At 39.6% G+C, this 70,355-nt stretch overlaps 6 protein-coding genes, 1 long non-coding RNA gene and 1 pseudogene across 13 annotated transcripts in view; 5 read left to right on the forward strand and 3 right to left on the reverse strand.

Moving 5' to 3' along the window:
- Positions 1 to 22,595: 22,595 nt before the first annotated feature.
- On the reverse strand, positions 22,596 to 23,385 carry LOC125570242 (annotated as a pseudogene).
- Positions 23,386 to 28,549: 5,164 nt separating this feature from the next.
- Positions 28,550 to 29,235, forward strand: LOC125572025. Its single transcript, XR_007313588.1, has 2 exons — positions 28,550 to 28,647; positions 29,001 to 29,235. It is a non-coding gene; the product is annotated as an uncharacterized LOC125572025 (long non-coding RNA).
- A 162-nt stretch (positions 29,236 to 29,397) lies between these two features.
- On the forward strand, positions 29,398 to 36,156 carry LOC116613948. Of its 2 annotated transcripts, none has more exons than XR_007313587.1 (2): positions 29,398 to 35,984; positions 36,056 to 36,156. XR_007313587.1 is itself a non-coding variant. In XM_048731941.1 (2 exons), exon 2 carries the CDS (start codon positions 29,815 to 29,817, stop codon positions 35,677 to 35,679), a length of 5,865 nt encoding a protein of 1,954 aa, XP_048587898.1. In that variant the 5' UTR covers positions 29,398 to 29,585; positions 29,657 to 29,814; the 3' UTR covers positions 35,680 to 36,156. The 2 variants fall into 2 exon arrangements, 1 of the variants encoding a protein (XP_048587898.1); XM_048731941.1 differs by having other exon boundaries at positions 29,398 to 29,585; positions 29,657 to 36,156.
- A 1,830-nt stretch (positions 36,157 to 37,986) lies between these two features.
- Positions 37,987 to 40,817, reverse strand: LOC125572009. Its single transcript, XM_048731947.1, has 6 exons — positions 40,698 to 40,817; positions 39,771 to 39,868; positions 39,527 to 39,597; positions 38,868 to 38,957; positions 38,422 to 38,540; positions 37,987 to 38,064 (listed from the first exon to the last, which is right to left on the reverse strand). Exons 1-6 carry the CDS (start codon positions 40,755 to 40,757, stop codon positions 38,002 to 38,004), a joined length of 501 nt encoding a protein of 166 aa, XP_048587904.1. The 5' UTR covers positions 40,758 to 40,817; the 3' UTR covers positions 37,987 to 38,001.
- A 3,786-nt stretch (positions 40,818 to 44,603) lies between these two features.
- LOC125571990 lies at positions 44,604 to 47,783 on the forward strand. 3 transcript variants are annotated; one of them, XM_048731945.1, is made up of 8 exons: positions 44,606 to 44,859; positions 44,991 to 45,088; positions 45,262 to 45,332; positions 45,902 to 45,991; positions 46,319 to 46,437; positions 46,795 to 46,848; positions 47,138 to 47,195; positions 47,549 to 47,783. In XM_048731945.1, exons 2-8 carry the CDS (start codon positions 45,069 to 45,071, stop codon positions 47,635 to 47,637), a joined length of 501 nt encoding a protein of 166 aa, XP_048587902.1. In that variant the 5' UTR covers positions 44,606 to 44,859; positions 44,991 to 45,068; the 3' UTR covers positions 47,638 to 47,783. The 3 variants fall into 3 exon arrangements, with proteins under 3 accessions (XP_048587903.1, XP_048587902.1, XP_048587901.1); XM_048731946.1 differs by having other exon boundaries at positions 44,604 to 45,088; positions 47,552 to 47,783; XM_048731944.1 differs by having other exon boundaries at positions 44,607 to 45,088.
- A 162-nt stretch (positions 47,784 to 47,945) lies between these two features.
- Positions 47,946 to 54,704, forward strand: LOC125571976. Its single transcript, XM_048731943.1, has 2 exons — positions 47,946 to 54,532; positions 54,604 to 54,704. The coding sequence occupies exon 1, from the start codon at positions 48,363 to 48,365 to the stop codon at positions 54,225 to 54,227; it is 5,865 nt and encodes a 1,954-aa protein (XP_048587900.1). The 5' UTR covers positions 47,946 to 48,362; the 3' UTR covers positions 54,228 to 54,532; positions 54,604 to 54,704.
- Positions 54,705 to 56,534: 1,830 nt separating this feature from the next.
- On the reverse strand, positions 56,535 to 59,365 carry LOC125568115. Its single transcript, XM_048729631.1, has 6 exons — positions 59,246 to 59,365; positions 58,319 to 58,416; positions 58,075 to 58,145; positions 57,416 to 57,505; positions 56,970 to 57,088; positions 56,535 to 56,612 (listed from the first exon to the last, which is right to left on the reverse strand). The coding sequence occupies exons 1-6, from the start codon at positions 59,303 to 59,305 to the stop codon at positions 56,550 to 56,552; spliced, it is 501 nt and encodes a 166-aa protein (XP_048585588.1). The 5' UTR covers positions 59,306 to 59,365; the 3' UTR covers positions 56,535 to 56,549.
- Positions 59,366 to 63,151: 3,786 nt separating this feature from the next.
- The window catches only part of LOC125563361, a 7,781-nt gene continuing 577 nt past the window's right edge, over positions 63,152 to 70,355 (forward strand). The window contains exons 1-8 of one of the 4 annotated variants that reach the window (XM_048728322.1): positions 63,154 to 63,407; positions 63,539 to 63,636; positions 63,810 to 63,880; positions 64,450 to 64,539; positions 64,867 to 64,985; positions 65,343 to 65,396; positions 65,686 to 65,743; positions 66,097 to 66,331. In XM_048728322.1, the coding sequence (XP_048584279.1) occupies positions 63,617 to 63,636; positions 63,810 to 63,880; positions 64,450 to 64,539; positions 64,867 to 64,985; positions 65,343 to 65,396; positions 65,686 to 65,743; positions 66,097 to 66,185 (501 nt within the window). In that variant the 5' untranslated portion in view covers positions 63,154 to 63,407; positions 63,539 to 63,616 and the 3' untranslated portion in view covers positions 66,186 to 66,331. Of the gene's footprint in view, positions 63,637 to 63,809; positions 63,881 to 64,449; positions 64,540 to 64,866; positions 64,986 to 65,342; positions 65,397 to 65,685; positions 65,744 to 66,096; positions 66,332 to 70,355 lie in introns of those variants that run through there. The other 3 variants (XM_048728323.1, XM_048728321.1, XM_048728324.1) reach the window with 3 other exon arrangements.

Here is a 70,355-nt window from a genome sequence, read left to right on the forward strand (position 1 = left end):
CGTTTCCCCCTTCTCGACCGCCATTTTTCCTTGAGACAAAGTCAAATTTTTCCGCCTGTTATCTGATTGGCTAATCCGTGCGTCTAAAAATAGCCTGATCCTATGAAACGCCGTGACACTTATATAATACAGATGATTGCCCTTACTTATGAGCCCCTGAATAGATACATTAATGTCTATTCAGAGCCTAAAAAAATAGTTCTTATTTAGTTACATTTTTGTGTCTACACAATATCTGCTAAAATTCATTTTATTTCTTTTATTTAATGCTCTCTACTCTAGTAGCATAGGCCTTGTGCATATCTTTATTTACAAAGACCAGGGAACACTAGTGTGAGTGAGAGTAGGGAAAACCTACAGTTTGTGTGAGTAGAGAAAACTTACAGTATGCGTGAGCAGGAAACACTTTCAATACGTATGAGCACGAAACACCTATAGTATGTGTGAGCAAGTAACACTTATAGTATGTGTTAGTGGGGAACACACTTATATGTGTGAGCAGGGAACACTTATAGTATGTGTGTGCAGGAAAAGCTTATTGTAAGTGTGAGCAGGGAACACTTATCTTATAGTATGTGTGTGCAGGAAAAAAAATTGTAATATTTGTGAGCAGGGAACACTTATACAGGGGTTTCAGGTTAACAGTGGTCCATAAGTAGGGATGGAAGTTGTTTTATTTTATTAGTTCAAATAAAACTTGAATTGACTTTTTGTTTAAAAAGTAGCTAGTGCTTGGAAAATTCTAGCTGGCTGTTCTGCAGGCCTCAGTGCCTTAATCAAACCCCTGCTTATAGTATGTGTGACTTTTTTGAAGCCCCATCCCCCTCCTGAATGAATGCTGCTGTCTAAACTGTGATTTCTCTATTCTTATCTTATGTTTTAGTAACATTTATGACAGCAAATCTTTAGTGGTTAAAAACTTTGTCTTGGATTTTTTTAAAAGTAAAAATTTTCTATACTATATGCTGCAAGACTGGAGTAGGATATAAGGATGGTGTATTAAAATGTTTGTATTTACAAAAATCTGTAGTTGCATTTTCTATTAATTTAGTACTTAAACTTAGTAAAAGTGTTTAAAGAGGGACTGGAAATGTTCATCATGGGTATTTTTGGGCATGAAATGTTGGGCTCCCTTGCAGCAAACATCTCCTGAAATCTCTTGGTCTTCAAAGCTACACTCAATAAAAGGACTATGTAAAATGCCAGGTACATTTATGAGTCCCGATTATTTTATGTAGAAATGTAGTAAATAAGGAAATATCTGTTCAGTATCAGTTGTTTATCAAATGCAGCTAACACACTTAAAGCTTGTAACCTCCTCTTTGCTATTGGTAGATAATATCATATTTATCATTATATAAATAATACTAATATCACCAATATTTTTGGGGTTAGCTGCAAAAGAAGTGGATTGGGAGAGGGAGGTCTAGCATTTCATTACAGTGGGGGAAATAAATAAGATCAAATATAAGATCAAGCATTTCATTACGGTTGGGAAATAAATAAGATCAAATAAAATATAGCCCGGACTATGCATTTTTAACAAGTTGTATGTATGCAAGGCGGGTGGGAAGGATATATAAAGCATACAAAGGTTAAGTTTAATATTATGCATCTTTTTATTCTAAAACAATGGAAAACTCTAATCTTCAGGGGGGTCATACCCTTATCTGCCCAAGGATTCTCATATGAAAATATTGTGATAAAGCTGGCTCCGCTTTTAGGCAGTGCCTAAATCTATATATTTAGTAAAACTCATAACAAACACCGAACGTGTAACGCACACGGGAAGTAGGTCCCTGAAGTACATTAGACTAAGGATATCGTAGATATTCCAAGTGATTAAAGCAAAGCGGCTTACATTAGTGATTTCTTTGACGTCATATATATTCGTTTGTTGTTTATAACAAGTTAAGGGAAAACAAACAAAACAAAAGTCGACAGATTCCAACGTTTCGGACTTTACTTGCATTCCTTCATCGAGCGGGTACTAAAGGTAACAGGTAATTTCGCCCACGTTGTTGTATCGCTCACGTATATCACGCTCCTTTAGAAAAATCAAAACTAATGAAATACTCATGACGAGACGCAAACGACTTTAACTGTAAGTACCCCCAAAGGAATGTGTGTATGGTATATCCATAAAACAAAAAAGAAAAGAATCGGTACATATCATAACTTTTAGAACATATTAGAACCCCTTTAGTACCGAATTGCGGTGGTTTCACCCACGTTGTTGTATCGCCCACGTCTTTAAGAGTAGTTTCGCCCACGCATCAAGAGTTGCTTCGCCCACGCATCAAGATAATGTTCACAGTTTTTACATTACATTAGAGTATCATAATCCCGTGAAATACACCTTAGCGTATTTATCACTTGTACACTCGTATCATTGTTTTCTTTTGGCCTGGCTAGACTACTACACTAGACTAACACCTCGTGTTGCACCGAATCTTTGAGGATACTGACCCAGTGGTATTGATACAATTATTTTCTAAAATGTCTCTGTTTATCACACTTTACGCGATCTTTACGCAGAACGTAAAGATGCGTAAATTGTTATCACCCTTAACGCCATTTTTACGCAGAACGTAAATATACGTGAATGTTTATCACCCTTTACGCGGAACGTAAAGAAGCGTAAATGTCGGTCAGCCTACACGCACATTTACACACATGCATAAAGGTGCGTAAATATGGATTTTCGTGCTGTGTTATCCCTTTTGCACCAGTTACCGTCATTTGTACTCTCCGACTTATCGTCTTCCCCATCAGCCTCCGACTCATCGTCTATGCATTTGATGAACTCCCCTTATCCACTTCCAATATCATTCATCCAATATCATCATTCCAAGCAGGGCCGGAAACAGGGGGGTCGGATTGGGTGGATATCCACCCCCTCTTTTTAAGTTAAAAAGAAAGTCGAAAGAAAATAAATGTCTGTGAGACGGAAGGTACTCTCCATGTGCCTTCGCCTGCTTTGCTGACGCGACAAATCCAATTAAGCGTGAAGTATTGTTAGATCTATGTGACCTACCAAGAACCACTGGATCAGTTATAAGCCGTCTATCCGGCCATTATCCACCCCTTATTTTAAAATCCTGGATCCGCCCCTGACGCTTCATCCTCCTACTTTACCTCCTTTGAAAGGCCACTTTCACTTTCTGGCCCTTCGCTCCTAGCTTTCGCTACAGTCCTCCGTGCAAAGGAAATGGCATCGACTTGATCTCCCTTTAATATCCTCTTCTAGCAGTTGAGCTTCTCGTTCTCTATGTATAGATCAAGGACCGACACCTTTAGCTTCTTGTGCTTGCCCTCTCTATTGGGTTGTACCCAGTTATAGTTATCATACTTTTTCAACCTTTATTCGTCTCTCAGCCTTCTCCTTGACTCTTTACTCTTTCTTTTCTTGAACACATACAGGCGCGTACCCAAGATTTGCTGAAGGGGGGCTGCGTATTCATATGGAAAAAGCATAGTATTTGAAGAATGGCTGGAGAGGGCCGCGCAGTCATGGTCTAGTATGAAAAAAGCATAGTATTTGAAGATTTCTTAATAAGAAATAACCCACATTTCTCCCCTAAAGGGAGGGGGATGCGCGCACCCCGTGTACGCGCCTATCATGGGCCTTTAAATGACGATGGTGATGAAGAAAAAAGTCACCTAACCCTCGGCCATTGTGACTCATCAGAGTCACCGGAGAAAATTGGACCATATTGTAATAAATCCTACTCCATGCTCATTTATCTGACTATGAGTTTTAGAATATGATGTAATTATATTATATATTATATATGAAGTAATTAAAGATGTTAATTGCACAACGGCCAGTCAATGGTTGACTCGCAAAGTAACACAACTATGTAGATTAATGAGTTCCATGTTGGGGTTTATGTGATGGAGCAAAGAAATATTCAACAAAAAATATTTGTTCAAAAAAATTTGGACCCTCCCCTAAGAGATTTGAAAAAAATTGGGACCCTCCCGCAAAAAAATCAGAGCTCCCCCCTTCCATCCGTTAAATAATGACACGTCCCTTATGGATGCGTTTGTATAAGTCTGCTATGCAAGATTCACCTGTTCACAAAACACACAGAAGAGAATAAAAGCCCACTGGAAATTACCTCTATTCCTTTGTCTTTTTTTGTATCTAAGTCCGTGTAATCCTTATCATTGTAGGAATACGACAGAGGCGTTTTTATTGCATACTGTTTAAATTTCATAGTGACTAAGTCGGCAACGGCTTTTTTCCTTTGTATCGCCAGCCAAGCGGTATAAAAAAAGAGGCCTCTGCTAGCAGGGAAATGATGAATGTGTGATCAAGCTGAACATAAATAGAGTAATTGGATGGAATCATTGGGGTTGGATTGCAGTGTTCTAACCATCACGTATAATTATGAAACCCTGGTTCCAGGATCTCCTTCCTTCTCTTCCTTCATAGCATGAAACTCGCCAGTGCGCCAGGAACAATACGATTATTGTATAGAGTTTTTTTTCCTGCAGTTGCCGTCGAGGATGTTTAAATTCCCTGGCAGTTATGGATGCGTTTGTATAAGTCTGCTATGCACGATTCACTGATTTACAAAACAAACACAAGATAATAAAAACCCACTGGAAATAACTTCCATTCCTTTTTCTGTTTTTTTTTGTATCTTAGTTTGTTAGTGCGAGTTGCATGGCAATGTAATCCTCATCATTGCGGGAAGAAGACAGAGGCGTGTTTAAATTTCATAGTGACTAAGTCGGCATCATGCCAGCATAGCCAGCATGTTTTTTTCCAGCATGCACTTGTGTAGAACCCCCCTCCCCTCGACCTTTATTATGCATCATGTTCCATCACCCACAAAAAGGCACCCTATGTGAAACATAAAGCTCATGTTCAAAATAAATTGATGCTTTGATTATCAGGGAAGGCTTTTATGTGTCAAGGAGGTAATATTTATTTTAAAAAAGAGGATCAATTAAAGTTCCTCCCAGAAAAATGGGTGCTATTTTATTCTCTTCAATATTAAAATAATAAACAAATAAATACATATCACATTCCTATACATTAATAAGTATATCAGCAAATCACACTATCGTAGTGGATTTGACGTAAAAGTACCCAGTGCCTGCCTGTACTGTCCCGATTCCTTTTATTTATTTATTTTTTAAATTACCTTACCTCGTCTGCACATAATGAGATGACAAAAGATTTCCAAAGATCCTCAGCCACTTGTTGGAAAGTGGGGGATTTTACTGAGAGACTTGGGACTGCCTACTGGTAATAGTATGCTTTGTCAGTTTATCAGTGATGGCTTGCTCAAGGAACTGTTAGTCAGACGTGAGGCATCGATCTCGGATAGAGCTGTTAGACTGAAAAGAGAGATGACATGGTCACCAAATGGACAAGCTAGAAGGAAATGCTCTTCGGTATGTTTGTGGCTACATTCCCCTATTAATCAGACGGAAAGCCCAAAGATACAAGTCTGCCAAGCATGCATCAATTGTGACAAGTGGGTTCAGTCTGCAGACAAGTGCAACACTACAACTTCATTTATCGAGTACACATCTAAGTGGACAAAAGGTGTTGACAGAGGAAGACTGGTCCATGTGAACGGCGAATTCTATGCGTCGTATTGAGGAGTTTGTTCGGAACTATTTCAATAATAGTTTTCTGATTAACTACGCTGGTGGGAACTTGAAGCAAGCTATAATGGCTGAACTATTATGCTCCAAAGGTGTTGTTGTAATAGCTCGGTCAGGATAGGGTTTGGTGGCCCAGAGACAAAGAATTACAATGAAGTTGGGACGTTTAACAATATAATTCACTGGCTCTCGACATCGGGTTTAAGTCTGAATCTGATACACCCAGCATCGTATTACTAGCGACCTAACTGTCATACAATCATCAACTTAATCTCTTAATCTGTTCCGCTACATCACGCACACATCACTACATTGTAATGGCATGTGACAGGATAACACGCGACATTAATCGTGAGAAGATCAGTTTTAAAGTGTTCAAGATGGTTCTCGGACAATACACAGAATTACGTGCCAAGGCATTTGTAAGGACATGGGTGAGAAAAGCCTGCACAAAGGACTGGCACAGCATACCCAATAGTCAGACCAGTCAAAAAATAGTGTACAAGTAGGTTGATTTTTTTAGTACAACCCAACTCAAATTGAGATTAAGGTTTCTCAGTTTTGCTTCTTCCTGCTTGAACAGATAGCCAGTGTCAATAGCAAATCAAATTGGTCCACAACAAAGTATGTGAGTAGTTTATATTAATACACTTAGCTACCTGTAAGGTCCTTCTGCCATAAAATTCCATATGACAGGGCTCTCATTGAATTACGAATTTAAGGAAGTTAATACAATAATGTAATGAGACAATTTTTTGGGAAATGATTATTTATTCTCTTTTTTCAGATATTGTTGTAAGTTAGTGATATGGCAAATGAATTCCAGATGACAGTTGAAAGTATGTCAGAATTGCAAAATGATTAAAAATCAGATCTAAGAAAACACTTTGTGCTCATTGTCTACTCAAAGGGGAGTCGACGCCTCCTTGGCAAAGGGTTGCTGTCTGAAGGCTGTAGTCTCTTCCTTCCTCTGTTTCCTCTGCAGTTTCCTTTGACAGAAGCCATAGCAGCAGAATTTGTAACATGCAAGGCTAGGTAGTTCTGAACTGAGCATATGTTGGATTGTCGCTCGCACCACCACACCTCCTTTGCTTTGCAAAATATTCCTCTAGTGGGTCCTGGCAGAACTTTTCACTGAGTAGGAATTTAACTCCTGGTTCTTGAAGAAGGATCTTCCCAAGCTCCACAAATGCTTTAACTAAAACAAACAAGGAATATCTAAGTCCGGTATCAACTCCCAAACATGCTCCCTAGCTCATCTAACATGGAAGCCTGTGGTGATTTTACTTAAAAAATAAAATATTATTTGCGTGTCTTCATTGAGTTCTGAAAACCAAAGTCTTTTTGTTTGAGACGGTTGTTTACTGATGATGCAGAAATTCCCCTAAAACGACCTTATGCTGCGTCATCGCACGACCTTCATGATCTGTACTATCTCAATCATTGTATAAATTATTATCAAGAAGAACACCATAAACTGATTAAATTTTACAGAATGTCTACACTTCTTACGAGTTATTCTGAGACCTTCCAAGGTTTCATGACTAAGGCACATTCTGTTGGTTTGCTCCTTGGGTAGGTGTCCATAATCTCTTGCAACAGACTGCTGCCTGTGAAGATACCCAAGAAAGGTATCTGTCAACGACTACAATGAAAATCACATCAAACAGATAGGAACCATATATCAGAATTTACAGGCTGGTTTCTGATGCTGGGATCTTTTACAAAAGTTTCAGATTGCCAATTTGTGCAAGGTACATAAAAATAGGGCATAAGAGATTTAAGTAATGTTGGGGTTGAATATGGTATTTTATCGCATTCCTATAAAAACCTCACTGTAGATTCAGGGAACATTTAAAAATCATTGAGACTAGCTAAGGGTGAGTTTATTTGTACTCTGTGTTTGAAACATCATTACGATTTTTATAAAGGTTAACCTTCTATTTTATTTGCTTACCTTTTTCGTATGGCAACTTGAACAGCTTTCTTGACCTGACACCTTCAACTGCATTCTTAAGGTGTCCATCATTGAGACAAATTTCCCAGTAGCTTTGGTGTTCTCCTCCCAATGAACTTAAAGGCATTGACGAGAGAAGATGACAAAACCTGAAAATAAACACATTTTCTGAATTTAATTTTGTCCAAAAAAAAGGTTCCTGAAAAATTACCTGAGCAGCTAGGTTGACCCTCATACGTAAAAAGCTGTTGAGAAACACATGCTCATGCGTCAACTTAGGAATCAGCCTCAGTCCTGGGGCATTACGGTTGATGCAAACATCCCGTTCGTAGAGTGTTACTAGGTGCTGCCAGCTGATATCCATCCCATCGTTCTAGACAGGTGAACAATAAAAAAACATGTCAGTAAAGCAAAACAAAATTACTACAGTAATTATGTAATTAAAATTTACCTTCATTTGTCTCTTGCTCTGTCCATTATGTTACTTCTCCCAGCAATTCCGAGTTGTCTTTATCAAATGTGGAGGGTCACAGATGAAGTAGAGGTCACGTGACTCGGAGTATATGTTTGGTGTCTTTTAAACAACCTCGCCATCTAGAAATTAGGAGCCCTATGCAGCTTGAACAGCTTTCAATTTGGAGTGGCCCAATCCGCAGTGACAGAGCGCACCTTCAGCCCTAATAATCATGCTCCGCTAGTTACAAGTACTGTAACAGTAAGACCTGCTGCTCCCTGGTATTCCGATGAGGTTAAGGAAGCAAAGAAACAGCGGAGAAAACTTAAGCGACTATGGCGAAAAACCCATCGTGAGATGTATGTGGAACAATGTGTTCGAGTAAACCAGGGTATTTATGATTTCAAAATGAACTTTTATGCTGAAACTATAAAAGTATAAATTCTAAATCTAGTAATAAATTACTGTCTCGTGACTGTCCTAAAGATCTCGCGGAAAGTTTTTCAAACTTTTTTACAAAGAAAGTTGAAACTATTCGTAACACTTTCCCTTCAACACAAACATATCTGTTTCCAGAAGAGAAATGCTCCTCTAACTGGCTTGATAATCTCTCTATTACATCAAATAAAGAACTCAGCTCTCTTCTCAAGACCATGTGGAAAAAATCATGTGTGGTGGATCCAGTTCCAGGGTATTTAATGAAAGATTGCCATGAAACATTAATTGCGATACTGACAAAATGTGTTAACTTGTCTTTTGAAACAGGTATTATCCCTGACAGCCACAAAAAAAATTGTGTTAAATCCCTCACTTTCTCTAATTTGAGATGTATCTCTAAGGCACTGGAAAGAGTTGCAGCTGTTCGCTTGCGCGAGCACTGTGATAACAATAATCTCTTTTTGTGAAACACAACAACCAAATCTCACAAGATCTCGTCAAGTACGACACTACAGCATATTGGCATCCCCAGACCAAGGAGCGACGTTGTTTTATTGTAAGGTTCCTCTTTGCAAATGCGGCCATTTGCTACGCAGTCTGTCAATTCGATGCGAACTTCCTGAACAATTCGTAGCACACAGTGATCATTGCCTAACAAGGCAGGGTCGGAAAAACTACCCCTTCTTGGATACCTCTATCGAAGCAAATTTGGCCATTCTAAGATCGCCTCCAGATCGTAGAAAAAAGTCTAGTATCCCTAGTTCACCATACATAGATCTCCAGTTGTTAATAGTCTTGACTTGATTTTCTTTTACATTTATTTCGATGGCAGGACCTCTTTCTTCATCATAAAACCACAGTGTTCACAGATTATTATATCTGTGAATGTTGCCTGAATGATGCTTTTGTTGAAATGGACACATTATAAATATTTGGAAATGTTCTAGTTGGAGGTAACCTCAGTTATCTTGTGGGTTTGTTCTTACAGGACATCATTATCATCTGTAAGTAGTTCTCGCAAGGCTTGATCGTCTAGTAGTTGGATAGTGGTATGCATAGTGGTGGCTAGTTTTTTTCTTTCACTCCAGACTCTGATGTGAACATAAGACAATGTATAAACATGGCCTATAGAAAAATTAAAAAAGAAATGTCAGTTAACATAGCACAGTGGTATTGTGTTTGCATACTCATTATCATATTGCGCATGTGAGCATTTTCAAATTTTGAGCATGGCGCAATATTAATAATAAAATATTATTATTATCATTAATATGAAATACTTACCATTTTTGACATTGTCGATGTGAGACTCCCAAATGTCTATTGAAATCCTCCCTGATCCGTCGTCCAATACTGCTTCAAGAAGTTTAAGTCTTTTACGAGGACTTCCAACCATACGCTGGTCTTTGAAAGCAAAGATTTTGCCTTTAACTGTGACGAAATCCCATTCTTTGGAAGTATTGAGAACATCTAATACTTTGTAAACTGGCGGTTCTACTTCCGTTGGGACTTGATACTGAAAGGAATATTCATCCTGTTGAGGCGTGGTTATCGCGGTCATGTCTTTCACTATAATTTTGTCCTTGGCTGGTGTATAGGTGAATGAGGTGGTTGGTGAGTTTCACTGGAGATCTTTCCTCTTGACTTTCGTGAAGAAGAGGTCATTTGTGAGGGCTATAAAGCAGTGCGTCCACGTTCTTTTTAGCCGTTTGGAGTTGAAGCAAACAATAATCCATGGTATTTCCACGATTTCTACTGAGTTTGGATAGTTCATGAACATACCCGATAGTAGTGTTTTCGACCAAGGCAACTTTTGGTCGGAATGCGTCTTCTGCTGACTCGCTGATCTGTGTGGACGGGGGCCGTTTTTCCGACTTTGAAGGTGAAGTACTCAAAGAGACTTTGATTTGCGATGCGGTAGATTTTTTTAAACTACTGATAGATGATCTTAGAGCACTAGGGTTTCATTGTAGAGAAATAGAGGTTGTTTTGAGCTTGCCTATCCCATTGAGCAATTTATTGCTTGGCTTTTTAAAGTAAAAGAAAGAGCTAAGAGAAAGAGCTCTGCATTATGCAAAATTTGAAATGTGCAAAAAAAGTACAGTAGACAAAAAAATCTGTATATTTAATTGAATATACGTATGCATATTTAAAATAAAAGTTATTATGGTTCTGGAGCTAAGAGACGATTAAGACTAAGTATTCTTAAGTGTAACACATCAGAAGAAAGGTGGAAATTCCATCGTTCTTGCTTTGCATATAAAGCTATAAATAATTCAATAGATTTTCCATTTTCGATACGAGTTGCTGTACGACTGGTTCTCGACATCCTTTCCATTGCACATCGCTTTCCCACTGTCGATGAACTGTCGCTCCCCGTGGCAATTATCGGAGTTGGGGCATACAGCTCCCTGCTCTGGATCATTGGTAAAAAGGATTAAAAGAGCATTACTGAAATGCCGCATTTGTGAGTCTCCGACTAGGAAGAAAGCGTCGAGTTTTTTTTGTAAACCACTCTGCAAGCTTCTTCGCTTGAGTAGTTTTTTTACTACACACGCCTCGTTCTGTGGAACCCAGTCGTACAACTCGGCGGATATGACTTCGCTGGAATCAGTACACCCTTCGCAGTTACAGTTGCTCGTTCAGTTACCACACAGGCCGGTTATTTATTCGTTACAGCAAGGAGTCGGACTGTCTGGCTCGCAAACTGATGGAAGGTCATATCTATACGCAGGTCCAGTTTTTGCACCGTACTCTGGCCCGCAATGTAAATTAAGGCGAGACAGTTTTGCCGGTTTATCTCGCAACTCGCGAAAAGCAATGTCTCGATCTCGTTTGTGTACTGGTGTCACCACGCCTTCTTTTTCCATTTACCATGTGAGAGGCACTCCAATATATCCCGACAGAAGGGTTTTGGAGTCGGTTCTACCTCTGATTCAACCCAGTGGGCATACTGCTCAGGAATGAAATCTGTTTGTTTAGGATTCAAACCTTTCAACACAAATGTTGTTAGAAACATCGTCGAGACGAGTCATCCTATTCTTTATCATTTGTGCAATATTTGAGGTAGTAAAAACTTACACAACTAATATTTATGCAATATTTTAAGAGTCTGTTTTTTTTTTTCGCTATCGGATAGACCATATGACTACTGTAACATGTTTACACAATTACTTTGCAGAAAGATAACTTAACGCAACAGAATAGGGCTTAGCAGTTTCTACTAAAAATGCATTTAAATACAAGATTAATAACTCAATTAACACAACCAAGTATTGCCACATCAAAGTAAAAAAAAGCTTAGCAGCAGAATCAAACTAAATAATGTATTTGAAACTAACTGTTGACGTCAAACTAAAGCTGGTACGTTGTTTTAGTTTGAGTGATTGGTTATGAAAAAAAACACGGACAAACGAGGACAACAATAAAAGCACAACAATAAAAGAAAAAAAAAACTGCCATATTCCTAATACAGATCATCGTCTATAACTCACCTTGGCAGTGTTTTTTTGTCGCTTTGTGTTTGTCACCTGTGGTTGTGTTCGCTTTTGTTGTAAACTGTGAAGTTGTCGACTTTCTGCTAGCAAGAAATTTGTTGACACAAGTGAATAATTTTTATAGCTGAAAACAGACATCAATCCAAAGGCCCTTTCTTCTCAGGATCTCCTTACATAAATATAGACGTGAATAAATACAGAATGGTATAGTGTAGAGCCTTTCTTAGTCCTCTTTTTAGCTGCTGCCACGGGCGGGATTCACTAACACTCGGGTGGATTTTACTATCGGCTCGTACTTCAGTTCCTCAAAGACTTCAGCCCATTTGAATCTGCAAATTTTCTCATTAAATACTTTTTTCAAGCTTTTGAACTAAAAACACATAAAAGTGTCAGAACCGAGAGGGGCTTGAGAGTTGCGCGGCTGTATTACTGGCTGGTTTGGACACCACAGTGTAACCACGCGATGACCACAAAACCAAGTCGCATAGCTTACCATATTTCTTTACCTATGTAGCTCCGCGCGCGGCCTGCTGCCGCGCTGGCTCCGCTAATATATAGATTTAGGCACTGCCTAAAAGCGGAGCCAGCATAGAAAGAATGTTTTTAATGAGATTAAAAAAGCAATTTTTACTGTCATGTAATTATGAATTGTATTGGCCCCTCCAAATGGATCAAGCAATCACTCATTCAATAATATTAAATATGCAGTATGAAAGTACTAAACCTGGTGTAAAAAAGGCTGTCAAAGTTCAAGGTGCCTTAGTTGTTTTTCAAGAGTCTAATGGTCAATTCTTATTTGTTCCACTATGCATATTTTTTATCAAAACAGCATAATAACAATCTTCGACCTTGTAAAGAATATATTAAGGATGTAACAGCATTTCAAAGATTTAGATGCCATTCTGTAGTTTCCATGTACTGCAACTATCAAATCCTTGATATTACTCATTAGTGCTAAATGAAAATGTCTAATTTCAAACCTAACCTATTTTAATTTATTCAGGGTGCAGAGGGGAAAACAGCAAATAATTATCAATTGCATATAAAAATAGTCAAAGTATCTTGCTCTAAAAACCCTATTACACTTATACTGCTGTATCAAAGTAAGAAAGCCCGGCTACATTTGCCTATTCTTATGTCTTCCAGCTTTTAGCATCAAGCATGACCCTCAGGTCCTTGGTTGGTTTAATCTAAATAAAAGTGAAAACAATTAACTCGGGTATTTGTTTTTCTTTCAAACAAATATTTTTATCATCCCATATAACCTTACTAATTTTCCATAACTATTTGAATAAAAATAAATAAACACATTAGATAGTATGCAAGATGCAGACAATATAAGCTTGAGCAAAAAAAATATAGGTTGCATTTTTGGTTTTTATTTTCGATGAAAAAGTATTTATGATAATGTTGAAAAAGTTGCTGTATCTTCAAAAAGACTAATACACAGGATATAAAGACAAGAAAGGTCTTCTTAAGCAATATATGACAGGATGATATTTGTCAGCCTTGATTAAATATCTCAACGCTGTCAATAAAGTAAAGAGAGAACGAAGAATATCAAAGGATGTTGTTATGCTCAAATTGCTTGTTAGACCACGAATTCTCAGTTTTAATGCTCGGTTACTGTAAGCTGAGTTGCATTATACCAAGATAAATTAATATTCATAAATAAATAAGACTAAAACAGTACATTATAATAATTTATACAGCTCTATTTTGAAACTAAGGTCTTAAATGAAAGTAATGAACTGGCACTAGCGGTGTGTGCCTGAAGGCTGTTCCAATCTGGAATAGTGTTGGGGAAAAATGAAAACTTGTAAACATCTGTACTCTAAAAACATATGTATAAATCGAACAAGCTAAGTGTCATTGATACAGTAGCTAGACTACTACGTATTTCTGTCGTTAAATTCTTACTTACCGTGAGGAATATACGCCTGAATTTATTGAACTTGTAAGTAAGTATTTACGAATTTAACATTTTCATGGCGATTGTCAGTAGAATAAAAGCCATTCAAGTGCCAAAATTATAAACCTATCGGAATTCAAGTAGATGGTATTTTAGCCAATCAAAACAAGAATAGATGACATTGATATAATATACTAATGATATACTGAAGCTGGTACGGTGTTTTTGTTTGAGCGATTGGTTTTGGGAAAAAAGCGAACAAACGAGCATTATAAAAGCACAACAATAAATGAAAAAAATGTCATATTCAAAATGCAAATCATCGTCAAAAACTCACCATGGCAGTGTTTTTTTTTTGTCGCTTTATGTTTGTCGCCTAGTGGTTGTGTTCGCTTTTTGTTGTGAACCGTGATCTTTCTGTTAGCAAGAAACTCGTTAACACAAGTGAATGATTTTTATAGCTGAAAACAGACATCAATCCAAGGCCTTTTCCTCTCAGGATCTCTTTTTGGCTTTAATTGGTTCTTATGTTTGGCTATTAAAATCCAAAATTTCTGCCTATAGGCTCTTAGGAGCCGACCATTTGACTTTTGAGGTTGGGTGGATTATTTTGAAAATAAAATTCCTGCACGTCCCGAAGGGCCAAAAAAATGATATCCTGCACCAATTGGTGGACGAAAATTAATTCCTGCATCGGTGACAAAAATTCTTGCACGACAAATCCTTTGAAAAAAAATCCTGCGCACCCAAAAACGTCCACCCCACCCCCCTCAAAAGTCAAATGGTTGGCCCCTTTAATTACTAGGTTCTTACACGCGGATTTTACTGTATTATTAGTCAATAGTCGCGTCCGCCATTTTGTTGTTATGACTGATACCTTGTGTACCGTCAGTGTCACGTGACGGGCACGTTCAACATCCAGGAGGAGCCGCTACTGTTTAGCGTCTTTAATGTTCGCCGGCTTTCCACTCTATCAAGTATGGTTAACCTGATCGATGATAATTTATAATGTTAAGAACGTTAATTATTTTCTGTCACCAAGTATTATTTTTTGATTTGGCAATACTGCCTTCATCAAGATTCAATGATTCTAATCAAAATGATAAAGCGCAATTTCCATTATTAGAACCAATGCTCTAAATATCGTTTTCTTAAGTACAATATTTGGCTATCTCTATAAGGCGGTCACCTTCCTTCATGAAAAGAACGTTACACCGTGAGAATCCGTGAGCCGTAACCCGCACTGCATTATGGATAAAACATGGCTGCATACGTAGTCACGCAACACTCGCGGGAGTTCTGAAGACCATCCCCTACCCCCCAGGAATCCCCCCTCTAATATTCGAAGCCTTTCGAGGAGTCGTTTTTCACAGAAGGATTCATGTAATCTTTCCCGTAATGATTCGCTAGAAAACCGTGAGGGTCTTTCACCGTAACCATATTCATACCATTAATCTCAGCAATAGAGGAACCATTTCACCAGTTTTCCTCTGTCTTGTAAAAATCAAGGTAGCCCGCTCTTTGCCACGAAGTATTTAACGGTAGCATGTCTGCAATAGATTTGTTCACCTCGTCGCTAAATAATTCCCCCTTTAGCTGTATTTCGCAAAACCCGCTGTTCTACGGGGAGGCGCTGAGCTTAGTAGAAGAATTAAACACAGGAATCATTTGTGACATACCCGCGAATTCCCCAACTAGATATTTCCTACCGAGATCTTTCTGCAGCGAGGAAAAGAACGTGGAGTGATAGAAATCGGTTTTACGTAAGCCAATGTCAACATCGTTTGTCCAAGGAATAATTGTCTTGCTTCGCACTGCGCCTATAAGAGTACCATAAAGCACTAGGTAACTAATTCCCTTTTTGTGAAACACATCAACCAAATCTCACAAGATCTCGTCAAGTACGACACTACAGCATATTGGCATCCCCAGACCAAGGAGCGACGTTGTTTTATTGTAAGGTTCCTCTTTGCAAATGCGGCCATTTGCTACGCAGTCTGTCAATTCGATGCGAACTTCCTGAACAATTCGTAGCACACAGTGATCATTGCCTAACAAGGCAGGGTCGGAAAAACTACCCCTTCTTGGATACCTCTATCGACTTTATGAAGCTCATCACTTAAAAACAAATTCCCAAATTTGGCCATTCTAAGATCGCCTCCAGATCGTAGAAAAAAGTCTAGTATCCCTAGTTCACCATACATAGATCTCCAGTTGTTAATAGTCTTGACCTTTTCCTTTTTTATCACGAAGGCTCCTCTGAGAATGTTGCATTGCTGAAAGACATATGATGAGACACGTGGCTTAGTTGTTTGAAGGATTGTACAAAATGGTACGATTATTAAGATTGTTCAACAACTCTCTGGCAAGAGCAATGTTATCCATGATGTGGACATCTGAATAGATTTTCTCCAGTATAGATTGGTGAATCCGAAAAACATTTTCTTTTACATTTATTTCGATGGCAGGACCTCTTTCTTCATCATAAAACCACAGTGTTCACAGATTATTATATCTGTGAATGTTGCCTGAATGATGCTTTTGTTGAAATGGACACATTATAAATATTTGGAAATGTTCTAGTTGGAGGTAACCTCAGTTATCTTGTGGGTTTGTTCTTACAGGACATCATTATCATCTGTAAGTAGTTCTCGCAAGGCTTGATCGTCTAGTAGTTGGATAGTGGTATGCATAGTGGTGGCTATTTTTTTTTTCTTCCACTCCAGACTGTAATGTGAACAGAAGACAATGTATAAACATGGCCTATAGAAAAATTAAAAAAGAAATGTCAGTTAAGCATGGCGCAATATTAATAATAAAATATTATTATTATCATTAATATGAAATACTTACCAGTTTTGACATTGTCGATGTGAGACTCCCAAATATCTATTGAAATCCTCCCTGATCCGTCGTTCAATACTTCTTCAAGAAGTTTAAGTCTTTTACGAGGACTTCCAACCATACGCTTGTCTTTGAAAGCAAAGATTTTGCCTTTAACTGTGACGACATCCCATTCTCTGGAAGTATTGAGAACATCTAATACTTTGTAAACTGGCGGTTCTACTTCCGTTGGGGTTTGATACTGAAAGGAATATTCATCCTGTTGAGGGGTGGTTATCGCGGTCATGTCTTTCACTATAATTTTGTCCTTAGCTGGTGTATAGGTGAATGAGGTGGTAGGTGAGTTTCACTGGAGATCTTTCCTCTTGACTTTCGTGAAGAAGAGGTCATTTGTGAGGGCTATAAAGCAGTGCGTCCACGTTCTTTTTAGCCGGTTGGAGTTGAAGCGAACAATAAACCATGGTATTTCCACGATTTCTACTGAGTTTGGATAGTTCATGAACATACCCGATAGTAGTGTTTTCGACCAAGGCAACTTTTGGTCGGAAAGCGTCTTCTGCTGACTCGCTGATCTGTGTGGACGGGGGCCGTTTTTCCGACTTTGAAGGTGAAGTACTCGAAGAGACTTTGATTTGCGATGCGGTAGATTTTTTTAAACTACTGTTAGATGATCTTAGAGCACTAGGGTTTCATTGTAGAGAAATATAGGTTGTTTTGAGCTTGCCTATCCCATTGAGCAATTTATTGCTTGGCTTCTTAAAGTAAAAGAAAGAGCTAAGAGAAAGAGCTCTGCATTATGCAAAATTTGAAATGTGCAAAAAAAGTACAGTAGACAAAAAAATCTGTATATTTAATTGAATATACGTATGCATATTTAAAATAAAAGTTATTATGGTTCTGGAGCTAAGAGACGATTAAGACTAAGTATTCTTAAGTGTAACACATCAGAAGAAAGGTGGAAATTCCATCGTTCTTGCTTTGCATATAAAGCTATAAATAATTCAATAGATTTTCCATTTTCGATACGAGTTGCTGTACGACTGGTTCTCGACATTCTTTCCATTGCACATCGCTTTCCCACTGTCGACGAACTGTCGCTCCCCGTGGCAATTATCGGAGTTGGGGCATACAGCTCCCTGCTCTGGATCATTGGTAAAAAGGATTAAAAGAGCATTACTGAAATGCCGCATTTGTGAGTCTCCGACTAGGAAGAAAGCGTCGAGTTTTTTTTGTAAACCACTCTGCAAGCTTCTTCGCTTGAGTAGTTTTTTTACTACACACGCCTCGTTCTGTGGAACCCAGTCGTACAACTCGGCGGATATGACTTCGCTGAAATCAGTACACCCTTCGCAGTTACAGTTGCTCGTTCAGTTACCACACAGGCCGGTTATTTATTCGTTACAGCAAGGAGTCGGACTGTCTGGCTCGCAAACTGATGGAAGGTCATATCTATACGCAGGTCCAGTTTTTGCACCGTACTCTGGCCCGCAATGTAAATCAAGGCGAGACAGTTTTGCCGGTTTATCTCGCAACTCGCGAAAAGCAATGTCTCGATCTCGTTTGTGTACTGGTGTCACCACGCCTTCTTTTTCCATTTACCATGTGAGAGGCACTCCAATATATCCCGACAGAAGGGTTTTGGAGTCGGTTCTACCTCTGATTCAACCCAGTAGACATACTGCTCAGGAATGAAATCTGTTTGTTTAGGATTCAAACCTTTCAACACAAATGTTGTTAGAAACATCGTCGAGACGATAATAGCTATAAAACCTAACCGTTAGCGAGTCATCCTATTCTTTATCATTTGTGCAATATTTGAGGTAGTAAAAACTTACACAACTAATATTTATGCAATATTTTAAGTGTCTGTTTTTTTTTCGCTTTCGGATAGACCATATGACTACTGTAACATGTTTACACAATTACATTGCAGAAAGATAACTTAACGCAACAGAATAGGGCTTAGCAGTTTCTACTAAAAATGCATTTAAATACAAGATTAATAACTCAATTAACACAACCAAAGTAAAAAGTATTGCCACATCAAAGTAAAAAAAAGCTTAGCAGCAGAATCAAACTAAATAATGTATTTGAAACTAACTGTTGACGTCAAACTAAAGCTGGTACGTTGTTTTAGTTTGAGTGATTGGTTATGAAAAAAAAACACGGACAAACGAGGACAACAATAAAAGCACAACAATAAAAGAAAAAAAAAACTGCCATATTCCTAATACAGATCATCGTCTATAACTCACCTTGGCAGTGTTTTTTTGTCGCTTTTTGTTTGTCACCTGTGGTTGTGTTCGCTTTTGTTGTAAACTGTGAAGTTGTCGACTTTCTGCTAGCAAGAAATTTGTTGACACAAGTGAATAATTTTTATAGCTGAAAACAGACATCAATCCAAAGGCCCTTTCTTCTCAGGATCTCCTTACATAAATATAGACGTGAATAAATACAGAATGGTATAGTGTAGAGCCTTTCTTAGTCCTCTTTTTAGCTGCTGCCACGGGCGGGATTCACTAACACTCGGTTAGATTTTACTATCGGCTCGTACTTCAGTTCCTCAAAGACTTCAGCCCATTTGAATCTGCATATTTTCTCATTAAATACTTTTTTCAAGCTTTTGAACTAAAAATACATTAAAGCGTCAGAACCGAGAGGGGCTTGAGAGTTGCGCGGCTGTATTACTGGCTGGCTGGCTGGTTTGTGACACCACAGTGTAACCACGCGATGACCACAAAACCAAGTCGCACAGCTTACCATATTTCTATACCTATGTAGCTCCGCGCGCGGCCTGCTGCCGCGCTTGCTCCGCTAATATATAGATTTAAGCACTGCCTAAAAGCGGAGCCAGTATAGAAAGAATTTTTTTAATGAGAATAAAAAAGCAATTTTTACTGCCATTTAATTTTGAATTGTATTGGCCCCTTCAAATGAATCAAGCAAGCACTCATTCAATAATATCAAATATGCAGTATGAAAGTACTAAACCTGGTGTAAAAAAGGCTGTCAAAGTTCAAGGTTCCTTAGTTGATGACAATGTTTTTCAAGGGCCTAATGGTCAATTCTTATTTGTTCCACTATGCATATTTTTTTTTTATCAAAACAGCATAATAACAATCTTCGACCTTGTAAAGAATATATTAAGGATGTAACAGCAACTGATTATTCATAAGAATGTGTTGAAATTAATACATATAAGTGCACCCACCCTTTGGCCAGTTGTTTTTAGAAACCTTGGATCCACCCATACCAGCTACTCAAAAATGAATGCAATGGAGGAAAATACTAAATTACTGAAAGTTCTTTAATTTCAATCCAAACCATGTTCATTGAGTTATGTTTGGGGTAGCGAGGAATAAATAAACAAATAAACAGAAAGTTTATTAAGTTTATTAAACAGAAAATTTATTAAGTAAGTACCTTGCCCTAATAAAAACCCTTTTATAGAAGTTCAATTCATGTAAACTACTACACTAGCACTAGCTACATTCTGACCGGCTTTGCCCTTGCAAAGAAACAAATAATGGATTAAACAGCATTCCAAAGACAGAATGATATAGTTAGATACACTTCAGGTGCCACTTACTAGTGATACTCCATCACCAAGGAAATTAAAATCCACAAAAATATACCTCAGTCATGCATTACATATTGGTGAACCCACCCTTTAGCATGGTGGCCTGCTGTTTTTATTTTATTTTATTGAAACCCTGCAGCTGGATCCACACATGCTAATGCTACTACAAAATTAAATGCAATAAATGGAGGAGAACAAATTGACTTGGGAAGCAAATTAAAAACAAATCCTTGATATTACTGATTAGTGCTAAATGAAAACGTCTAATTTCAAACCTAACCTATTTTAATTTATTCAGGGTGCAGAGGGAAAACATCAAATAATTATCAATTGCATATAAAAATAGTCAATAGTGCAACAACTTGATTGAGCACTCTCCTATCATTTACCCTTTCCTCATTATCTTCAGGTTGATAAAAAAATGTTTGACAGATTTACAGTATCATTTACACAAAGTATCTTGCTCTAAAAACCCGGATCAGTTCACCGTCCTGGGCCATCGTGAAGGATTTTAAAAATCGTGAAGGATTTCGAAATCCTTCACGATTTTCAAAATCCTTCACGATTTTTAAAATCCTTCACGATTTCGAAATCGTTCACGATTTTTAAAATCCTTCACGATTTGGAAATCCTTCACGATTATGAAATCGTTCACGTTTTTGTATTAGTCCGGCTTCACGACTTTCGAATTTGTGTGAAATTGTTATAGCGGATATAGCTTTCCCGTTCGCTTAGCCACCAGTGCACGGTGGAATGCGGCAAGTACGCCCACTCGAATGGTTTCACAAGTCATTTAGATAGAAGGAAGTAGTTTGTTAAAATACTGCTCATGGGTAATACAATGTTTGAACTTAGTCTAATACACTGTAATATTTTTGTTCTCTTTTGTTCTGGCTTGACTATTACACATTAACAATTACATTTTGTTGCACGGGATTTTGAAAACCACTCTATCACCTTTGTTAGCTTGAACATGTATTTTTCATTCAGTTCGGAGGTATAGTGACACGGCATCGAACATACGCGTTTGGGAGGGGGGGGGGGGTAAAATTTGGATTTTTTTAGGTAATAAACAATGCAACTTATCCACTTCTCCGTAAACAAATTTAGTACATAGGTTTGGCTGAAAGTGAATTATAAAGTCAGAGTCTTCATCAACATCCCCATCATCTTTGGAGGGTTAAGTATTTAGAGCAAAATTCTGTCTCTCCTATTTCTTAGCGAAATCAAATCACCAGGATCTGCTAGATTTTTCGAAAAAGTTTGTTCTTAACTGCGCATATTTACTGCACGACAAAGTGGAACTCGTCCTCTACCATGTCCGGATATAATTGGCATGTCCGTTCATGAACTGTTACACCTCCCCTTCTCTATTTCGAGGTCATGGTCGAGGTAAAAATGGTGGCGCAAAGTATGACGCCTCCCCCCCCATCCCCCACCCCCCAAGCAAAAAATTAAATAATAATAATGAAATAAAGGGCTTGTAATTTGTATAAGTTGTCTTTGTTGAAATAGCATTCCATAGTCATGTGATGTGGCGACTCAATAATCAGCGGGTTTGTCTAGCTATTTATAAGTACCGTAATGACTGGTAAAGACGCCCTACTTCAGATAAGCGCCTCTCTTCGATCTCGCATATTGAAATAAGTTCACCCTTCCCTATGAGCACCCCCCCCCCCTCTTTTTTATCTATCTCACATTGAAATCCACACACCACACGACGGTTCTTTTTATCCGTTCATCTTCTATGTCCAATGAGCGCCTCTCTCCCTGGCCCAACTGAGTACACGAGCTAGTGATACCCGAATCCGCACAAGTACTGCCTAAGGAGGTCCGGTAGTTTAGTTGGAGAAGCTGATATGGAACACTGGACCTTACGTCAATCACTTGTGTACTACAGGAGGGACTTCTACATACTAGCTTGTAGTACAAGCTAGTATGTTATTTGTTGCAAAAAACATTGATATGTATAGGTAATCTAGTCATCTAAATATAGTTTTCCATACTCATATTTATATTATATTATTCTAAATCAGTGTACTTTTACCTTGAACGTCGAAGATTATTTTTGACCGCTATTGCCTCTTTTGGATCAAGCCACTTGTTGTACCAGAGTAATTAAAACGATAAACCAAAAAGTGAAGCGGACTCTAAAAAGTTTTCGTTGACCGTCGTTGCAGACAAAACCATTTTTATGAAAAAGGTTTTAAATCAACGACGGGAAAAAACTCTCAAAATTTAATAAAATTACATTTTGAAGAAAGCAAAGCACACATTGCGGTAACTTGTAACTTGTAACTTTATTTTATACACGGTAAAAACAATCAGGGCTTAAAAACACTTTATATACACTATATAAACTATGATATTAAAATGATTGCCTGCTTTCCATGAATGCCGTGTTATTATAAAAAGAAATTCCCACAGCCGGACTTAAAGCTGTTAAGAGATTCTGCTTGACGTAGGTATAGAGGAAGGCTGTTCCACAAAACTCCACCACTATAATGGAAACTGTTACAGAATCTCTTATTTGGTAGTGGCTTACATGGTGTTCGAATTTAGATTGAAGGTAATCCGGGGCTAGGCCGTTAAGAGATTTGTACACCATAGTAGCCATATGAGCCCTGCGTCGATCAACCAGCTTCGACCAGCCTAGGCTCTCGATGAGCGGGTGAGCGTCGGCATCGAAACTGTTAAAAGTCAGAATCCGCGCGGCACGGTTTTGGAGCTTCTGGAGTTTTGTGGCAAGGGTACTATTACAATTTCCCCATACTACATCGCAGTAATCAAAATGGGGTTGAACGATTGCGTTAAAAGCGTACCTTAGTGTTTCGAGTGGAACAAATGGGCGACATCTCTTGATTGCGCCGATTCCAGAAGCAATTTTTTGGGAAATATTAGTAATGTGCGCGTTCCAGGAGAGGTGTTGATCGATGCAGACTCCTAGAGATTTTGTATTAGGGACTTCCTTAATTAGGGAATTATCGAGAACTAAACGAGGAGAGTTCTCAAAGGTACTTAGTCTTTGGCGCGAGCCGACCAGCATGAATTCAGTTTTAGATTTATTAAGGGTCAGTTTGTTTGCTTTAAGCCAATCACTGACGTTAGCGAGATCTTGATTCAGATGAGTATCGTCAGCATACATGTGTGGGTAAGAATTAACAAGACAGGTTGTGAAAGGAAGAAAAGTAAGCAGGAGATGAACACGTATCGATTCTCGAAAAAGTTCTTCTATTATGTACAGTATGTCGTTTTTTGTTAATATACGCAATTTCTTGTAACGTTTCGTGTTGATACCCCTCCAAAAGTTCTTCTTAGTTGTTAGTAAAAGTATTCTTTATCATTGTAGTATAATCAACCCTTTTTGTTCCCAAATTTTATTTATGCTTATATAAGTTTACTGATTGAAATTAGTTTTTTTTTCTTCTGGGTTAAATGGTAATGGTAATTAATATATATTTACATTAGTATAAAAGTTGTACAACCGGTTCAAAATGGCGGCCAAATCAATATTCATTATTAAATCAGAAATTAATGCCGAATTGAGTTTGGCTCTATATCCTATCTTGTAAAATTGGTAACTTTAGCAAAAAATGCGCAATTCAAGGTAAAAACTGCACATATCCGCCGGACTAATAGTTAGGTACATTTTGTCTTTCTATCCAAATTTTCTCACGGGCGGTGTCGCGCCCGTTGAGCACCCTCGCGTAAAAGCCGGTTTGCAAAATAAATTAATTTCGGGTCCAAAGTATTTTCTAATTAAATGTTTTTCTTTTTCAGTTTACACATTTTATAGTGGAGTTTGGGCAAGGGATTAAAAATTAGTCAAATAACTCTCCCTTTTTTCTCTCTCTAGATTCGCGCGCTACTATAAACTTACTTTCAACTGCAATTCTGCCTTCGTATACTCAAATTGAATCTCTTTATTCCTAAAATACACCAAAAACTGGAAATCGACTCTGCCATACTACGAAAAGCAACATCTCTCCTTTTTTCAATAAATTGTGAAGTACTTTTGTGTAGAAGTATTGATAAACAAACCCGCGCACAACATTATTAATAATCTATTGTACTGATTACGTTTTTACAAAATTTAAGACTGAGGCATCTGTTAAAGAACTTATAGCGTTCTGTTCTTACACATATTTATGGTCCCTCTTTTTACTCAAACTCCTATTTATTTTTCATTTCGTGTGTGGGAGGGCGAAAAGAGATCGCCGATGTCTAAACGGGATTAATAGCAGGCACGTTCCCAGGATTGGCAGATAGGGGTTGCGTAGTCATAGGCATCGTATAGAAAAGCGTATTATTTGAAGTTTCACGCGATCATAAATTCAACATTTTCTTCTTTTTTTCCCCTTTTTCAATCGTGAAGGATTTACAAAATCGTGGAGGACTTTCAAAATCGTGAACGATTTCAAAAATCGTGAAGGATTTTCAAAATCGTGAAGGATTTTCAAAATCGTGAAGGATTTCCAAAATCGTGAAGGATTTTTAAAATCGTGAACGATTTTGAAATCGTTAAGGATTTCCAAAATCGTGAAGGATTTTGAAAATCGTGAAGGATTTTTGGAATAGTTCACGATGGCCCAGGACGGTGAACTGATCCAAAATTTTCACGATTTCGAAATCGTTCACGATTTTCAAAATCCTTCACGATTTTGGAAATCCTTCACGATTTCAAAATCGTTCACGATTTTAAAAATCCTTCACGATTTTTAAAATCCTTCACGATTTTGAAAATCCTTCACGATTTTGAAAGTCCTCCACGATTTTGTAAATCCTTCACGATTGAAAAAGGGGAAAAAAAGAAGAAAATGTTGAATTTATGATCGCGTGAAACTTCAAATAATACGCTTTTCTATACGATGCCTATGACTACGCAACCCCTCTCTGCCAATCCTGGGAACGTGCCTGCTATTAATCCCGTTTAGACATCGGCGATCTCTTTTCGCCCTCCCACACACGAAATGAAAAATAAATAGGAGTTTGAGTAAAAAGAGGGACCATAAATATGTGTAAGAACAGAACGCTATAAGTTCTTTAACAGATGCCTCAGTCTTAAATTTTGTAAAAACGTAATCAGTACAATAGATTATTAATAATGTTGTGCGCGGGTTTGTTTATCAATACTTCTACACAAAAGTACTTCACAATTTATTGAAAAAAGGAGAGATGTTGCTTTTCGTAGTATTTTACTGAGACTGTGAACATAAGGTCGGGATCCGAAACAATTACGTGCGAGCTCCATTTTTATTTCCATAACATCGCGAGAAGAAGAACTAATCTAAAAACACCGTAAATCACATTAGCGTACAGTATCCAATAAGCTACACGCACCCCATAAAATAGAAGGCCCAAAGAAAAAGGCTGTCACACTAACACTGTTTTATTATCAAATAAGTATACATAATAAAATAATCTTTAAAAATCAGATCCTTATTATGACGTATTGTCTCGTGATTGAGGTCTGCCTTCCGAGGCAATCGAGTGAGTCGACGAGGTCCTCTCTTCGGCTCTGAGATCTGAAAAAGACAAACTTCGAAAAGGCCGGTCACCATCCACAATTAATGGTGGATAGTGACCGGACTGAACAGTGCCAATATTTGCATTTAGAGTTTCTGTGAATATATTTCCATAAAGCATTAACACGTTTTCTCAAATATCATCTATAACCTTGAACACTGATCACACTAAGTCACAGGGGGCTGTACTAACGTGTCAAAAAAAAACCACACTTGTTCAACTGGAATGACACCGCCTAAATCTACCAGTCCTAAAAGCAACACTGAATGATAGGTGCTTCTTAGTTGCTTAGCGGACATCTACATCCCTATGTTACGTGCCCGAACTGACCACAGGCCTTGGCCATTGGCTGCACAGCGGTATATGCAGCAGGCTCGACATGACGGAAAAACATGACGTGACGCTTCAAATAAGCCCATTTCACATCGAATAAGGCGGAGAATTTCTCTGAGTACTTAGTAACTTATAGCAAACAAAATATTAAGTGCGACTTTTTTTTAAATTGATGCGACTTTTTGTAGTGTCATTGAAATTTGAGGTTTTCGTCCCTGAACTGATGCACAGGGAAAAATTATCTTAAAAAGCCAAAATCTGCTTATGTGCACTTCGGCCTCACGTCATTTGTGTTTTGAAAATCAGTTCGTAGAACAAGGAACCTATAGCCGCCAGTGCTGAAAAACGCAAGACTAGTTCCAGTACCGCGCGGTTAAACCATCCTTTTTGTTTTGAAATGGCAGCTTTTTACCTGCTAACTGTCACATTTTGGCGAATACTAAGAAAACTATACCAAACCTAAGGCTATAATTTTCTTTATGACTTCCTCATTATCAAAAAAATCTGTCATCTTTTGAACAGTATGGTTTTAATGCTGTACAGTTAGTCAAATCAGCGACAACCTTTCGTACCTTTTCTCGAATGTTTTAACACTACGATTGTGCTTGTTTTCGGCAGAGCACGCGCATACGTTATTCAGCACTGTCCCTATAGCCATTGTAAGTAATCGTGTCTTCTCTCTTTATCTGGAATTGCCCGTGTTCCAGGTTTTTCCGTCATGTCAGCAGGCTCAAACTAATACAACTTTTCACAAGAGTTTGCATCTGATCGGAACCTATCAGCTGAGTCCAAAGTGAAAATGATAGGTAAGCAATTCAAGTTTCATTCATTCATGCATTTGGATGATTTTTCGTACCAGGAAAGCAAACTGAAATCACAATTCAATTCCTTTTTTGCATACAAACAAAACAAACGTTGTTTCGCAGCTGGACTATCAAGCAGTCTCCCTGGAGCTCGATAGCCTTTGCCTTGAATCTTTTAGTAGAGTTCCCAGATAAGCTTATTACATATCGTGAACACATGTTTTCACTTTTTTTGTCTTTGTGATAATGGCGCCCAAGATTTCTTGCTCGAAGTCATTGCAAGCAAAGTCAGTGGGAAAACTTAACATGTGTGGACCACATGTGTCAATGGCAACTGAGTCTCACGTGAGAATGCTAGGTAAGCAAATAATGAATGAATAAATAGTGCAATGCAGTGTCAACAGGAAATTTGAACTGTCTGTCCAGATATAGGCTAATCCTATATAAGGAGTCCAGCGTCTGAGACAGCCAGCAGGACTATGGTAGAAATTAACTTGCATCTATAGAAAATTTGAACTAAAACCAAAGCCCTGTCCAGATATAGGCTAATCCTATATAAGGAGTCCAGCGTCTGAGACAGCCAGCAGGACTATGGCAAAAATTAACCGGCATCAATAGGAAATTTGGACTAAAACCAAAGCCCTGTCCAGATATAGGCTAATCCTATATAAGGAGTCCAGCGTCTGAGACAGCCAGCAGGACTATGGCAAAAATTAACCGGCATAAATAGAAAATTTAGACTAAAACCAAAGCCCTGTCCAGATATAGGCTAATCCTATATAAGGAGTCCAGCGTCTGAGACAGCCAGCAGGACTATGGCAAAAATTAACCGGCATCAATAGGAAATTTGGACTAAAACCAAAGCCCTGTCCAGATATAGGCTAATCCTATATAAGGAGTCCAGTGTCTGAGACAGCCAGCAGGACTATGGCAAAAATTAACCGGCATAAATAGGAAATTTGGACTAAAACCAAAGCCCTGTCCAGATATAGGCTAATCCTATATAAGGAGTCCAGCGTCTGAGACAGCCAGCAGGACTATGATAGAAATTAACCGGCATCAATAGGAAATTTGGACTAAAACCAAAGCCCTGTCCAGATATAGGCTAATCCTATATAAGGAGTCCAGCGTCTGAGACAGCCAGCAGGACTATGGCAAAAATTAACCGGCACCAATAGGAAATTTGGACTAAAACCAAAGCCCTGTCCAGATATAGGCTAATCCTATATAAGGAGTCCAGCGTCTGAGACAGCCAGCAGGACTATGGCAAAAATTAACCGGCATAAATAGGAAATTTGGACTAAAACCAAAGCCCTGTCCAGATATAGGCTAATCCTATAAAAGGAGTCCAGCGTCTGAGACAGCCAGCAGGACTATGGTGGAAATTAACTGGCATCTATAGAAAATTTGAACTAAAACCAAAGCCCTGTCCAGATATAGGCTAATCCTATATAAGGAGTCCAGCGTCTGAGACAGCCAGCAGGACTATGGCAAAAATTAACCGGCATCAATAGGAAATTTGGACTAAAACCAAAGCCCTGTCAAGATATAGGCTAATCCTATATAAGGACCAGTTTATACTTTTCTAAGTACTAACAGTTTGTTTGTATTGAATAGGTTCACTTCAAAAGTGAATTGTTGCAGACTTTCATAGGGGGCAATGACACCACAATAGGTAAGTCGATAGACAGACCACATATGAAACATGGAAGCAGTTTATTCATTGCACTCATTTTTCAAGAATTTGTCTAAGCCTTAAGGATTATTCTTGCAGTTTACAAGTGCCTGCACTATTCATAGTGGAAAACAATTATCTGTACTACAATATTGGTCTGAGCCCAGGCTATCTTTATAAGTTGAAAACAATTACATCAATTGTATCTGTACATGATATTCAGTTTACTATACAGTACAGCAGATTTGCAAACACACAAACTGATCGATTACAAGTTTTTGGACAATAGTAATTGTATGGGAAAAACAATATGATTGGATAAACATAAGCTAAAGAAACATTTTCTCTTTTAGAAGAAAACAACAAGCAACTCATAAAAAGAAAAGCTAGGGGCAAAGCAAGCAGAAAAGCAAAGAAGTTCAACAAGGGGAAAGATATTTAGTAGTTGACACCAAAATTGGCAGTAGATCAGTAATTATAAATGAGTAGTTTAGTTAGATACTCAAGACCTCATCATCATTTTAGTTGCACTTGTACCAAAGCTATTGAGTTTTTTTCACAATAGAAAATATAGGACAAAAATGAAAATACATGAACATCAAATTATTTCAAAGCTATCTGAACAGGACAGTCCTGCTGGCTGTCTCAGATGCTGGGTTCTTTATATAGGATTAGCCTATATCTGGACAGGGCTTTGGTTTTAGTCCAAATTTCCTATTGATGCCGGTTAATTTTTGCCATAGTCCTGCTGGCTGTTGTTGTCGCCATTATCCGGGCTCCCTGTGTTAGAGGCCTGGTTCCGAGCTTTGCGCGGTCGCATAGCCTCGTGCAAAACGTTTTCAGTTCGTCGAGAATTTCCTGGAGTTTTTTATTGGAGTTTTTGACCTGAATCTAATGAATATTGTATGGATTTGTTTTTGGATGGATTCCGCACCCGTGTAAGTATCATGCGTTTGTATAATTAGCGGAAATTGCCATAATTTTCATCTTCAGTATTTGTTTATTTCAGCGAATCTCGTGGTAATTCGTGATAATTTTGAAGTTGAAACTCGTGTAGAACTTTACCCGTGAATATCGACAAGTGGAAAATAAAAGTTGTGTTCATATCCAGAAGCATCTCATCTATCTGACCTATCTGAATTCCAACATCATTCGACGGAAGAGTAAATGAACACTGAGGATTATTATCTTGGAAACATGAGTGAAAACGAAGCTAGTAGTGAAGTCGAACGAATAGAAAGCAAGAAAAGGTCCCTAGGAGGCTACCTAGGGCGCGTGAGTATTCACATGAAAGAGCTCAAAACTTGTCTTGATGATCCCTCTAGAGCCAATGAAATACAGACAGCCTTGAATGAATTACAGTCGGCTTTGAATAACTATGAGGACTGCTATCAGTCGTACATTTTGGAAGAATTGGCAACCGATGAATTCAACAGAGTGAAAGAGAAATTTGAAGAAACTCGTAATGAGTGTGAAACTACTACCAAATTGGCAAATGAACGTTTGAAGAAAGGAAAGTCAAACTCAACTAAGTCAAGGCTGTCTAGTAGGTCTAGGAAATTAAGAGAGAAAATAGAAATGAAAAAGCTTCTTTTGCAACAAGAAGAAGAGATAGCTCAGCATCGAATGGATCTGGAACGTAAGAAAATAGAATTGGAATATGAACAGAAAGCGAGAGCATGTAAGCTCAAGTTCCAGGTTCAAATCGCAGAAAAGGAAGCTGAGTTATTAGAAGAGAGAGGGAGTGAGTCTGATAGTTGTGTGTCAGAAGAGTATAAAGGGGATGTAGGGGTCATGCCACCCATGTCTCAAGAGGAAAAGCTAATGAAATGGACCGAGCAATGTGACCCCATTCCTGATAATCCTAGACCAGACACACCTAAGCTAATGGAGGGCCCTTCCCATCCTAAAGACCCCATTCCTGAGAGAAAACCCCAGATTAATGACCAAGAAGCCCCCCCTAGTAGTTATAGGAAAACCCCGTTTGGTTTTCTTCCCGTGAACAGTACTGATATCATGTTAAAGCTGACCATGCTCCAAGCCATGCAACCTGTTAAGTTCTCTGGGAATCCAAGTGACTTTCCTAATTTTAGGAAGAGATTGAGAGATAATTTAGAAGATGAAATTTTAAGTGATTCACAAAAGGTTGAATTCCTACCGAAGTTCCTCTCGGGGGAGGCTTTTGAAGTTGTGGAAAGGGTTTCCGGTTGCAGCTATTCAGTGATAGTTGATATTTTGGAAGACCGATATGGGCAGCCAGCGACCGTCGCTGCTTCTTGTATTGACAATTTGACCAGAGGCCCAAGATTGAACAATCATGATTATAAGGGACTGAGGGATTTTGCAGAGCAACTTGAATCATCCTCAAAGAAACTTGTTGGGGAATATGCTATTGAAGCCAGTACCATCTCAAACATGAAACAGATAGTTAGAAGGCTTCCCCAGTATTTAGTAAATAAATGGGGTGATGTATCCTACAAGATAAGAGAAAAGGGGGGTATCCCTAAGATTTCAGATTTGGCAGATTATGTGAAGAGGCAAGCAGCCATAAAGAATGACCCAGGTTTTGTTAACCTAAGCATGAGTGAGAACAAGGGCGGTGGTGATAAAAGACCCGAGCAGGGTGGGAAAGGCAAGAACTACCAGAAACAGACTTCTGTCTTTAAAACAGACATGGAAGGCTCACCCCCTGAAACTACTATGGGTAAACAAGCCCCAATTAAGACCTGTCCTTGCTGTCAAGGAGAACATAGGCTTTCAGACTGTGCAAATTTCAAGGGAAGGGACTTACCCGGCCGTTGGCGACTGGTAAAGGAGAAGAGATTGTGTCATATATGCCTTAGGCCAGGACATATGAGGGACAGATGCCATACAACCACTTTTTGTAACTGCAAAAGTGAGCGAAAACACCACACCTTGTTACATAACCCCCCTAGAGCTAAAGATGACCCTCCCAAAGAACTTAACTCGAGCGCAGGGGAGGGGACAACCGAGGGACCCCCTAGAAGAGACCATGCTCAGGGCACCCGGGGTGGGGAGCCACACAGGCAAACCGAGCAATACGCAACATTTTCTGAAAGAGCCACGGGGACGGTGTTACTACATGTTGTACCAGTTAAATTGATTGCCCCAAATGGGAACTCTCTGACAACGTATGGGCTACTGGATAATGGCTCAAGAGGAACTATGATAAGCTCGGAGGTTTCAGCGAAACTCGAACCTAAAGGTCATACTGAGGAAATATCCATCACCACCATGATGGGAAGTAGTAAGGAACAGATAGAGGTTGTGGAGTTTGAACTGCAACACGCAAGTGGTGAAGGGGATAGAATTCCCGTAACTGAGGGTTTGGTAACGAAGAAATTCAATGTCAACGAAAAGTGTCTTCCTAAAGATATTGACAGAGATGCACACCCGCATCTGAGGGATATTGAGATTCCCTCGGTAGACATGCCTAAGGTTTCGGTTCTGATAGGAAAGGACGTTGGCTATGCGCATGAGGTGTTTGAAGTGCGTAGACCAGCGACGAAAGCCAGTGATTTGAAGGCTTTGAGAGGTCCTCTTGGATGGGTAATTACAGGAACCCTTCAAGGGGAGACCTCATGCAAGGAAGTAAACCTGAACTTTGCTGATTATAAGAAAGAACTTCAGCATCAGATTGAGCGGTTCTGGGACTTGGAGAGTTTCGGTACAAAGAGTGTTGGGACGGACAAGGGATCCCCAAGTTTTATATCGCACCATCTGTCCAGGGAAGACAGGAAGGCTATCGATAAGTTGGAGAAGACCATTACTAAGCGTGATGGTCACTATGAAACAGGCCTCCTGTGGCGGGATGATGATGTGACCCTACCTAATAACCGGAATGAAGCCGACAAAAGACTGAATAGTCTGAAGCGTAAGTTTTCACGAGAGCCTGGATTGGAGGAGAAGTATCGAGCAGCCATGGAGAAGTATATCACTAAAGGGCATGCACGCAAACTCAGCCCAGAAGAAGCACAAGAGACTGGACCGAGAACTTGGTACTTACCTCATTTTGCAGTGACGAATATCAACAAACCTGGTAAGCTGAGGATAATTTTTGATGCTGCATCAGAGTACCAAGGTACTTCGTTGAATAAGAACTTGTTACATGGACCTGATTGTACAAACAGCCTGACTGGGGTGCTCCTACGGTTCAGGGAGGACAATGTTGCATTGGTAGCTGATATAGAAGGGATGTTCCTTCAGGTCGGAGTTAGAGAAGAAGACCAAGATTCTCTGCGATTTCTTTGGTGGGACAAAAGCTCTGATGACCCTCCAGAAGAATATGCCATGAACGTGCATGTCTTTGGGGCAACCGACTCGCCTTGTGCAGCCAACTGGACACTCAAGAAAACTACAACTGACAATGCTGGTGACTTTGGAGATACCACCATCGAAACTGTCCTGCATAATTTTTATGTGGATGATGTACTAAAAAGCGTAGACACGAGTGCGAGTGCAGTCACGCTTGCGAACGAGTTAACCGAACTTTGTGGTAGAGGAGGGTTCAACCTCACAAAGTTTATGAGTAACAGTAGGGAGGTCCTTGCTGAAGTGCCTATCGAGAAGAGGGCAGCACCAACGCTAGATTTAGATCTTGATGAACTCCCAGTCGAGCGGGCACTTGGAGTTAGATGGAACGTGGAGACAGACACCTTCGGGTTCAAGGTGAGCAACACTGAGAAGGCTGATACTATGAGAGGAGTACTATCGACAATCAGCTCTGTCTTTGACCCTTTGAACTTTGCTGCACCAGTGATAATGCGTGGCAAGCAGATCATGCAAGCCCTATGGAGGCGGAAGGCACCATGGGACGAGCCGCTCAGTGGAGACATTCTGCGTCAGTGGCAGACATGGAAAAGGGAACTTGTACGGCTTGAAGATTTGTCCATCCCCCGATGCTACTTCAGCAGGCCAGACCATGAAGGTGTTGGACTACAACTCCATCACTTTAGTGATGCCTCGGAGGCAGGATACGGGTCAGTAAGCTACTTACGAATCGAGTACCCGGACGGAATGGTGGAGTGTGCTTTCGTCGCCGGAAAGTCAAGGAATGCACCTATTAAAGGCTCAACCATCCCAAGGCTGGAGCTACAAGGAGCCCTACTGGCAACACGGGTGGACCAAGCAGTTCGCCGAGAACTGGACCTGAAGCCTGACAGAGTCGTGTTTTGGACTGATTCGATGATAACACTTAACTATATCAATAATGAAACCCGCAGATTCCAGACGTATGTAGCCAACAGGGTTACAGAGATTCGCGAAGCGACTAATCCTGACCAATGGCGACACTGTCCGGGAAAACTAAATCCTTCCGACGAAGTAAGTCGAGGTCTAACCATAGATGAGTTTCTCCGGGATGAGCGATGGCTTAATGATCCGAGTTTCTTGAGAGAGTCAGAAGATCAATGGCCAGATAATAAATTTGATGCCCTGTCTGAAGAAAGTCTGGAGATAAAGAAAGAAGTGTTCTTCACTGACCTGGAGCCAGGAGATGGCCTGGAAAAGCTTCTAACCGACACTTCTGATTGGATGAAGACCATTCGAAAGGTTGCGTGGGTAATGAAGTTTGTGGAGTGGTTGAAGACAAGAAAGCATGCAAAGCCTACTGAAAAGACACCTGGAGAGTCAGAGAACAAGCTAAGTCCAGACGACATAGAACGCGCCAAGCGACGAATAGCTGTACTAGTACAGCGGGAAAGTTTCCCTGAAGAAGTGAAGGCTCTGAAGGCAGGAAAGGAGGTGAATGTTGCTAGTGCTATCTTGAAGCTTAAGCCGGTCATGAAAGGCGATGAAGTTATGAGAGTTGGAGGAAGGATCTCGATGGCACCGATGAGTGATGATGCCAAGAATCCCATGATATTGCCGAAACAGAGTCATATCACTACTATCTTGATCCGCCACCTACACGAAAGCAACGGTCATTGTGGCGTGGAACAAGTACTATCCCTGCTGAGAGAGCAGTTTTGGATTGTGAAAGCGAGAGTGGCCATCAAGGCTGTTCTTGGAAGATGCATTCATTGTCGCAAGCAAAGAAGAACTACTTTGAAGCAAGAGATGGGAGATCTACCTAGAATTCGGATGATCCCTTACGAGCCACCCTTTACGTATACAGGTATTGACTATTTTGGACCGCTATATGTTAAGCGGGGAAGAGGAAGAGTGACTGAGAAGCGCTGGGGAGCTATCTTTGTTTGCATGAACTCCCGAGCAGTTCATCTCGAGTTAGCTAAGTCGCTAGAGACGGATGATTTCATACTCGCTCTGATGAGGTTCCTGAATCGCAGGGGCCATGTTGTGGAACTGTGGTCGGATAACGGGTCCAATTTTGTGGGAGCTGATCGGGAGATACGTGAACATCTGGAAGGAATGGATCATGACAAGATCGGACGTGAGTGTTCTGCGAAAGGATGCAAGTGGATCTTTAATCCACCTGGAGCCACCCACATGTCAGGCGTGTGGGAGAGGATGGTGAGAGTCGTCAAGCGAAGTCTGAAGGCGATCCTGGGGAAGAACCCCCTCAACGATGAAGTGCTGACCACCGTGTTTACTGAAGCAGAACGTATCGCGAATTCAAGACCGCTAACCCGGAATCCAGAGAATCCTGATGATGAGGATCCTCTTACGCCCAATCACTTTCTGAACGTGCGACCTACGATGAATCTTCCTACGGATACGGATGAACGGGCAGATAAGTACAGTCGGAAGCGGTGGAGACAAGCGCAATTACTTGCTAACCACTACTGGCGTCGCTGGTTGAAAGAGTACATTCCTTCCTTGCAAGTTCGAAGCAAGTGGAACAGGAAACAGCGAAACCTACACGTCGGAGATATAGTGCTCGTTGCGGACGACAACGTTGGACGAAACAACTGGCCTCTTGCGCGCGTGATTAATGTGTTTCCTGGCGTGGATGGATTGGTAAGGAGTGCAGAGGTGCGCGGTAAAGGGACGACCTACAAGCGCCCGGTAACCAAGTTGTGTCTGCTGGAAGCCGAGGATGAGGATGTCTAGATACGGATCGGATTGGAGACTCAAGGGACAGACGTAGATAGTGTAATATAGAACGGACATTAGCGTTATGACAATACGTTTATAGTTATGAACCTCCTCCGCAGGAGTTCATGGGGGGCGGGATGTTGTCGCCATTATCCGGGCTCCCTGTGTTAGAGGCCTGGTTCCGAGCTTTGCGCGGTCGCATAGCCTCGTGCAAAACGTTTTCAGTTCGTCGAGAATTTCCTGGAGTTTTTTATTGGAGTTTTTGACCTGAATCTAATGAATATTGTATGGATTTGTTTTTGGATGGATTCCGCACCCGTGTAAGTATCATGCGTTTGTATAATTAGCGGAAATTGCCATAATTTTCATCTTCAGTATTTGTTTATTTCAGCGAATCTCGTGGTAATTCGTGATAATTTTGAAGTTGAAACTCGTGTAGAACTTTACCCGTGAATATCGACAAGTGGAAAATAAAAGTTGTGTTCATATCCAGAAGCATCTCATCTATCTGACCTATCTGAATTCCAACAGCTGTCTCAGACGCTGGACTCCTTATATAGGATTAGCCTATATCTGGACAGGGCTTTGGTTTTAGTTCAAATTTTCTATAGATGCCGGTTAATTTTTGCCATAGTCCTGCTGGCTGTCTCAGACGCTGGACTCCTTATATAGGATTAGCCTATATCTGGACAGGGCTTTGGTTTTAGTCCAAATTTCCTATTTATGCCGGTTAATTTTTGCCATAGTCCTGCTGGCTGTCTCAGACGCTGGACTCCTTATATAGGATTAGCCTATATCTGGACAGGGCTTTGGTTTTAGTTCAAATTTTCTATTTTTTTAATTTTTGCCATAGTCCTGCTGGCTGTCTCAGACGCTGGACTCCTTATATAGGATTAGCCTATATCTGGACAGGGCTTTGGTTTTAGTCCAAATTTCCTATTTATGCCGGTTAATTTTTGCCATAGTCCTGCTGGCTGTCTCAGACGCTGGACTCCTTATATAGGATTAGCCTATATCTGGACAGGGCTTTGGTTTTAGTCCAAATTTCCTATTTATGCCGGTTAATTTTTGCCATAGTCCTGCTGGCTGTCTCAGACGCTGGACTCCTTATATAGGATTAGCCTATATCTGGACAGGGCTTTGGTTTTAGTCCAAATTTCCTATTTATGCCGGTTAATTTTTGCCATAGTCCTGCTGGCTGTCTCAGACACTGGACTCCTTATATAGGATTAGCCTATATCTGGACAGGGCTTTGGTTTTAGTCCAAATTTCCTATTGGGGCCGGTTAATTTTTGCCATAGTCCTGCTGGCTGTCTCAGACGCTGGACTCCTTATATAGGATTAGCCTATATCTGGACAGGGCTTTGGTTTTAGTCCAAATTTCCTATTTATGCCGGTTAATTTTTGCCATAGTCCTGCTGGCTGTCTCAGACGCTGGACTCCTTATATAGGATTAGCCTATATCTGGACAGGGCTTTGGTTTTAGTCCAAATTTCCTATTTATGCCGGTTAATTTTTGCCATAGTCCTGCTGGCTGTCTCAGACGCTGGACTCCTTATATAGGATTAGCCTATATCTGGACAGGGCTTTGGTTTTAGTCCAAATTTCCTATTGGGGCCGGTTAATTTTTGACATAGTCCTGCTGGCTGTCTCAGACGCTGGACTCCTTATATAGGATTAGCCTATATCTGGACAGGGCTTTGGTTTTAGTTCAAATTTTCTATTTTTTAAATTTTTGACATAGTCCTGCTGGCTGTCTCAGACGCTGGACTCCTTATATAGGATTAGCCTATATCTGGACAGGGCTTTGGTTTTAGTCCAAATTTCCTATTTATGCCGGTTAATTTTTGCCATAGTACTGCTGGCTGTCTCAGACGCTGGACTCCTTATATAGGATTAGCCTATATCTGGACAGGGCTTTGGTTTTAGTCCAAATTTCCTATTTATGCCGGTTAATTTTTGCCATAGTCCTGCTGGCTGTCTCAGACGCTGGACTCCTTATATAGGATTAGCCTATATCTGGACAGGGCTTTGGTGTTAGTCCAAATTTCCTATTGGGGCCGGTTAATTTTTGCCATAGTCCTGCTGGCTGTCTCAGACGCTGGATTCCCCCAGATCCTATTCACCATTTGTTAAAAAATAACTGAGGTTGGTAGACAATTATTTAAAGCCTCATAATTGATTAAATAGGCAAAACAATAATAATAACCAACATCTAGAAACAAAGTACAAGCATATATAGAAAAAAAATTATTTGTAAAATGTGGATCATGAGACAAAAGTAAATACGTCCTTATTCTTAAAAATCTTTTTCATTCAATTTTTTTGGTCATATATTCACTTTACCTCATGCTCTTCGCCCGTATCTGATTTAGAATCCATGTCAGGATCATAGCCAGTCTAGAGAGGCAAAAAATAAGCCCAAAAACAATTATTAATAAAATAAGTTAAGTTAGAAATGATGATTCAGTTGGAACCTTGAACCTCTATAAAAAAGAGTCCGAAGAAACAAGTTATTTCCGTTCTTTAGCTGGACCAAAATTACAGTAAAGTGTAACAAAAATGGAAATGGAACAATTAACAATATTGTGTGAAGTTTTTTGCCTGAATTTTTTTACGACCTTAATTTTTCGTTGTTATTTATAGGCTAATGGCACAACATCTGCAAAAAGATTATATCATCAGCATAGTGTGTGAGGTTGAGCTTCAGCATAGGCTTACAAACACATTGAAAATAAAATTCCATCTCCTACCCACCTTGTGATCAACAGTTTTCTTGTTGTTTTTATTCCTTCTCTTTTTCTTTTTTTCCTTTTTTTCCTTTATGCTTAGGGCTTTGAGGATGACCCTTCCATCAAAAGTGCTGAGATTGACATCTATTAAAGAATAAATTGTGATGTTAATGGGCCATCAATAAAATAGAAGAAAATTAAATATTTGAATTATTGGATGTGATGTGCACCTTGTTTTCAAAAGCCATTCAGTTATACAGTACATTTTACAGTGCAAATATGTCTTTAAATTTTTGAGTAACATCAAATTGATGTCAAAACAACTTGGGACAGTAAACAGAGTAAACAACATCGTCCCTACATCTCCCCTTACTAAGGGGGCCATTATTTGAGGCTTGGGTGGGAGCAATTTTGCTGCCAATAGTGCACAGTAATAATGCAACTCTGAATGATAATCTTTTAAGTACCAACCTTCTGCACGGGCAACAACTCCTAGGTTGGAACCAATAGCACGCAACACCAACAGTATTGGTTCCCTCCCATGGCCATGATTTCTGGATACTAGAAAAATGTTACAAGAGGGAATGACTAAACCCTTAGTGTGTTTTGGAACATAGTGGCTCTTGTGAATGTTTAAAAGAGGAGGCAAAAGCAAAAGGTGCTAGAGCTTTCCAGAGCTGCATTTTATTTACACTAATTCTTGATAATACAGTATAAGACATTTTCCAGTTAAGTAGGACTTTTACTGTTACATGCGATGCAGATTTACTGCATCCTTCTTTAGGCACAGACAGTAAGGGCTGCTATCTGTCAGTGGTTAATAAAGAAATGTTACAGTATGGGGAAATTTATATGTTAAAACTAAATCAAGTTTGGAAAGGCATGGAGACTCGATTGCCAAACTTTGAGTACATAAAACTCAGAATAATCCATACTCAATCCAGCACCAAAACATGTTGAAAACATAGCTTAGATTTCAATAGGAAGGAAGCCTCGTGGCACAGATTGACAAACCTCACTAATAACTTTAAGCTTTTTTACTGTTAAGAAAATGCTTTGTCCTTTAACATTTTAACAGCCCCCCCAATAATATTCATTAAGATACAGTTGCATCATTAAAAATACTATACCTGCCCTCTCATCATCTGTGCCTTCGAAACACACACATAGCAGAGGTTTGACCTCCAAGTCTTCGACATCCCTAATAAAACATAGCCAACAGTATTAGATTTGAATAAAAACATTTTGAACAACATGGGTCAAGAGGCTGAGAAGCAAACCGAGTAAAGATTTGTAGTAATGCTAAACAACATTGTTGGGGTTTAACTCAATTTTATTGATTGCTGACATTTTATCCATGACTATAGTGTTTACCTGAAGAAACTTGCCAGCATGTAGTTGGCTGGCTCATCTGGTTCAACCCCTGAGCAGATAAGCAATGATCTGCCAGAGTACTTGGCTTGTATACATGCCTAAACAAAGCATCATTCCATTGTTACACAATTTTGGAAAAACTATAATACTGTAGATGTTTTATATACAAGAATATGTGCAAGAAAATGATGATGAAACTAACATAAACAGTAATATGGCAAGTTATTACCCTAAATGTGACGACTCAGGCGAAAACCGACCGTACAGCCATTTCGTTCCGTGAGCTTACCCGCGAATTTTGTTTTAGCAAGTCAAGAGGTTTTTTATTGGATCTCGTGTGGTCAGGATACCGGACCAATCAAAACTTGAAGAATGAGTCCATTTGTAAAATGAGCTTCAAATTATTAATGATAACACAACAAAAAAATATCCACACAGTGTGTTGTCATCTTGAAGTCTGAATTTTATTCAGCTGAAAAGGGGCGGAGCTAAGCTCTTTCAAAGTGCGGGTCTTTGTTTAAGAACATATGGGCAGAAATAATAGACTTTATTGTAAAATTCTAAAGGTTCTTTATATGATGGTCGCTCCTACCCTGGTTCCAGAGCCTTGAACGTCTCTAAATAGAGAAGTTCCATGCTCCGGAAACAGGGTAAGTCACTCCACGAGAAAAGGAAAGAAATTATGAGGCTTTAAAATATAAATATGTTAAACATTTTGCTCTTCCATAACGATGAGATTGCAGATGCATACAGTAGGATATCTCTATAATAGCAAGGTGGCTTTGTATCTATACATACTTCTGTAGTTTATGGATCCTAGTGTTGCAACTCGGTATGCCTTAATTTAAAGTACCCCAAAATATAAGAACCTCTTTTGCCCAAAAGGAGAAAATCTAGGTTCTCACACACAGATTTATTTTACTGTACCTGATGGTAATTTTCGAGTACCACACACAGGTCCCCAAGTGCCTGTGTGTGATACCACATCTGGCCCTTTGTGATGCTTTTTTTCAGAAAACCAAACTCATACTCATCCTCCCTTACTGTTCCAACTAAATAAAAAGAACCATTGCCTATTACAATTCCAACAATATGTATAATGAGAAATCACCACTCACGAGCAGCAACATGCCTAGCCTAGCACACATGATCTTGAGTTCCTCACGGGAAGCCTGGATTCTTTTATTATTACAAAGCAAGAACTACTAGCGAGTTTTTTCAACAAATGGACTCGACTAGGCCAAGTTAACAAATACAAATATTCGTCCTCGCCGGCGTCATTTTTTTAGGGCCGATTCAAAATTTCAACATTTGCTAATTTTCAAACTCCTATAATTAACCTTTTTTCGCGATTTTAGACGTTCCCTTAGCCTTCGTCAGTGAAAAACTCCATTCGTATTTGCTTTTGTTGGCGTTATGATATGGAGCCAGTCAAAAAAATCCTTTTGGAAGTCCATTGTGGATAGATCAATAATAATGGTACAGGAAATACAGGAAATACAAATAAAAGCTACCCGCCCCACTTTCTCCTCGCCGTTCCGCCGCGCCGCCTCGCTCTTTCGCGTCTCATAACGCTGCCCGCGTCGCCTTGCTTCTCGAGGATTGCCCGCTCGTTTTTTTTTTTTTTTTTTTTTCCTAGAAATGCGGTTGGGAAACGTTTGTTTTATTTTACTTGGCAAATTAAATACAATGGGTATATCGATTTGCTATAATGTATGGCGTTGTTAGATGGTACTCCATCTCTATTTCCATTTGTATTTTATAACGTCTGAGTTAACGTCCTAGGGGAATATATGTATTGATCCGCCGCTCATGTGATTTAATTATTTTACTGCAATGGTGTAATGGTAAAATGACCGTTTATTTCATTCAAAATAAAATTAGAACTCTAATGTAATACAATGGAATATGAGTTCTTCTTGAAAGTAATGCACAACAAAGCCGGTTGAGGGGTTGTATTTACAATAGAGTAGTGAACAATGGCCGGCGAATCGCGCGCGAGCCGAATAAGGAACAAACGGCAATTAAGAAGCGGGCGCGCTAAAGAAATAGTTATTATCTATGCAAAGAATAGTTTCTCGATTATACCCAGGTAAGCTATGCTGGGTGCGCGAGTCTTTAGAGCCGTTATGTAAAGAAGCCGACGTAGTGGGGAGGTGAAAATGCCTGAGACACTTAAATGTATGTTGGTTGATGTCGATAAGAATGCGCGATTCATTTTCTCCGGATACAGATTTAGAATCTAGTTTTTTATTTACTCCAATGGGAAAATATACCTGACTTTTATAAGTGTGAATATCTTCGCCGCTCATATTCACCGGAACTGTTGATTTCTCATAAACTTACGCTTAATTACCGGTGTGCCAAGCATGTAATCTGTTGCATGTGATTTTAAACTCAAACCCATCGCTTGGCTGTTCTAAATAAATGTGGAAGGTCTTTTTTAATTCAGAAAATTTAAATTTAGGCTAAAAATATTGGATAAGTAAAATGACAATACTAGATCAGTACGAAGCGAAAAAGAAAAAAAATGATAGGTGTCGACCCATAAAGGGTTCACCTTTTACAATAGAGCAATTACAAAGGCATGTGAAATCAACACTTCCGGTGAATTTTAGACCAAATAACTTAGTAATTTACAAACAAAATGAAAAATCCGTGATCAGAATACTATATAATACTGACAAAGGGCCATTGATTCAAAAGAGATCGTAGTTATCTGAAACCTATGCCTAACCCAATGTGTTATTATAGGCGGAGTATTTCAATATTGGGATCGGCTTTAAATTGTGGTATTCCGGTAGTACCGACTAATCAAAAGTACCATGTTGTCGAAGGGGCATTTTTCTCCTCGCCATTGTCTCTACATCACTTCGTCTAGGTGGCTTTGCAGATCAGCTGTAGGGATCCCTTTTTTGCTTTTTACCATTCTTTTCACTCTTGCCCACGTAGACTCTATCTCTTGAGTGTTGACTCCAGTCACCGGGTCGACGAAATAGTCTTTATGGACCACCACCCGGTGACTGGAAACGTTGGGAGCATGAGCAGTAATGTTCCTGTATGCCCCCCAGTCATCCGAATGGAGAACACTTCCTGGCTGAAGGACTTCCTGAATAATCGGCGCCAAGACTTCTCTCGTTCGCTTGTTTACAACAGTGTAATACCCTCGGCAAGGCTGGAAGGCCGTAGTCACCAGACCAAACACCCATCTTTGTCGGGATATCCTTCCTCTGCCATACTATAAACATAATAAAGCAAATTGTTCTATAGTTAGTTTTTCTATCACATGTGAATCACCTGACATGACGGAAAAACCTGGAAAACGCGCAATTCCAGATAGAGAGAAAAGACACAATTTCTTACAATGGCTATAGGTTCCTTATATTACGGACTGATTTTCAAAACACAAATAAGATGAGGCAGAGGTGCACATAACCAGATTTTGGCTTTTTAAGATAATTTTTCCTTGATCATAATTGCCCTGTGTATCAGTTCAGGAACGAAAAGCTCAAATTCCAATGACACTTTACAAAAGTTGCTCTTTCTTTAAGCTCCATGTTAATTCCACACATCCCGCAGTAGAGGGTGTGGAGAAAATTTAAAGTTAGTAGCCAATCGTAGAATTCTCTACGCGGTCCACATACTACTTGAGCAAGCTGTAATATATTTTGCATGTTGATTTTTTTTTATATCGTGTTATTTGTTGCTGTTGTTATGAAACGTTAGCCCAGACTTCAAGTTTCTTAATATATGCCCAGAGTCAGGATGTGCGGACAAATGGACTTTACACCTCAATTTCTAAAGAAACATGTAACTGAAAGGCCTTATTGGCAACCAAACTGATTTGTTTTGTTTTGAAAGAGCACAGTTGTCTTTGAGAGCAATTTGATCGGGGTATTTGGTGGTAGGACTCGATGCGCGCGTTTCATCTCTCATTTCGCCGGTGAATAAACCTGTTTAACTGCTGTTTCCGCGGTATTAATGAACGGAAAGACATAAACGAATCGAAGTAACGACCTTTAAGAAGGCCAATCACGCCGTCATTTTACACCCCCGCTCAATACCGAGTGACACAAAGCATCCATTTCCATCGGCTAATTCAAGCAAGTATAAACTGAAGTCCTTTCAATAAAAAATTGTCGTCAAAGTATAATTATTCAATTATTATTATTTAATTTTTTGATTTGGGGGTGGGGGATGGGGGGGGGGGGGGGAGGCGTCATACTTAGCGCCACCATTTTTACCTCGACCATGACCTCGAAATAGAGAAGGGGAGGTGTAACAGTTCATGAACGGACATGCCAATTATGTCCGGACACGGTAGAGGACGAGTTCCACTTTGTCGTGCAGTAAATATGCGCAGTTAAGAACAAACTTTTTCGAAAAATCTAGCAGATCCTGGTGATTTGATTTCGCTAAGAAATCGGAGAGACAGAATTTTGCTCTAAATACTTAACCCTCCAAAGATGATGGGGATGTTGATGAAGACTCTGACTTTATAATTCACTTTCAGCCACACCTATGTACTAAATTTGTATACGGAGAAGTGGATAAGTTGCATTGTTTATTACCTAAAAAAATCCAAATTTTACCCCCCCCCCCCCCTCCCAAACGCGTATGTTCGATGCCGTGTCACTATATCTCCGAACTGAATGAAAAATACATGTTCAAGCTAACAAAGGTGATAGAGTGGTTTTCAAAATCCCGTGCAACAAAATGTAATTGTTAATGTGTAATAGTCAAGCCAGAACAAAAGAGAATTTTACAATAAAGTCTATTATTTCTGCCCATATGTTCTTAAACAAAGACCCGCACTTTGAAAGAGCTTAGCTCCGCCCCTTTTCAGCTGAATAAAATTCAGACTTCAAGATGACAACACACTGTGTGGATATTTTTTTGTTGTGTTATCATTAATAATTTGAAGCTCATTTTACAAATGGACTCATTCTTCAAGTTTTGATTGGTCCGGTATCCTGACCACACGAGATCCAATAAAAAACCTCTTGACTTGCTAAAACAAAATTCGCGGGTAAGCTCACGGAACGAAATGGCTGTACGGTCGGTTTTCGCCTGAGTCGTCACATTTAGGGTAATAACTTGCCATATTACTGTTTATGTTAGTTTCATCATCATTTTCTTGCACATATTCTTGTATATAAAACATCTACAGTATTATAGTTTTCCCAAAATTGTGTAACAATGGAATGATGCTTTGTTTAGGCATGTATACAAGCCAAGTACTCTGGCAGATCATTGCTTATCTGCTCAGGGGTTGAACCAGATGAGCCAGCCAACTACATGCTGGCAAGTTTCTTCAGGTAAACACTATAGTCATGGATAAAATGTCAGCAATCAATAAAATTGAGTTAAACCCCAACAATGTTGTTTAGCATTACTACAAATCTTTACTCGGTTTGCTTCTCAGCCTCTTGACCCATGTTGTTCAAAATGATTTTATTCAAATCTAATACTGTTGGCTATGTTTTATTAGGGATGTCGAAGACTTGGAGGTCAAACCTCTGCTATGTGTGTGTTTCGAAGGCACAGATGATGAGAGGGCAGGTATAGTATTTTTAATGATGCAACTGTATCTTAATGAATATTATTGGGGGGGCTGTTAAAATGTTAAAGGACAAAGCATTTTCTTAACAGTAAAAAAGCTTAAAGTTATTAGTGAGGTTTGTCAATCTGTGCCACGAGGCTTCCTTCCTATTGAAATCTAAGCTATGTTTTCAACATGTTTTGGTGCTGGATTGAGTATGGATTATTCTGAGTTTTATGTACTCAAAGTTTGGCAATCGAGTCTCCATGCCTTTCCAAACTTGATTTAGTTTTAACATATAAATTTCCCCATACTGTAACATTTCTTTATTAACCACTGACAGATAGCAGCCCTTACTGTCTGTGCCTAAAGAAGGATGCAGTAAATCTGCATCGCATGTAACAGTAAAAGTCCTACTTAACTGGAAAATGTCTTATACTGTATTATCAAGAATTAGTGTAAATAAAATGCAGCTCTGGAAAGCTCTAGCACCTTTTGCTTTTGCCTCCTCTTTTAAACATTCACAAGAGCCACTATGTTCCAAAACACACTAAGGGTTTAGTCATTCCCTCTTGTAACATTTTTCTAGTATCCAGAAATCATGGCCATGGGAGGGAACCAATACTGTTGGTGTTGCGTGCTATTGGTTCCAACCTAGGAGTTGTTGCCCGTGCAGAAGGTTGGTACTTAAAAGATTATCATTCAGAGTTGCATTATTACTGTGCACTATTGGCAGCAAAATTGCTCCCACCCAAGCCTCAAATAATGGCCCCCTTAGTAAGGGGAGATGTAGGGACGATGTTGTTTACTCTGTTTACTGTCCCAAGTTGTTTTGACATCAATTTGATGTTACTCAAAAATTTAAAGACATATTTGCACTGTAAAATGTACTGTATAACTGAATGGCTTTTGAAAACAAGGTGCACATCACATCCAATAATTCAAATATTTAATTTTCTTCTATTTTATTGATGGCCCATTAACATCACAATTTATTCTTTAATAGATGTCAATCTCAGCACTTTTGATGGAAGGGTCATCCTCAAAGCCCTAAGCATAAAGGAAAAAAAGGAAAAAAAGAAAAAGAGAAGGAATAAAGACAACAAGAAAACTGTTGATCACAAGGTGGGTAGGAGATGGAATTTTATTTTCAATGTGTTTGTAAGCCTATGCTGAAGCTCAACCTCACACACTATGCTGATGATATAATCTTTTTGCAGATGTTGTGCCATTAGCCTATAAATAACAACGAAAAATTAAGGTCGTAAAAAAATTCAGGCAAAAAACTTCACACAATATTGTTAATTGTTCCATTTCCATTTTTGTTACACTTTACTGTAATTTTGGTCCAGCTAAAGAACGGAAATAACTTGTTTCTTCGGACTCTTTTTTATAGAGGTTCAAGGTTCCAACTGAATCATCATTTCTAACTTAACTTATTTTATTAATAATTGTTTTTGGGCTTATTTTTTGCCTCTCTAGACTGGCTATGATCCTGACATGGATTCTAAATCAGATACGGGCGAAGAGCATGAGGTAAAGTGAATATATGACCAAAAAAATTGAATGAAAAAGATTTTTAAGAATAAGGACGTATTTACTTTTGTCTCATGATCCACATTTTACAAATAATTTTTTTTCTATATATGCTTGTACTTTGTTTCTAGATGTTGGTTATTATTATTGTTTTGCCTATTTAATCAATTATGAGGCTTTAAATAATTGTCTACCAACCTCAGTTATTTTTTAACAAATGGTGAATAGGATCTGGGGGAATACCAGTTTATACTTTTCTAAGTACTAACAGTTTGTTTGTATTGAATAGGTTCACTTCAAAAGTGAATTGTTGCAGACTTTCATAGGGGGCAATGACACCACAATAGGTAAGTCGATAGACAGACCACATATGAAACATGGAAGCAGTTTATTCATTGCACTCATTTTTCAAGAATTTGTCTAAGCCTTAAGGATTATTCTTGCAGTTTACAAGTGCCTGCACTATTCATAGTGGAAAACAATTATCTGTACTACAATATTGGTCTGAGCCCAGGCTATCTTTATAAGTTGAAAACAATTACATCAATTGTATCTGTACATGATATTCAGTTTACTATACAGTACAGCAGATTTGCAAACACACAAACTGATCGATTACAAGTTTTTGGACAATAGTAATTGTATGGGAAAAACAATATGATTGGATAAACATAAGCTAAAGAAACATTTTCTCTTTTAGAAGAAAACAACAAGCAACTCATAAAAAGAAAAGCTAGGGGCAAAGCAAGCAGAAAAGCAAAGAAGTTCAACAAGGGGAAAGATATTTAGTAGTTGACACCAAAATTGGCAGTAGATCAGTAATTATAAATGAGTAGTTTAGTTAGATACTCAAGACCTCATCATCATTTTAGTTGCACTTGTACCAAAGCTATTGAGTTTTTTTCACAATAGAAAATATAGGACAAAAATGAAAATACATGAACATCAAATTATTTCAAAGCTATCTGAACAGGACAGTCCTGCTGGCTGTCTCAGATGCTGGGTTCTTTATATAGGATTAGCCTATATCTGGACAGGGCTTTGGTTTTAGTCCAAATTTCCTATTGATGCCGGTTAATTTTTGCCATAGTCCTGCTGGCTGTTGTTGTCGCCATTATCCGGGCTCCCTGTGTTAGAGGCCTGGTTCCGAGCTTTGCGCGGTCGCATAGCCTCGTGCAAAACGTTTTCAGTTCGTCGAGAATTTCCTGGAGTTTTTTATTGGAGTTTTTGACCTGAATCTAATGAATATTGTATGGATTTGTTTTTGGATGGATTCCGCACCCGTGTAAGTATCATGCGTTTGTATAATTAGCGGAAATTGCCATAATTTTCATCTTCAGTATTTGTTTATTTCAGCGAATCTCGTGGTAATTCGTGATAATTTTGAAGTTGAAACTCGTGTAGAACTTTACCCGTGAATATCGACAAGTGGAAAATAAAAGTTGTGTTCATATCCAGAAGCATCTCATCTATCTGACCTATCTGAATTCCAACATCATTCGACGGAAGAGTAAATGAACACTGAGGATTATTATCTTGGAAACATGAGTGAAAACGAAGCTAGTAGTGAAGTCGAACGAATAGAAAGCAAGAAAAGGTCCCTAGGAGGCTACCTAGGGCGCGTGAGTATTCACATGAAAGAGCTCAAAACTTGTCTTGATGATCCCTCTAGAGCCAATGAAATACAGACAGCCTTGAATGAATTACAGTCGGCTTTGAATAACTATGAGGACTGCTATCAGTCGTACATTTTGGAAGAATTGGCAACCGATGAATTCAACAGAGTGAAAGAGAAATTTGAAGAAACTCGTAATGAGTGTGAAACTACTACCAAATTGGCAAATGAACGTTTGAAGAAAGGAAAGTCAAACTCAACTAAGTCAAGGCTGTCTAGTAGGTCTAGGAAATTAAGAGAGAAAATAGAAATGAAAAAGCTTCTTTTGCAACAAGAAGAAGAGATAGCTCAGCATCGAATGGATCTGGAACGTAAGAAAATAGAATTGGAATATGAACAGAAAGCGAGAGCATGTAAGCTCAAGTTCCAGGTTCAAATCGCAGAAAAGGAAGCTGAGTTATTAGAAGAGAGAGGGAGTGAGTCTGATAGTTGTGTGTCAGAAGAGTATAAAGGGGATGTAGGGGTCATGCCACCCATGTCTCAAGAGGAAAAGCTAATGAAATGGACCGAGCAATGTGACCCCATTCCTGATAATCCTAGACCAGACACACCTAAGCTAATGGAGGGCCCTTCCCATCCTAAAGACCCCATTCCTGAGAGAAAACCCCAGATTAATGACCAAGAAGCCCCCCCTAGTAGTTATAGGAAAACCCCGTTTGGTTTTCTTCCCGTGAACAGTACTGATATCATGTTAAAGCTGACCATGCTCCAAGCCATGCAACCTGTTAAGTTCTCTGGGAATCCAAGTGACTTTCCTAATTTTAGGAAGAGATTGAGAGATAATTTAGAAGATGAAATTTTAAGTGATTCACAAAAGGTTGAATTCCTACCGAAGTTCCTCTCGGGGGAGGCTTTTGAAGTTGTGGAAAGGGTTTCCGGTTGCAGCTATTCAGTGATAGTTGATATTTTGGAAGACCGATATGGGCAGCCAGCGACCGTCGCTGCTTCTTGTATTGACAATTTGACCAGAGGCCCAAGATTGAACAATCATGATTATAAGGGACTGAGGGATTTTGCAGAGCAACTTGAATCATCCTCAAAGAAACTTGTTGGGGAATATGCTATTGAAGCCAGTACCATCTCAAACATGAAACAGATAGTTAGAAGGCTTCCCCAGTATTTAGTAAATAAATGGGGTGATGTATCCTACAAGATAAGAGAAAAGGGGGGTATCCCTAAGATTTCAGATTTGGCAGATTATGTGAAGAGGCAAGCAGCCATAAAGAATGACCCAGGTTTTGTTAACCTAAGCATGAGTGAGAACAAGGGCGGTGGTGATAAAAGACCCGAGCAGGGTGGGAAAGGCAAGAACTACCAGAAACAGACTTCTGTCTTTAAAACAGACATGGAAGGCTCACCCCCTGAAACTACTATGGGTAAACAAGCCCCAATTAAGACCTGTCCTTGCTGTCAAGGAGAACATAGGCTTTCAGACTGTGCAAATTTCAAGGGAAGGGACTTACCCGGCCGTTGGCGACTGGTAAAGGAGAAGAGATTGTGTCATATATGCCTTAGGCCAGGACATATGAGGGACAGATGCCATACAACCACTTTTTGTAACTGCAAAAGTGAGCGAAAACACCACACCTTGTTACATAACCCCCCTAGAGCTAAAGATGACCCTCCCAAAGAACTTAACTCGAGCGCAGGGGAGGGGACAACCGAGGGACCCCCTAGAAGAGACCATGCTCAGGGCACCCGGGGTGGGGAGCCACACAGGCAAACCGAGCAATACGCAACATTTTCTGAAAGAGCCACGGGGACGGTGTTACTACATGTTGTACCAGTTAAATTGATTGCCCCAAATGGGAACTCTCTGACAACGTATGGGCTACTGGATAATGGCTCAAGAGGAACTATGATAAGCTCGGAGGTTTCAGCGAAACTCGAACCTAAAGGTCATACTGAGGAAATATCCATCACCACCATGATGGGAAGTAGTAAGGAACAGATAGAGGTTGTGGAGTTTGAACTGCAACACGCAAGTGGTGAAGGGGATAGAATTCCCGTAACTGAGGGTTTGGTAACGAAGAAATTCAATGTCAACGAAAAGTGTCTTCCTAAAGATATTGACAGAGATGCACACCCGCATCTGAGGGATATTGAGATTCCCTCGGTAGACATGCCTAAGGTTTCGGTTCTGATAGGAAAGGACGTTGGCTATGCGCATGAGGTGTTTGAAGTGCGTAGACCAGCGACGAAAGCCAGTGATTTGAAGGCTTTGAGAGGTCCTCTTGGATGGGTAATTACAGGAACCCTTCAAGGGGAGACCTCATGCAAGGAAGTAAACCTGAACTTTGCTGATTATAAGAAAGAACTTCAGCATCAGATTGAGCGGTTCTGGGACTTGGAGAGTTTCGGTACAAAGAGTGTTGGGACGGACAAGGGATCCCCAAGTTTTATATCGCACCATCTGTCCAGGGAAGACAGGAAGGCTATCGATAAGTTGGAGAAGACCATTACTAAGCGTGATGGTCACTATGAAACAGGCCTCCTGTGGCGGGATGATGATGTGACCCTACCTAATAACCGGAATGAAGCCGACAAAAGACTGAATAGTCTGAAGCGTAAGTTTTCACGAGAGCCTGGATTGGAGGAGAAGTATCGAGCAGCCATGGAGAAGTATATCACTAAAGGGCATGCACGCAAACTCAGCCCAGAAGAAGCACAAGAGACTGGACCGAGAACTTGGTACTTACCTCATTTTGCAGTGACGAATATCAACAAACCTGGTAAGCTGAGGATAATTTTTGATGCTGCATCAGAGTACCAAGGTACTTCGTTGAATAAGAACTTGTTACATGGACCTGATTGTACAAACAGCCTGACTGGGGTGCTCCTACGGTTCAGGGAGGACAATGTTGCATTGGTAGCTGATATAGAAGGGATGTTCCTTCAGGTCGGAGTTAGAGAAGAAGACCAAGATTCTCTGCGATTTCTTTGGTGGGACAAAAGCTCTGATGACCCTCCAGAAGAATATGCCATGAACGTGCATGTCTTTGGGGCAACCGACTCGCCTTGTGCAGCCAACTGGACACTCAAGAAAACTACAACTGACAATGCTGGTGACTTTGGAGATACCACCATCGAAACTGTCCTGCATAATTTTTATGTGGATGATGTACTAAAAAGCGTAGACACGAGTGCGAGTGCAGTCACGCTTGCGAACGAGTTAACCGAACTTTGTGGTAGAGGAGGGTTCAACCTCACAAAGTTTATGAGTAACAGTAGGGAGGTCCTTGCTGAAGTGCCTATCGAGAAGAGGGCAGCACCAACGCTAGATTTAGATCTTGATGAACTCCCAGTCGAGCGGGCACTTGGAGTTAGATGGAACGTGGAGACAGACACCTTCGGGTTCAAGGTGAGCAACACTGAGAAGGCTGATACTATGAGAGGAGTACTATCGACAATCAGCTCTGTCTTTGACCCTTTGAACTTTGCTGCACCAGTGATAATGCGTGGCAAGCAGATCATGCAAGCCCTATGGAGGCGGAAGGCACCATGGGACGAGCCGCTCAGTGGAGACATTCTGCGTCAGTGGCAGACATGGAAAAGGGAACTTGTACGGCTTGAAGATTTGTCCATCCCCCGATGCTACTTCAGCAGGCCAGACCATGAAGGTGTTGGACTACAACTCCATCACTTTAGTGATGCCTCGGAGGCAGGATACGGGTCAGTAAGCTACTTACGAATCGAGTACCCGGACGGAATGGTGGAGTGTGCTTTCGTCGCCGGAAAGTCAAGGAATGCACCTATTAAAGGCTCAACCATCCCAAGGCTGGAGCTACAAGGAGCCCTACTGGCAACACGGGTGGACCAAGCAGTTCGCCGAGAACTGGACCTGAAGCCTGACAGAGTCGTGTTTTGGACTGATTCGATGATAACACTTAACTATATCAATAATGAAACCCGCAGATTCCAGACGTATGTAGCCAACAGGGTTACAGAGATTCGCGAAGCGACTAATCCTGACCAATGGCGACACTGTCCGGGAAAACTAAATCCTTCCGACGAAGTAAGTCGAGGTCTAACCATAGATGAGTTTCTCCGGGATGAGCGATGGCTTAATGATCCGAGTTTCTTGAGAGAGTCAGAAGATCAATGGCCAGATAATAAATTTGATGCCCTGTCTGAAGAAAGTCTGGAGATAAAGAAAGAAGTGTTCTTCACTGACCTGGAGCCAGGAGATGGCCTGGAAAAGCTTCTAACCGACACTTCTGATTGGATGAAGACCATTCGAAAGGTTGCGTGGGTAATGAAGTTTGTGGAGTGGTTGAAGACAAGAAAGCATGCAAAGCCTACTGAAAAGACACCTGGAGAGTCAGAGAACAAGCTAAGTCCAGACGACATAGAACGCGCCAAGCGACGAATAGCTGTACTAGTACAGCGGGAAAGTTTCCCTGAAGAAGTGAAGGCTCTGAAGGCAGGAAAGGAGGTGAATGTTGCTAGTGCTATCTTGAAGCTTAAGCCGGTCATGAAAGGCGATGAAGTTATGAGAGTTGGAGGAAGGATCTCGATGGCACCGATGAGTGATGATGCCAAGAATCCCATGATATTGCCGAAACAGAGTCATATCACTACTATCTTGATCCGCCACCTACACGAAAGCAACGGTCATTGTGGCGTGGAACAAGTACTATCCCTGCTGAGAGAGCAGTTTTGGATTGTGAAAGCGAGAGTGGCCATCAAGGCTGTTCTTGGAAGATGCATTCATTGTCGCAAGCAAAGAAGAACTACTTTGAAGCAAGAGATGGGAGATCTACCTAGAATTCGGATGATCCCTTACGAGCCACCCTTTACGTATACAGGTATTGACTATTTTGGACCGCTATATGTTAAGCGGGGAAGAGGAAGAGTGACTGAGAAGCGCTGGGGAGCTATCTTTGTTTGCATGAACTCCCGAGCAGTTCATCTCGAGTTAGCTAAGTCGCTAGAGACGGATGATTTCATACTCGCTCTGATGAGGTTCCTGAATCGCAGGGGCCATGTTGTGGAACTGTGGTCGGATAACGGGTCCAATTTTGTGGGAGCTGATCGGGAGATACGTGAACATCTGGAAGGAATGGATCATGACAAGATCGGACGTGAGTGTTCTGCGAAAGGATGCAAGTGGATCTTTAATCCACCTGGAGCCACCCACATGTCAGGCGTGTGGGAGAGGATGGTGAGAGTCGTCAAGCGAAGTCTGAAGGCGATCCTGGGGAAGAACCCCCTCAACGATGAAGTGCTGACCACCGTGTTTACTGAAGCAGAACGTATCGCGAATTCAAGACCGCTAACCCGGAATCCAGAGAATCCTGATGATGAGGATCCTCTTACGCCCAATCACTTTCTGAACGTGCGACCTACGATGAATCTTCCTACGGATACGGATGAACGGGCAGATAAGTACAGTCGGAAGCGGTGGAGACAAGCGCAATTACTTGCTAACCACTACTGGCGTCGCTGGTTGAAAGAGTACATTCCTTCCTTGCAAGTTCGAAGCAAGTGGAACAGGAAACAGCGAAACCTACACGTCGGAGATATAGTGCTCGTTGCGGACGACAACGTTGGACGAAACAACTGGCCTCTTGCGCGCGTGATTAATGTGTTTCCTGGCGTGGATGGATTGGTAAGGAGTGCAGAGGTGCGCGGTAAAGGGACGACCTACAAGCGCCCGGTAACCAAGTTGTGTCTGCTGGAAGCCGAGGATGAGGATGTCTAGATACGGATCGGATTGGAGACTCAAGGGACAGACGTAGATAGTGTAATATAGAACGGACATTAGCGTTATGACAATACGTTTATAGTTATGAACCTCCTCCGCAGGAGTTCATGGGGGGCGGGATGTTGTCGCCATTATCCGGGCTCCCTGTGTTAGAGGCCTGGTTCCGAGCTTTGCGCGGTCGCATAGCCTCGTGCAAAACGTTTTCAGTTCGTCGAGAATTTCCTGGAGTTTTTTATTGGAGTTTTTGACCTGAATCTAATGAATATTGTATGGATTTGTTTTTGGATGGATTCCGCACCCGTGTAAGTATCATGCGTTTGTATAATTAGCGGAAATTGCCATAATTTTCATCTTCAGTATTTGTTTATTTCAGCGAATCTCGTGGTAATTCGTGATAATTTTGAAGTTGAAACTCGTGTAGAACTTTACCCGTGAATATCGACAAGTGGAAAATAAAAGTTGTGTTCATATCCAGAAGCATCTCATCTATCTGACCTATCTGAATTCCAACAGCTGTCTCAGACGCTGGACTCCTTATATAGGATTAGCCTATATCTGGACAGGGCTTTGGTTTTAGTTCAAATTTTCTATAGATGCCGGTTAATTTTTGCCATAGTCCTGCTGGCTGTCTCAGACGCTGGACTCCTTATATAGGATTAGCCTATATCTGGACAGGGCTTTGGTTTTAGTCCAAATTTCCTATTTATGCCGGTTAATTTTTGCCATAGTCCTGCTGGCTGTCTCAGACGCTGGACTCCTTATATAGGATTAGCCTATATCTGGACAGGGCTTTGGTTTTAGTTCAAATTTTCTATTTTTTTAATTTTTGCCATAGTCCTGCTGGCTGTCTCAGACGCTGGACTCCTTATATAGGATTAGCCTATATCTGGACAGGGCTTTGGTTTTAGTCCAAATTTCCTATTTATGCCGGTTAATTTTTGCCATAGTCCTGCTGGCTGTCTCAGACGCTGGACTCCTTATATAGGATTAGCCTATATCTGGACAGGGCTTTGGTTTTAGTCCAAATTTCCTATTTATGCCGGTTAATTTTTGCCATAGTCCTGCTGGCTGTCTCAGACGCTGGACTCCTTATATAGGATTAGCCTATATCTGGACAGGGCTTTGGTTTTAGTCCAAATTTCCTATTTATGCCGGTTAATTTTTGCCATAGTCCTGCTGGCTGTCTCAGACACTGGACTCCTTATATAGGATTAGCCTATATCTGGACAGGGCTTTGGTTTTAGTCCAAATTTCCTATTGGGGCCGGTTAATTTTTGCCATAGTCCTGCTGGCTGTCTCAGACGCTGGACTCCTTATATAGGATTAGCCTATATCTGGACAGGGCTTTGGTTTTAGTCCAAATTTCCTATTTATGCCGGTTAATTTTTGCCATAGTCCTGCTGGCTGTCTCAGACGCTGGACTCCTTATATAGGATTAGCCTATATCTGGACAGGGCTTTGGTTTTAGTCCAAATTTCCTATTTATGCCGGTTAATTTTTGCCATAGTCCTGCTGGCTGTCTCAGACGCTGGACTCCTTATATAGGATTAGCCTATATCTGGACAGGGCTTTGGTTTTAGTCCAAATTTCCTATTGGGGCCGGTTAATTTTTGACATAGTCCTGCTGGCTGTCTCAGACGCTGGACTCCTTATATAGGATTAGCCTATATCTGGACAGGGCTTTGGTTTTAGTTCAAATTTTCTATTTTTTAAATTTTTGACATAGTCCTGCTGGCTGTCTCAGACGCTGGACTCCTTATATAGGATTAGCCTATATCTGGACAGGGCTTTGGTTTTAGTCCAAATTTCCTATTTATGCCGGTTAATTTTTGCCATAGTACTGCTGGCTGTCTCAGACGCTGGACTCCTTATATAGGATTAGCCTATATCTGGACAGGGCTTTGGTTTTAGTCCAAATTTCCTATTTATGCCGGTTAATTTTTGCCATAGTCCTGCTGGCTGTCTCAGACGCTGGACTCCTTATATAGGATTAGCCTATATCTGGACAGGGCTTTGGTGTTAGTCCAAATTTCCTATTGGGGCCGGTTAATTTTTGCCATAGTCCTGCTGGCTGTCTCAGACGCTGGATTCCCCCAGATCCTATTCACCATTTGTTAAAAAATAACTGAGGTTGGTAGACAATTATTTAAAGCCTCATAATTGATTAAATAGGCAAAACAATAATAATAACCAACATCTAGAAACAAAGTACAAGCATATATAGAAAAAAAATTATTTGTAAAATGTGGATCATGAGACAAAAGTAAATACGTCCTTATTCTTAAAAATCTTTTTCATTCAATTTTTTTGGTCATATATTCACTTTACCTCATGCTCTTCGCCCGTATCTGATTTAGAATCCATGTCAGGATCATAGCCAGTCTAGAGAGGCAAAAAATAAGCCCAAAAACAATTATTAATAAAATAAGTTAAGTTAGAAATGATGATTCAGTTGGAACCTTGAACCTCTATAAAAAAGAGTCCGAAGAAACAAGTTATTTCCGTTCTTTAGCTGGACCAAAATTACAGTAAAGTGTAACAAAAATGGAAATGGAACAATTAACAATATTGTGTGAAGTTTTTTGCCTGAATTTTTTTACGACCTTAATTTTTCGTTGTTATTTATAGGCTAATGGCACAACATCTGCAAAAAGATTATATCATCAGCATAGTGTGTGAGGTTGAGCTTCAGCATAGGCTTACAAACACATTGAAAATAAAATTCCATCTCCTACCCACCTTGTGATCAACAGTTTTCTTGTTGTTTTTATTCCTTCTCTTTTTCTTTTTTTCCTTTTTTTCCTTTATGCTTAGGGCTTTGAGGATGACCCTTCCATCAAAAGTGCTGAGATTGACATCTATTAAAGAATAAATTGTGATGTTAATGGGCCATCAATAAAATAGAAGAAAATTAAATATTTGAATTATTGGATGTGATGTGCACCTTGTTTTCAAAAGCCATTCAGTTATACAGTACATTTTACAGTGCAAATATGTCTTTAAATTTTTGAGTAACATCAAATTGATGTCAAAACAACTTGGGACAGTAAACAGAGTAAACAACATCGTCCCTACATCTCCCCTTACTAAGGGGGCCATTATTTGAGGCTTGGGTGGGAGCAATTTTGCTGCCAATAGTGCACAGTAATAATGCAACTCTGAATGATAATCTTTTAAGTACCAACCTTCTGCACGGGCAACAACTCCTAGGTTGGAACCAATAGCACGCAACACCAACAGTATTGGTTCCCTCCCATGGCCATGATTTCTGGATACTAGAAAAATGTTACAAGAGGGAATGACTAAACCCTTAGTGTGTTTTGGAACATAGTGGCTCTTGTGAATGTTTAAAAGAGGAGGCAAAAGCAAAAGGTGCTAGAGCTTTCCAGAGCTGCATTTTATTTACACTAATTCTTGATAATACAGTATAAGACATTTTCCAGTTAAGTAGGACTTTTACTGTTACATGCGATGCAGATTTACTGCATCCTTCTTTAGGCACAGACAGTAAGGGCTGCTATCTGTCAGTGGTTAATAAAGAAATGTTACAGTATGGGGAAATTTATATGTTAAAACTAAATCAAGTTTGGAAAGGCATGGAGACTCGATTGCCAAACTTTGAGTACATAAAACTCAGAATAATCCATACTCAATCCAGCACCAAAACATGTTGAAAACATAGCTTAGATTTCAATAGGAAGGAAGCCTCGTGGCACAGATTGACAAACCTCACTAATAACTTTAAGCTTTTTTACTGTTAAGAAAATGCTTTGTCCTTTAACATTTTAACAGCCCCCCCAATAATATTCATTAAGATACAGTTGCATCATTAAAAATACTATACCTGCCCTCTCATCATCTGTGCCTTCGAAACACACACATAGCAGAGGTTTGACCTCCAAGTCTTCGACATCCCTAATAAAACATAGCCAACAGTATTAGATTTGAATAAAAACATTTTGAACAACATGGGTCAAGAGGCTGAGAAGCAAACCGAGTAAAGATTTGTAGTAATGCTAAACAACATTGTTGGGGTTTAACTCAATTTTATTGATTGCTGACATTTTATCCATGACTATAGTGTTTACCTGAAGAAACTTGCCAGCATGTAGTTGGCTGGCTCATCTGGTTCAACCCCTGAGCAGATAAGCAATGATCTGCCAGAGTACTTGGCTTGTATACATGCCTAAACAAAGCATCATTCCATTGTTACACAATTTTGGAAAAACTATAATACTGTAGATGTTTTATATACAAGAATATGTGCAAGAAAATGATGATGAAACTAACATAAACAGTAATATGGCAAGTTATTACCCTAAATGTGACGACTCAGGCGAAAACCGACCGTACAGCCATTTCGTTCCGTGAGCTTACCCGCGAATTTTGTTTTAGCAAGTCAAGAGGTTTTTTATTGGATCTCGTGTGGTCAGGATACCGGACCAATCAAAACTTGAAGAATGAGTCCATTTGTAAAATGAGCTTCAAATTATTAATGATAACACAACAAAAAAATATCCACACAGTGTGTTGTCATCTTGAAGTCTGAATTTTATTCAGCTGAAAAGGGGCGGAGCTAAGCTCTTTCAAAGTGCGGGTCTTTGTTTAAGAACATATGGGCAGAAATAATAGACTTTATTGTAAAATTCTAAAGGTTCTTTATATGATGGTCGCTCCTACCCTGGTTCCAGAGCCTTGAACGTCTCTAAATAGAGAAGTTCCATGCTCCGGAAACAGGGTAAGTCACTCCACGAGAAAAGGAAAGAAATTATGAGGCTTTAAAATATAAATATGTTAAACATTTTGCTCTTCCATAACGATGAGATTGCAGATGCATACAGTAGGATATCTCTATAATAGCAAGGTGGCTTTGTATCTATACATACTTCTGTAGTTTATGGATCCTAGTGTTGCAACTCGGTATGCCTTAATTTAAAGTACCCCAAAATATAAGAACCTCTTTTGCCCAAAAGGAGAAAATCTAGGTTCTCACACACAGATTTATTTTACTGTACCTGATGGTAATTTTCGAGTACCACACACAGGTCCCCAAGTGCCTGTGTGTGATACCACATCTGGCCCTTTGTGATGCTTTTTTTCAGAAAACCAAACTCATACTCATCCTCCCTTACTGTTCCAACTAAATAAAAAGAACCATTGCCTATTACAATTCCAACAATATGTATAATGAGAAATCACCACTCACGAGCAGCAACATGCCTAGCCTAGCACACATGATCTTGAGTTCCTCACGGGAAGCCTGGATTCTTTTATTATTACAAAGCAAGAACTACTAGCGAGTTTTTTCAACAAATGGACTCGACTAGGCCAAGTTAACAAATACAAATATTCGTCCTCGCCGGCGTCATTTTTTTAGGGCCGATTCAAAATTTCAACATTTGCTAATTTTCAAACTCCTATAATTAACCTTTTTTCGCGATTTTAGACGTTCCCTTAGCCTTCGTCAGTGAAAAACTCCATTCGTATTTGCTTTTGTTGGCGTTATGATATGGAGCCAGTCAAAAAAATCCTTTTGGAAGTCCATTGTGGATAGATCAATAATAATGGTACAGGAAATACAGGAAATACAAATAAAAGCTACCCGCCCCACTTTCTCCTCGCCGTTCCGCCGCGCCGCCTCGCTCTTTCGCGTCTCATAACGCTGCCCGCGTCGCCTTGCTTCTCGAGGATTGCCCGCTCGTTTTTTTTTTTTTTTTTTTTTCCTAGAAATGCGGTTGGGAAACGTTTGTTTTATTTTACTTGGCAAATTAAATACAATGGGTATATCGATTTGCTATAATGTATGGCGTTGTTAGATGGTACTCCATCTCTATTTCCATTTGTATTTTATAACGTCTGAGTTAACGTCCTAGGGGAATATATGTATTGATCCGCCGCTCATGTGATTTAATTATTTTACTGCAATGGTGTAATGGTAAAATGACCGTTTATTTCATTCAAAATAAAATTAGAACTCTAATGTAATACAATGGAATATGAGTTCTTCTTGAAAGTAATGCACAACAAAGCCGGTTGAGGGGTTGTATTTACAATAGAGTAGTGAACAATGGCCGGCGAATCGCGCGCGAGCCGAATAAGGAACAAACGGCAATTAAGAAGCGGGCGCGCTAAAGAAATAGTTATTATCTATGCAAAGAATAGTTTCTCGATTATACCCAGGTAAGCTATGCTGGGTGCGCGAGTCTTTAGAGCCGTTATGTAAAGAAGCCGACGTAGTGGGGAGGTGAAAATGCCTGAGACACTTAAATGTATGTTGGTTGATGTCGATAAGAATGCGCGATTCATTTTCTCCGGATACAGATTTAGAATCTAGTTTTTTATTTACTCCAATGGGAAAATATACCTGACTTTTATAAGTGTGAATATCTTCGCCGCTCATATTCACCGGAACTGTTGATTTCTCATAAACTTACGCTTAATTACCGGTGTGCCAAGCATGTAATCTGTTGCATGTGATTTTAAACTCAAACCCATCGCTTGGCTGTTCTAAATAAATGTGGAAGGTCTTTTTTAATTCAGAAAATTTAAATTTAGGCTAAAAATATTGGATAAGTAAAATGACAATACTAGATCAGTACGAAGCGAAAAAGAAAAAAAATGATAGGTGTCGACCCATAAAGGGTTCACCTTTTACAATAGAGCAATTACAAAGGCATGTGAAATCAACACTTCCGGTGAATTTTAGACCAAATAACTTAGTAATTTACAAACAAAATGAAAAATCCGTGATCAGAATACTATATAATACTGACAAAGGGCCATTGATTCAAAAGAGATCGTAGTTATCTGAAACCTATGCCTAACCCAATGTGTTATTATAGGCGGAGTATTTCAATATTGGGATCGGCTTTAAATTGTGGTATTCCGGTAGTACCGACTAATCAAAAGTACCATGTTGTCGAAGGGGCATTTTTCTCCTCGCCATTGTCTCTACATCACTTCGTCTAGGTGGCTTTGCAGATCAGCTGTAGGGATCCCTTTTTTGCTTTTTACCATTCTTTTCACTCTTGCCCACGTAGACTCTATCTCTTGAGTGTTGACTCCAGTCACCGGGTCGACGAAATAGTCTTTATGGACCACCACCCGGTGACTGGAAACGTTGGGAGCATGAGCAGTAATGTTCCTGTATGCCCCCCAGTCATCCGAATGGAGAACACTTCCTGGCTGAAGGACTTCCTGAATAATCGGCGCCAAGACTTCTCTCGTTCGCTTGTTTACAACAGTGTAATACCCTCGGCAAGGCTGGAAGGCCGTAGTCACCAGACCAAACACCCATCTTTGTCGGGATATCCTTCCTCTGCCATACTATAAACATAATAAAGCAAATTGTTCTATAGTTAGTTTTTCTATCACATGTGAATCACCTGACATGACGGAAAAACCTGGAAAACGCGCAATTCCAGATAGAGAGAAAAGACACAATTTCTTACAATGGCTATAGGTTCCTTATATTACGGACTGATTTTCAAAACACAAATAAGATGAGGCAGAGGTGCACATAACCAGATTTTGGCTTTTTAAGATAATTTTTCCTTGATCATAATTGCCCTGTGTATCAGTTCAGGAACGAAAAGCTCAAATTCCAATGACACTTTACAAAAGTTGCTCTTTCTTTAAGCTCCATGTTAATTCCACACATCCCGCAGTAGAGGGTGTGGAGAAAATTTAAAGTTAGTAGCCAATCGTAGAATTCTCTACGCGGTCCACATACTACTTGAGCAAGCTGTAATATATTTTGCATGTTGATTTTTTTTTATATCGTGTTATTTGTTGCTGTTGTTATGAAACGTTAGCCCAGACTTCAAGTTTCTTAATATATGCCCAGAGTCAGGATGTGCGGACAAATGGACTTTACACCTCAATTTCTAAAGAAACATGTAACTGAAAGGCCTTATTGGCAACCAAACTGATTTGTTTTGTTTTGAAAGAGCACAGTTGTCTTTGAGAGCAATTTGATCGGGGTATTTGGTGGTAGGACTCGATGCGCGCGTTTCATCTCTCATTTCGCCGGTGAATAAACCTGTTTAACTGCTGTTTCCGCGGTATTAATGAACGGAAAGACATAAACGAATCGAAGTAACGACCTTTAAGAAGGCCAATCACGCCGTCATTTTACACCCCCGCTCAATACCGAGTGACACAAAGCATCCATTTCCATCGGCTAATTCAAGCAAGTATAAACTGAAGTCCTTTCAATAAAAAATTGTCGTCAAAGTATAATTATTCAATTATTATTATTTAATTTTTTGATTTGGGGGTGGGGGATGGGGGGGGGGGGGGGAGGCGTCATACTTAGCGCCACCATTTTTACCTCGACCATGACCTCGAAATAGAGAAGGGGAGGTGTAACAGTTCATGAACGGACATGCCAATTATGTCCGGACACGGTAGAGGACGAGTTCCACTTTGTCGTGCAGTAAATATGCGCAGTTAAGAACAAACTTTTTCGAAAAATCTAGCAGATCCTGGTGATTTGATTTCGCTAAGAAATCGGAGAGACAGAATTTTGCTCTAAATACTTAACCCTCCAAAGATGATGGGGATGTTGATGAAGACTCTGACTTTATAATTCACTTTCAGCCACACCTATGTACTAAATTTGTATACGGAGAAGTGGATAAGTTGCATTGTTTATTACCTAAAAAAATCCAAATTTTACCCCCCCCCCCCCCTCCCAAACGCGTATGTTCGATGCCGTGTCACTATATCTCCGAACTGAATGAAAAATACATGTTCAAGCTAACAAAGGTGATAGAGTGGTTTTCAAAATCCCGTGCAACAAAATGTAATTGTTAATGTGTAATAGTCAAGCCAGAACAAAAGAGAATTTTACAATAAAGTCTATTATTTCTGCCCATATGTTCTTAAACAAAGACCCGCACTTTGAAAGAGCTTAGCTCCGCCCCTTTTCAGCTGAATAAAATTCAGACTTCAAGATGACAACACACTGTGTGGATATTTTTTTGTTGTGTTATCATTAATAATTTGAAGCTCATTTTACAAATGGACTCATTCTTCAAGTTTTGATTGGTCCGGTATCCTGACCACACGAGATCCAATAAAAAACCTCTTGACTTGCTAAAACAAAATTCGCGGGTAAGCTCACGGAACGAAATGGCTGTACGGTCGGTTTTCGCCTGAGTCGTCACATTTAGGGTAATAACTTGCCATATTACTGTTTATGTTAGTTTCATCATCATTTTCTTGCACATATTCTTGTATATAAAACATCTACAGTATTATAGTTTTCCCAAAATTGTGTAACAATGGAATGATGCTTTGTTTAGGCATGTATACAAGCCAAGTACTCTGGCAGATCATTGCTTATCTGCTCAGGGGTTGAACCAGATGAGCCAGCCAACTACATGCTGGCAAGTTTCTTCAGGTAAACACTATAGTCATGGATAAAATGTCAGCAATCAATAAAATTGAGTTAAACCCCAACAATGTTGTTTAGCATTACTACAAATCTTTACTCGGTTTGCTTCTCAGCCTCTTGACCCATGTTGTTCAAAATGATTTTATTCAAATCTAATACTGTTGGCTATGTTTTATTAGGGATGTCGAAGACTTGGAGGTCAAACCTCTGCTATGTGTGTGTTTCGAAGGCACAGATGATGAGAGGGCAGGTATAGTATTTTTAATGATGCAACTGTATCTTAATGAATATTATTGGGGGGGCTGTTAAAATGTTAAAGGACAAAGCATTTTCTTAACAGTAAAAAAGCTTAAAGTTATTAGTGAGGTTTGTCAATCTGTGCCACGAGGCTTCCTTCCTATTGAAATCTAAGCTATGTTTTCAACATGTTTTGGTGCTGGATTGAGTATGGATTATTCTGAGTTTTATGTACTCAAAGTTTGGCAATCGAGTCTCCATGCCTTTCCAAACTTGATTTAGTTTTAACATATAAATTTCCCCATACTGTAACATTTCTTTATTAACCACTGACAGATAGCAGCCCTTACTGTCTGTGCCTAAAGAAGGATGCAGTAAATCTGCATCGCATGTAACAGTAAAAGTCCTACTTAACTGGAAAATGTCTTATACTGTATTATCAAGAATTAGTGTAAATAAAATGCAGCTCTGGAAAGCTCTAGCACCTTTTGCTTTTGCCTCCTCTTTTAAACATTCACAAGAGCCACTATGTTCCAAAACACACTAAGGGTTTAGTCATTCCCTCTTGTAACATTTTTCTAGTATCCAGAAATCATGGCCATGGGAGGGAACCAATACTGTTGGTGTTGCGTGCTATTGGTTCCAACCTAGGAGTTGTTGCCCGTGCAGAAGGTTGGTACTTAAAAGATTATCATTCAGAGTTGCATTATTACTGTGCACTATTGGCAGCAAAATTGCTCCCACCCAAGCCTCAAATAATGGCCCCCTTAGTAAGGGGAGATGTAGGGACGATGTTGTTTACTCTGTTTACTGTCCCAAGTTGTTTTGACATCAATTTGATGTTACTCAAAAATTTAAAGACATATTTGCACTGTAAAATGTACTGTATAACTGAATGGCTTTTGAAAACAAGGTGCACATCACATCCAATAATTCAAATATTTAATTTTCTTCTATTTTATTGATGGCCCATTAACATCACAATTTATTCTTTAATAGATGTCAATCTCAGCACTTTTGATGGAAGGGTCATCCTCAAAGCCCTAAGCATAAAGGAAAAAAAGGAAAAAAAGAAAAAGAGAAGGAATAAAGACAACAAGAAAACTGTTGATCACAAGGTGGGTAGGAGATGGAATTTTATTTTCAATGTGTTTGTAAGCCTATGCTGAAGCTCAACCTCACACACTATGCTGATGATATAATCTTTTTGCAGATGTTGTGCCATTAGCCTATAAATAACAACGAAAAATTAAGGTCGTAAAAAAATTCAGGCAAAAAACTTCACACAATATTGTTAATTGTTCCATTTCCATTTTTGTTACACTTTACTGTAATTTTGGTCCAGCTAAAGAACGGAAATAACTTGTTTCTTCGGACTCTTTTTTATAGAGGTTCAAGGTTCCAACTGAATCATCATTTCTAACTTAACTTATTTTATTAATAATTGTTTTTGGGCTTATTTTTTGCCTCTCTAGACTGGCTATGATCCTGACATGGATTCTAAATCAGATACGGGCGAAGAGCATGAGGTAAAGTGAATATATGACCAAAAAAATTGAATGAAAAAGATTTTTAAGAATAAGGACGTATTTACTTTTGTCTCATGATCCACATTTTACAAATAATTTTTTTTCTATATATGCTTGTACTTTGTTTCTAGATGTTGGTTATTATTATTGTTTTGCCTATTTAATCAATTATGAGGCTTTAAATAATTGTCTACCAACCTCAGTTATTTTTTAACAAATGGTGAATAGGATCTGGGGGAATACCAGTTTATACTTTTCTAAGTACTAACAGTTTGTTTGTATTGAATAGGTTCACTTCAAAAGTGAATTGTTGCAGACTTTCATAGGGGGCAATGACACCACAATAGGTAAGTCGATAGACAGACCACATATGAAACATGGAAGCAGTTTATTCATTGCACTCATTTTTCAAGAATTTGTCTAAGCCTTAAGGATTATTCTTGCAGTTTACAAGTGCCTGCACTATTCATAGTGGAAAACAATTATCTGTACTACAATATTGGTCTGAGCCCAGGCTATCTTTATAAGTTGAAAACAATTACATCAATTGTATCTGTACATGATATTCAGTTTACTATACAGTACAGCAGATTTGCAAACACACAAACTGATCGATTACAAGTTTTTGGACAATAGTAATTGTATGGGAAAAACAATATGATTGGATAAACATAAGCTAAAGAAACATTTTCTCTTTTAGAAGAAAACAACAAGCAACTCATAAAAAGAAAAGCTAGGGGCAAAGCAAGCAGAAAAGCAAAGAAGTTCAACAAGGGGAAAGATATTTAGTAGTTGACACCAAAATTGGCAGTAGATCAGTAATTATAAATGAGTAGTTTAGTTAGATACTCAAGACCTCATCATCATTTTAGTTGCACTTGTACCAAAGCTATTGAGTTTTTTTCACAATAGAAAATATAGGACAAAAATGAAAATACATGAACATCAAATTATTTCAAAGCTATCTGAACAGGACAGTCCTGCTGGCTGTCTCAGATGCTGGGTTCTTTATATAGGATTAGCCTATATCTGGACAGGGCTTTGGTTTTAGTCCAAATTTCCTATTGATGCCGGTTAATTTTTGCCATAGTCCTGCTGGCTGTCTCAGACGCTGGACTCCTTATATAGGATTAGCCTATATCTGGACAGGGCTTTGGTTTTAGTTCAAATTTTCTATAGATGCCGGTTAATTTTTGCCATAGTCCTGCTGGCTGTCTCAGACGCTGGACTCCTTATATAGGATTAGCCTATATCTGGACAGGGCTTTGGTTTTAGTCCAAATTTCCTATTTATGCCGGTTAATTTTTGCCATAGTCCTGCTGGCTGTCTCAGACGCTGGACTCCTTATATAGGATTAGCCTATATCTGGACAGGGCTTTGGTTTTAGTTCAAATTTTCTATTTTTTTAATTTTTGCCATAGTCCTGCTGGCTGTCTCAGACGCTGGACTCCTTATATAGGATTAGCCTATATCTGGACAGGGCTTTGGTTTTAGTCCAAATTTCCTATTTATGCCGGTTAATTTTTGCCATAGTCCTGCTGGCTGTCTCAGACGCTGGACTCCTTATATAGGATTAGCCTATATCTGGACAGGGCTTTGGTTTTAGTCCAAATTTCCTATTTATGCCGGTTAATTTTTGCCATAGTCCTGCTGGCTGTCTCAGACGCTGGACTCCTTATATAGGATTAGCCTATATCTGGACAGGGCTTTGGTTTTAGTCCAAATTTCCTATTGGGGCCGGTTAATTTTTGCCATAGTCCTGCTGGCTGTCTCAGACGCTGGACTCCTTATATAGGATTAGCCTATATCTGGACAGGGCTTTGGTTTTAGTTCAAATTTTCTATTTTTTAAATTTTTGCCATAGTCCTGCTGGCTGTCTCAGACGCTGGACTCCTTATATAGGATTAGCCTATATCTGGACAGGGCTTTGGTTTTAGTCCAAATTTCCTATTTATGCCGGTTAATTTTTGCCATAGTCCTGCTGGCTGTCTCAGACGCTGGACTCCTTATATAGGATTAGCCTATATCTGGACAGGGCTTTGGTTTTAGTCCAAATTTCCTATTTATGCCGGTTAATTTTTGCCATAGTCCTGCTGGCTGTCTCAGACGCTGGACTCCTTATATAGGATTAGCCTATATCTGGACAGGGCTTTGGTTTTAGTCCAAATTTTCTATAGATGCCGGTTAATTTTTGCCATAGTCCTGCTGGCTGTCTCAGACGCTGGACTCCTTATATAGGATTAGCCTATATCTGGACAGGGCTTTGGTTTTAGTCCAAATTTCCTATTTATGCCGGTTAATTTTTGCCATAGTCCTGCTGGCTGTCTCAGATGCTGGACTCCTTATATAGGATTAGCCTATATCTGGACAGGGCTTTGGTTTTAGTTCAAATTTTCTATAGATGCCAGTTAATTTCTACGATAGTCCTGCTGGCTGTCTCAGACGCTGGACTCCTTCTATAGGATTAGCCTATATCTGGACAGGGCTTTGGTTTTAGTCCAAATTTCCTATTTATGCCGGTTAATTTTTGCCATAGTCCTGCTGGCTGTCTCAGACGCTGGACTCCTTATATAGGATTAGCCTATATCTGGACAGGGCTTTGGTTTTAGTCCAAATTTCCTATTTATGCCGGTTAATTTTTGCCATAGTCCTGCTGGCTGTCTCAGACGCTGGACTCCTTATATAGGATTAGCCTATATCTGGACAGGGCTTTGGTTTTAGTCCAAATTTCCTATTGATGCCGGTTAATTTCTATCATAGTCCTGCTGGCTGTCTCAGACGCTGGACTCCTTATATAGGATTAGCCTATATCTGGACAGGGCTTTGGTTTTAGTCCAAATTTCCTATTTATGCCGGTTAATTTTTGCCATAGTCCTGCTGGCTGTCTCAGACGCTGGACTCCTTATATAGGATTAGCCTATATCTGGACAGGGCTTTGGTTTTAGTCCAAATTTCCTATTTATGCCGGTAAATTTTTGCCATAGTCCTGCTGGCTGTCTCAGACGCTGGACTCCTTATATAGGATTAGCCTATATCTGGACAGGGCTTTGGTTTTAGTCCAAATTTCCTATTGGTGCCGGTTAATTTTTGCCATAGTCCTGCTGGCTGTCTCAGACGCTGGACTCATTATATAGGATTAGCCTATATCTGGACAGGGCTTTGGTTTTAGTCCAAATTTCCTATTGATGCCGGTTAATTTTTGCCATAGTCCTGCTGGCTGTCTCAGACGCTGGACTCCTTATATAGGATTAGCCTATATCTGGACAGGGCTTTGGTTTTAGTCTAAATTTTCTATTTATGCCGGTTAATTTTTGCCATAGTCCTGCTGGCTGTCTCAGACGCTGGACTCCTTATATAGGATTAGCCTATATCTGGACAGGGCTTTGGTTTTAGTCCAAATTTCCTATTTATGCCGGTTAATTTTTGCCATAGTCCTGCTGGCTGTCTCAGACGCTGGACTCCTTATATAGGATTAGCCTATATCTGGACAGGGCTTTGGTTTTAGTCCAAATTTCCTATTGGTGCCGGTTAATTTTTGCCATAGTCCTGCTGGCTGTTTCAGACGCTGGACTCCTTATATAGGATTAGCCTATATCTGGACAGGGCTTTGGTTTTAGTCCAAATTTCCTATTGATGCCGGTTAATTTTTGCCATAGTCCTGCTGGCTGTCTCAGACGCTGGACTCCTTATATAGGATTAGCCTATATCTAGACAGGGCTTTGGTTTTAGTTCAAATTTTCTATAGATGCAAGTTAATTTCTACCATAGTCCTGCTGGCTGTCTCAGACGCTGGACTCCTTATATAGGATTAGCCTATATCTGGACAGACAGTTCAAATTTCCTGTTGACACTGCATTGCACTATTTATTCATTCATTATTTGCTTACCTAGCATTCTCACGTGAGACTCAGTTGCCATTGACACATGTGGTCATCACATGTTAAGTTTTCCCACTGACTTTGCTTGCAATGACTTCGAGCAAGAAATCTTGGGCGCCATTATCACAAAGACAAAAAAAGTGAAAACATGTGTTCACGATATGTAATAAGCTTATCTGGGAACTCTACTAAAAGATTCAAGGCAAAGGCTATCGAGCTCCAGGGAGACTGCTTGATAGTCCAGCTGCGAAACAACGTTTGTTTGTTTGTATGCAAAAAAGGAATTGAATTGTGATTTCAGTTTGCTTTCCTGGTACGAAAAATCATCCAAATGCATAAATGAATGAAACTTGAATTGCTTACCTATCATTTTCACTTCGGACTCAGCTGATAGGTTCCGATCAGATGCAAACTCTTGTGAAAAGTTGTATTAGTTTGAGCCTGCTGACATGACGGAAAAACCTGGAACACGGGCAATTCCAGATAAAGAGAGAAGACACGATTACTTACAATGGCTATAGGGACAGTGCTGAATAACGTATGCGCGTGCTCTGCCGAAAACAAGCACAATCGTAGTGTTAAAACATTCGAGAAAAGGTACGAAAGGTTGTCGCTGATTTGACTAACTGTACAGCATTAAAACCATACTGTTCAAAAGATGACAGATTTTTTTGATAATGAGGAAGTCATAAAGAAAATTATAGCCTTAGGTTTGGTATAGTTTTCTTAGTATTCGCCAAAATGTGACAGTTAGCAGGTAAAAAGCTGCCATTTCAAAACAAAAAGGATGGTTTAACCGCGCGGTACTGGAACTAGTCTTGCGTTTTTCAGCACTGGCGGCTATAGGTTCCTTGTTCTACGAACTGATTTTCAAAACACAAATGACGTGAGGCCGAAGTGCACATAAGCAGATTTTGGCTTTTTAAGATAATTTTTCCCTGTGCATCAGTTCAGGGACGAAAAGCTCAAATTTCAATGACACTACAAAAAGTCGCATCAATTTAAAAAAAAGTCGCACTTGATATTTTGTTTGCTATAAGTTACTAAGTACTCAGAGAAATTCTCCGCCTTATTCGATGTG

Source organism: Nematostella vectensis, chromosome 1 (genome assembly GCF_932526225.1).
Source record: "Nematostella vectensis chromosome 1, jaNemVect1.1, whole genome shotgun sequence".
Classification (NCBI taxonomy): Eukaryota; Metazoa; Cnidaria; class Anthozoa; order Actiniaria; family Edwardsiidae; genus Nematostella; species Nematostella vectensis.

What these genes read in the sequence shown, in the direction of transcription:
- LOC125571990 (XM_048731945.1), top strand. Translation starts at nt 45,069, where the DNA reads ATGCTGGCAAGTTTCTTCAG. An exon ending in AGTTGTTGCCCGTGCAGAAG is followed by an intron (nt 45,992 to 46,318) that starts GTTGGTACTTAA and finishes ATTCTTTAATAG; the next exon opens with ATGTCAATCTCAGCACTTTT. An exon ending in AGAAAACTGTTGATCACAAG is followed by an intron (nt 46,438 to 46,794) that starts GTGGGTAGGAGA and finishes TTGCCTCTCTAG; the next exon opens with ACTGGCTATGATCCTGACAT.
- LOC116613948 (XM_048731941.1), top strand. Translation starts at nt 29,815, where the DNA reads ATGAACACTGAGGATTATTATCTTGGAAACATGAGTGAAAACGAAGCT.
- LOC125572009 (XM_048731947.1), bottom strand. Translation starts at nt 40,757, where the DNA reads ATGTGGTATCACACACAGGCACTTGGGGACCTGTGTGTGGTACTCGAA. An exon ending in ATGCTGGCAAGTTTCTTCAG is followed by an intron (nt 39,598 to 39,770) that starts GTAAACACTATA and finishes ATGTTTTATTAG; the next exon opens with GGATGTCGAAGACTTGGAGG. An exon ending in AGTTGTTGCCCGTGCAGAAG is followed by an intron (nt 38,541 to 38,867) that starts GTTGGTACTTAA and finishes ATTCTTTAATAG; the next exon opens with ATGTCAATCTCAGCACTTTT.
- LOC125568115 (XM_048729631.1), bottom strand. Translation starts at nt 59,305, where the DNA reads ATGTGGTATCACACACAGGCACTTGGGGACCTGTGTGTGGTACTCGAA. An exon ending in ATGCTGGCAAGTTTCTTCAG is followed by an intron (nt 58,146 to 58,318) that starts GTAAACACTATA and finishes ATGTTTTATTAG; the next exon opens with GGATGTCGAAGACTTGGAGG. An exon ending in AGAAAACTGTTGATCACAAG is followed by an intron (nt 56,613 to 56,969) that starts GTGGGTAGGAGA and finishes TTGCCTCTCTAG; the next exon opens with ACTGGCTATGATCCTGACAT.
- LOC125571976 (XM_048731943.1), top strand. Translation starts at nt 48,363, where the DNA reads ATGAACACTGAGGATTATTATCTTGGAAACATGAGTGAAAACGAAGCT.